Source organism: Lithobates pipiens, unplaced genomic scaffold, assembly GCF_037356315.1.
Source record: "Lithobates pipiens isolate NorthernLeopardFrog02 unplaced genomic scaffold, aLitPip1_a1.2 Scaffold_8, whole genome shotgun sequence".
Lineage (NCBI taxonomy): Eukaryota > Metazoa > Chordata > Amphibia > Anura > Ranidae > Lithobates > Lithobates pipiens.
In genome coordinates, this window is record NW_027507903.1 from 373,877,123 (window position 1) to 373,949,211 (window position 72,089).

General features: G+C 44.6%; 1 protein-coding gene across 1 annotated transcript; it reads right to left on the reverse strand.

Moving 5' to 3' along the window:
* Nucleotides 1-17,470: 17,470 nt before the first annotated feature.
* On the reverse strand, nucleotides 17,471-57,287 carry NPM1 (nucleophosmin 1). The gene is made up of 10 exons (XM_077473630.1): nucleotides 57,123-57,287; nucleotides 44,968-45,050; nucleotides 42,953-43,072; nucleotides 41,478-41,571; nucleotides 39,150-39,345; nucleotides 35,091-35,139; nucleotides 33,941-34,030; nucleotides 28,869-28,979; nucleotides 19,925-19,999; nucleotides 17,471-17,736 (listed from the first exon to the last, which is right to left on the reverse strand). Exons 1-10 carry the CDS (start codon nucleotides 57,181-57,183, stop codon nucleotides 17,689-17,691), a joined length of 927 nt encoding a protein of 308 aa, XP_077329756.1. The 5' UTR covers nucleotides 57,184-57,287; the 3' UTR covers nucleotides 17,471-17,688.
* Nucleotides 57,288-72,089: the final 14,802 nt, after the last annotated feature.

Sequence of the window (72,089 nt, forward strand, 5' to 3'; positions counted from 1 at the left end):
ATAATTTAAGGTAAATATAAGAGAAATACCATTTTGGCTTAGGAGGCTCTAGTGTCTCTCTCCTACTCTTAAGCATTGAATTACCACTGCCGCTTCCAGTGATGACCGATTTGCTCTCTCATGGGCAGTTTTGCCATCCATCTCCAAGAGACTACTTTTGATGCCATGGAAGTTGAAGCAGTGGCTACCAAGTCAAGTATGCTCAGTGCAGGTAGTACCTACCTTGTGTCAAACCGGAGGTCTTCATGAATAATATTTACGCATGAATATGGGAAAATAATGCAGATCTCACACAGCAAAAGCCTGGTCTTTTATCACCTAAATCAGCCAAGGTTCCACAGTTCTTACAACTGGGGCTGAACAGGGGCCTAGGTTCAAATATATTTAAAGCTCAGTTCAGCCTTGTCTGCACTTGCAGGGGTTTAAGGTGTCCTTAACCCTTTAGTGATGCAATTCTTAAAAGGTTTGCATGAAGTTATAGGCCTCCCAGGAAACCATTGTTCCCTATGCGGAACTTGCTTATGATCCCCATTTCTATCAAGGCCTCATTTCTATCCTACAGAATTGACTACACTCTGCAAACCCTAAAGACCGTATTTCTGGTTGCTACAACCTGAGAAGGATGTCAGAATTGCAGGCTTTGTACTCAAGGAGCCCCACTTAACATTATACCCGAACAGAACAGAATAGTCCTAAAACTCCAAACTGCTTTTATCCATGCGGTATCTTTCTCCTTCCAATTTAATCAGGTAGTCAATTTGCCATCTTTCTTGGATGAGTGAAAGAACCATATCCCCTGGATGTTGAGCCAACACTGGTGACCTGCTTGGCAGCTACCTTTTCATTCAGGAAAGCTGAAATATTTTCTTGGTTCCAGCGTGGCTTAAGGCAGGGTCAGTCAGCATCAACACGTTCAGTCACCTCCTAGATTGTTAAGACAATTAAAAGAGCCTACTCTTCAAGGCCTTCCTGTTTTGGAGGTCTTAAGAGCACATTTAACTAGGGCAGTGCCAGCTCTGTGGACAGCTCAGTGCTGAGTGTCTCCGGAGGTTATTTGCAAGTCAGCAATATGGTTCTTTTTAAACATGAGTTCTTTTTATTGAAAAAAGGAGGTACGGTACATACAGAAAAACAAATGTGGTCTTCATCAAATCATATGATATTCACAGGTGCACTCATCACACACAATGTATATACATGTCTCACATAGATATTCAAGTCAGTACATGGTATGGAATGGTTACCGGATCCAGATCATCTCCTCCAGAAATCCACCCACCCCTCCCCTTCCCATCCCCACCCGCCCATACCCAACTCTTCTGCTAAGTCCTATCAAATAGTACCAAACAATACTCCGCAAGGGGTAGATTCAGTTATGCATGTTGCAGGGTTTTTAAGCCACCTGTCCCAGATCCTCTCATATTTGGAAGGGCATCCCCTGTGGAGGTATATAAGTTTCTTAAAAGGCAAGACACCATTGATGTCCCCAAGCCATTGGGAGACCGTTGGAGGGTCAGATCTCATCCAGACTCTAGCAATCATTTTCAGAGCAGAAAATAGGGTTTCATGTAAGAATATTTTAGTGTATTTGTTCAAAGCCGTGTCTGGGAAAATACCCAAAAGACACAGCTTCGGCTGAAGTGTAACATGGAGAAACCTCACCACCTGGTACCAATACGCTTGAATTTTAGGACATTCCCAGAGAAGATGAAAAAAGGTGCCAGACGCACGCGCACACATAGGGCAAGTGCCAGGGCACGCGCGCCTGTACCTGGAGACCGTGAGCGGCGTGAGATACGCTTTGTGCGTTATAAAAATTTGAGTTAACCGGTCAGAAAGTTTGGGCGAAACTAGTTTACAGGTTTCCAGCGCATCACTCCATTCATCATCAGTAATAGGCCCCAACTCCCCCACCCACCTATTTTTAAGTGAGAAGGCAGCTACAGTGATGGAAGGGAGTGATAGCATAGCGTAAGATTGTGAAATAAATTTTTGGGGATCTGGGTTTTTAATTGCCGCCATCAATGGATTGGGGGGTACAGATGGGTCACCCATGGGGAATTGGGCACGGTAGGCATGTCGAATCTGCAAATATCTGTAATAAAAGTGATTCGGGAGCCCGTATTCTGCCTGTAGGGCAGAGAAGGGTTTCAGCTTGCCATCAGTAAGCATGTGAGACATGTAAAATATGCCCTTCCCGCACCATGATCCGCTATCCACAATCCGTCTGAATTCTGGGAGGCACCAATTATGCCATATGGGGGTGTATTCATGCAGGGACGGAAGGCACAACTTCAGAGAGGCAATTCGCCACACCCTCCTGTAATGGTAAAGAAGAGATGTGGCAGACTCCCTCCCCCCTCCGGTGCAATATGGTTCTCCCAGGACACCTTCATTACACTTTTATAGGTGAACCAGGCTCGGGACAGTAAAATTTGGAAAATTCTCGGTGCATACTTGCGCTACTGATGATTAAAAAAAAAAAATTCTTGCACCCTCCCGTATGTCTAGTTAGTCCCCATATGTATTCTGCCATGATACACCAGGAAAATTGTATACTCACCTTTCCGTAATTTTCCTTTCCTGGTGCACCTTTCATGGCAGCATACAGATGCCCACCCAAATGAGAGTTACAGAGAATGCTGTGAGCCGGGTCTGTCTTTGATTTATAGTTAACCAGTCCTATCAGGTTGTGGGGGCAGAGTCACAACCCATATGTATGCTGCCATGAAGATGAACCAGGAAAGGAAAATTACAGGAAGGCGAGTATACAATTTTCCATGTTTGTGTCTGGGAGTCCCATAGGACATCTGGGAATCCAACACCTGGGATTGGGAATCTTCCATTTTTAGTTTCCCTGACCACCCTGAGAAGCGAGGAAACTCCTCGCATGCAAGTTTTGCCTCCGACAGCTCCTCTTCATCAGCAGAAGGAATATGGGAGGCCTCCGCCTCAGATGTTCCCGGATTCAGGTAAGGTTACTGTTTAGCATTTGAGTAGTTAGGACACAAACAGCGGAGGAAGTGAGCACTTGGTGGTGGGTGCAAAATGAGTCAAAAGTTAAGGTGAGCCCACCTGATGACCCCCAACGCCATCTGAATTGCTTCTAAAGAGGGAGCAGAGCTAAGACCGGAGTCTGACAGGCTAAGCAGTGTGGTTCATCCAAAGAGTACCCTTTTCCCCCATGGATACACTTACCACACCTGGCCTGGCACCTGGTTGTAGAGGGCAGTGTCCAGCACACTGCAGGTGGACACAGGCAGAGAGTACGAATGCCGTAGTCCGCCAAGCCGTATAGTTTTCTGTCAGTAGGGTGGGATCCTGCTGTGAAACATGTGCATTTGTGTGTTATGAGCAATTGATCTGTGTCCTCTAGTGGCTGACAGAAATGTGGCAGTGGTGTGTGCAACAAGGACCACCTCCTGCCCAGCCCAGGAATGAGAGAAGTGCCTCAAAATGGTGCTGAGGCTCCACCCTAAAGACTGTAGTCCTACCCAAGGCTGGAATGGGGTACAAGACCATCGCCAAGCAGCTTAGTGCTAGGGTGACAACAGCTATTTTGTTTCTTCCATTTGTGAATAAACGCACCAACTGTCAATCTACCTCCATCTGGGGCTCCATGCAAGATCTCACCTCATGGAGTTTCAACATTCATGAGAACCATGAGGAATCAGCCCAGAGCTACACAGGAGAATCTGATCAAGGCAGCTGGGACCATAGTCACCAAGAAAACAAATGGTAACACACTATGCTGTAAAGGACTGAAATCCTACAGTGCCTGCAAGGTCCCCACTGCTCAAGAAAGCACATGTACAGGCCAGTCTAAAGTTTGCTAATGAACATCTGAATGATTCAGAGGAGAACTGGTTGAAAGTGTTTTGGTCAGATGAGTCCAAAATCAAGCTTTTTGGCATCAACTCAATGTGTTTGGAGGAAGAATGCTGCCTATGACCCCAGGAACACCATCAAACATGGAGCTGGAAACATGGTTTGGGTTTTTTTTTTTGGTCCTGCTAAGGGGCAGGTTAAAGTTACTGCATCAAAAAGGGATAGTAGATGTACCCCAAAAAAAAAAAATCTTGAGTGAGGAGGAAGCCAGGCATTGAAAATGGGTCATGGATGGATATTCCAGTATGATGACCAAAAACACAGCCAAGGCAACAAAAGGAGTGGCTCAAGAAGCAGCACAGAGTCCTGGAATGGCCTAGCCAGTCTCCAGCCCTTAGGCTGCTTTTACACTGGGGCGGGAGCAGCGTCGGCGGTAAAGCGCCACTATTTTTAGCGGCGCTTTACCGTCGTTTTAGCGGCGGTGTGCGGGCGCTGGCGGGGTGGATTTAACCCCCGCTAGCGGCCGAAAAGGGGTTAAACCCGCCGGCAAAGCGCCGCTGCAGCGGCGCTTTGCCGGCGGTATTGCCGCGGTGTCCCATTGATTTCAATGGGTAGGAGCGGTTTAGGAGCGGTGAATACACCGCTCCTTCACCGCTGCAAAGATGCGGCTGGCAGGACTTTTTTCACCGTCCTGCCAGCGCATCGATCCAGTGTGAAAGCCCTCCGGCTTTCACACTGGAGTTAAAGGGGCCGGTTTTTTTCAGGCGTTACACAGGCGCCTGTGTGAAAGCAGCCTTAATCCCATAGAAAATATGCAGCGGGAGTTGAAGGTTAGAGTTACCAAACATCAGCTTTGAAATGACTTGGAGAGGATTTGCAAAGAGGAGTACGACAAAAGCCCTCCAGCTACATATAGAGAAGGTTTGCCCTGGGAAGCAAGGAACACAGTATTGCTGATCACAGATTATGTAAACATATAGATTAAGTACTGCATCCATGTAGAGCTGAAGGACTGTCCAAAATCTCACTTACCTTTGTATTAATTTAGTCAACTAAAATGGCATTTTGGTCAGACTGACTAAAACAAAAGCAGTACACTGTAGTCAACCAAATTGACTCTAGAATTTCCAAACTCATTATATGCTCCAAGAGTAAAAATATATAAAACTTATATCATAGCACAGCAGCTCTGGCATACACACAAAACCACTGACACCACCTGATCACACCCAATCTTCCTCTGTAATAGCAGTTAGGGCTCCTGCAGTACAGCACACGTTAGATGTCAAAACAGTTTGAGGGACAGGCTCACTAAAGTTATAGTCCCCCTTGATTGGATGAGACTACCATTTGACTGCTGGTATCTCACTGTAGTGTGCCGTTTGGGAACAAGGTTGCGGTGTTAAGCCATTCCCTCACTAGTGATTGAGGAGCTGAGCCACAATTCCTTGCAGAGTTCATATGCTGAGTTCTGGTAAGCAGATTAGATTGTCACATGGTGCACATCTTCTTAAACAATGAAAATTGGTGAAGCGACCAAATCTTTTACTTCATCACTTTAGACTGTTGCTTTATATTAGCACCGCATGGGGCCTTATGTGGTTAATCAACAAATAATACTGGCTGCTTTTTCTGATTTGTATATTTAACCATAGCAGATATCAACCCATTTATTTACATTGTTGTTATATCACAGCAACTAAGTGTGTATGTACTGCATGTCAAACCTTAATACCATAATCATTATATAAACCTGGAGTAATAAAAATCTGAGTTAAAGTATTTTTCCAGACTTTCCCAATGTTTATTAAACTAACACCCCCCCCCCCCCCCCCCCCCAAAAGTTATCCTGTCCTTTAACCACTTTCAGACCAGGCCATTTTGCTGGCTTAAGACCAGACCACTTTTTGCTATTTGGCACTGCTTCGCTTTAACTGACAATTGCATGGTCGTACGATGTGGCTCCCAAACAAAATTTCCCCACAAATAGTTTTCTTTTGGTGGTATTTGATCACCCCTGCAGTTTTTATTTTTTGCGCTATAAACAAAAATAGAGCGACAATTTTGAAAAAACACATTTTTTACTTTTTGTTACAAGAAATATCCCCCAAAAATATATTAAAAAAACATTTGTTTCCCTCAGTTGAGGCCGATACATATTCTTCTACATATTTTTGGTTAAAAAAAAAAAATCGCAAAAAGCGATTGATTGGCTTTCGCAAAAGTTAATGCGTTTGCAAAATAGGGGACATTTTTATGGCATTCTTTAATTTTTATTTTTTTACTAGTAATGGCGGCTATCAGCGATTTTTATTGTGACTGCGACATTATGGCAGACACATCGGACATTTTTGGGACCATTGTCATTTATACAGCAATCAGTGCTATACAAATGCAGTGATTCCTGTGTAAATGACACTGGCAGTGAAGGGGTTAACCAGGGGGTGGCAGTGTAGGTGTTAAGTGTTCCTAGGGGCATGTTACTAACTGTGGGGCTGGGCTTTGTTTTAGTGAACACTGATCTCTGCTCCAATCACATAGAGCAGAGATCAGCGTCACTTGTTGCTAGGCAGAACGGGGAGATGCTATTTACAACGGCATCTCCGCGTTCAGCCGCCCCGTGAGACAATCGCAGATATCCCTGCGGCGATCGAGTCTGCAGGACCCGCGACCGGCAGATGGCGGCATATAAAAAATGGACATACCTGTACGCTATTCTGCCGTACATCGGCGTTCGCCGGTCGGGAACTGGTTAAAGGCTGAAAAGCAGCACAGTGCTTGTGTTGTGCGATTTGGCCCCTTATAGCACCTGAAATGCCTGGCTGATCCTGCCAGTTACTACCCTCACCCCTGTAATTTGGCCAGTTTTTATCATGGCTGCTGAGTCCCAACACTGGTCAGTTTACGTGCCTCGTCAGCCACCCTTTACCACCCCATGCCTGTCAGCTCGTGACAGTTTCCAGCTCTCTCGCTACTATCATACCTAATATTCTGGCAATTCTGTTAGACAACGTTTATTTAACCACTTAACAACCGGCCCATAGCCGAATGACGGCTACAGGGCAGTTGTTTAACTCTGGGAGGCCGTCATATGACGTCCTCCCAGAAATCCGCTCTCGCGCGCACTCGAGAGCATCCGTGACCGCCGAGTCCACAGGACCCTGCGCATCACGGTAAAGGGCCGCTCGTCGCGGCAGTTTACCACGTGATCGCTCCGTCAAATGACGGAGCGATCACTTGTAAACAAACCATGTTAAGACGCCGGTTCCTCCCTCCCCATCTATGTACCTCTCTGTACCGATTGGTACAGCAGAGGGGGAAGAGATCGGTGTCAGCAGCGCTGTGGGCTGCATCTGCAGTGCCCACATCGCTGCTCACCGAAATTTAACCCCTCAATTCCCTGCCATTACTCTGCAATACCCTGCACTACCTGCCAATACTCTGCAACACCCGCCAATACTCTGCAACACCCGCCAATACTCTGCAACACCCGCCAATACTCTGCAGTAAAATTCCAGCCAATACTCTGCAATACCCTGCCAATACTCTGCAATTCCCTGCCATAAATTGCCATACTCGGAAATACCCAACCATACTCGAAGATACCCTGCAATACCCAGCCATAGTCGGTGATACCCTGCAATACCCAGCCATAGACATCCCCCCCCTCCCGCCGCCCTCCGGTGCTTCTACTGACTCGCCAATACGATCAAAGCCAGAATCTTTTTTATTTTTGGCTTTCCAGCCTAGAGGTGAGATGTGGGGTCTTATTGACCCCATATCTCACTGTAAAGAGGACCTGTTTGAGTGGGACCCCCCACTCAAGCAGTGTCCAAGACCCCAGCTGCGCAGTGAGTCCAAACAGATCTTAGGCCCAACACTGGTAAAAGCCAGGATCCGGGGGGGAAGGGGGAGGGAAGGATGAGCCATAATGTCTCAGTCAGGGGGACAACTTTTCCAGATGTTATGGCGTGCAACAGCGAGCAGGTCGTGCAGGCCCGGTCCATCACTCGCGTGGGGCAAACTGAAGTGAGGCGTATTCACACACCAGGGGCTAGTGCACACAGTTCTCCACAGTAGAAGTCACACAGGGGGAGCCATTGGGGGGGGGGGGGGGGAGAAAGGGCGGGAGACATCATAGAGCGACATTAAAAGCATAGGCTGTGTAAAACAACATAGTTACCGGGACCTGGGTAAAGTGTCCAGCCACTGTGAAGCCTCCTCCGGCGAAGTAAAGTAGCGAGTGGACTCCCCATCCACCACCCGAAGGCATGCAGGGAACAGCATACCGTATTTGATCTTGCACTTGTTTCTTGCACGGAGCTGGGCCTTAACATGGTCAACATGGTTTTCCTCTGCCTCTGGGTCTCTACGGAGTAGTCTGGAAACAGCATGAGACGGGCATTGGCAAACCATAGCTCAGGGATTTTCCGCACCTCGCGGAGGACTAAATCCCGATCCCTGAAGTTCAGTAGGTGCAGAATAAAGGTGCGAGGGGGGCACCAGGCGACCCCCCACATTGATGGCATCCTGTAGGCTCTCTCTACCACATAGTGGGGAGAGAACGCCGCCGGTAGGAGAGTGCGGAGAAGATGCTCAGCGAAGGTTGCGCGGTCCTGTCCCTCTGCCAGGCCCACCACGCGGAGGTTGTTCCTTCTGCTCCTATTTTCACTGTCCTCCGCTCGGGACTCCAGCACCTGCACCTGAAGAGTATGGAGGGAGGCACGGTGGTCGCGGAGGGCATCTTCGGTGTCTCCCACTCGCCGCTCAACCTCTCCCATCCGCTCTCGGAACTTGTCCATATCGTAGCGCACCAACCCCACATCCGTCTGTAGGAGGTAAATTTTAGCCGTCAGGGCCGTTTTGCAGCCCGAGATAGCCTGCATCAGCGCCTGAAATCTGTCCTCCACGGTGGCCGAGTCCTGTGGCGGAGTCTGGGTCGCCATGTTGGTGCCAACAGGGGGAGGCTGCTGCTGCCTCGCGTGCTGCGGGGATGGCGCCGGGACAGAGGAATTCTTCCGTCTGGAGCTGTGCTTGCCTCCTCTCATGCCCAAAAGTCTCCGCCGGTCTGTGAGGTCATTAAGGCACCCGATTGCCGGTATTAAGCGGATAAATTACCCAGGCTGGAGCGGAGCTCACGCCATGCACGTCCGCTCAGGCCGCCAGCTTGACCACGCCCCCCACTAATTAGCAATTTAATATTGCTAGGGCACTGACGGTGGCACAGGAGGGCAGTTCAGTATGGTTGGAGCACAGATGGTGGCACAGGAACGGCAGTTCAGTATTGCTGCGGCACAAATGGTGGCGCAGGAAGGCAGTTTAGTATTGCCGGGACACAGATGGTGGCACAGGAAGGCAGTTCAGCATTGCTGGAGCACAGGGAGGCAGGTCAGTAATGCTGTGGCACATATAGTGACACAAGAAAGACAGCCCAGCACTACTGGGGCACGGGTGGTGGTACAGGGAGGGCAGCCCGGCACAGGTGAGGCAGCCCAGTGTGGCTGGGGCAGAGATGATGGTCAGGGGAGGGCAAGGTTGCCCAGCTAAGTCACAGTACCTGACTTGGAGGCTGATCCTGGCACAGTAGGCCGCAAAATGGCGGCGGGCCTCGGGCGCCCGGAATCGGCCGCTACGGATCCTCTGATGGCCTATGGGGGCCCCACACAGCCCAGCACGATCCTAGGGACAGCCACCACTGAGTTGCCCGAATATGCCGCCTCCCGGTCAGCCGATTGCGGCACTCGAGCCCACGGATGTCGGAGGCTCTGTAGGCCTCAAAATGGCGGCGGGTCCCCGCTGCGTGGAGACGCCCCCGTCTGGCCGATTTTTACAATTCTTGCTGGGGCTGGTGTAAAAGATGTCTGGCTACTGGTGTGGAGAGTTTAGAGGCTCTCCAGGCTGGAGTCGATGCAGGATGGCGATGGATTGTGTCAGGCGGAGCTCCGCAGCAGCACGTCTTTCCCCCACTACATCCGGACACGCCCCTGCCTAGACATTCATTACTTATGTCCAGCACTATTGCTTTTGGCTATGGTTGTCAAGGTATGCATCATCAGCCACGAGGGTTAGGGGATAAATTAAAGTGGAACTATGTTTCATCTGATCGCAACAAACCAAAAATGCTACTTCATTTTTAATATTCAAAGCAAGCTTATCCATCCATGTCTTCCATGCTTTATTTTGTTGAGAAATCATTCTGAAAAATATGCTATGCATTCTTATTTACTAATGCTAGCTGCATAAGGACTAAAATGTTTGAAGTTCTAATTTAAAGTAACATTTGAAAAACTGGAAGATGTGGGTAAAGTGAACATGAACACGTCAACAATTCTCTATTTTACACATTTCTTCCACTAAATCAAAGATCAGATGTCTGCCTTTTCTGAAAACTACATTTCTACATTCTCTCTGCGCACATGGAGGTTTAATGCACATTTATAATTTTATTATATTTTTGAAAAATATATATTCTTGCATGTGATGTCTTGCTGTTTTGGCCTTCTGCATTTTTATGCTGTGCCTCTGCTTTAGTCTTGCATAATCCACACCCCAGAATTGCTCATTGATGACTTATTGACATCCAATTCTGTGCAAATGTTAGAGGTATGGAAAATGTATTTTGGGCAGTAGTGATGCACTGTACTATGACAGGAGGTCCAGCCTTAAAGGGTGGTGGACTGTATAGGCACTTGAATAGTTTTATATATTACAAGGTTATAAAGAAGCTAGTTTGGCATCACATAAGACAGAATGTGTATGTGTTAGATATATATATATATATATATATATATATCAGTGTACACTTTTATGGGGGGATAGTAGAAAACCCTTGAGAACACTAACATTCCTTATAACATCCAAGGTATATTCAAATAGAGAAAAATGCAAAAAAACAATCAGTGTTTTAAAACCAGTGATTCCCAATGTGATTTGTTATAGCTGCCAAAAAAAAAAAAATCGCATAAAGTGCCAGAAAAATAAAAATAAAATTGTAAGTGCAAAATTCCTCTACACCATAAAAAATGCTGAAACAATGCAGATAAAACAGAAAATTGAAATAAACAGAATATCCGTTATACTGTGCAGAATGTGGCGATAACGTCCAGAAAAAAAAAAAAATCACCTAAAGTGCCAGTGCTTAGGGAATAAAATATAAGTGCAGAATCCCTCTAAAACAATGCAAATACAATGGCAAAAGAAAAACATTTAAATTATCAGAACATGTCCGTTACACTTGTGCAAAAGGTGGCGATTATATCAGAAAAAATCGCATAAGATGCCAGTGCTTAAAAATAACATGCGCACAATATTAGGGAACACAATGCAATTGATTAATGGTGGGTATATCCCTCGTGATCCTGTGTGATCAGGTTATGGGTGTCCCCTTACCTTACAGCTGTAAGGTAACAGCATGTAACATGTATATCCTCGGGGTCCCTGGTGCTCTTTGCCTTTAAGGTCCTGCTGTGGTGTCCCCAGATCCTGGCATTAGTATCCTGCCTATTGCGCTGTATGGTCCCTTTAAATGGTAACTTAGCAGCATTCAACGTGGGGGTGCCTCAGCGATTGGTGTATATATAGGGTTAAAGAGATGTGGAGGAAGGATGCCCCATAGTGTAGTAATTTTTAACCATAAACGTTTTATTTAAAAAGGTAGATAAAATACTCGCAAACAAAAAGATATTAAAATCGCTGTATAAACGAGCGCAATGTGCGTCACTTCCGGTAGCTCTCGTCCCGACACGTGCTTGTCACGGGTCACGTGACTTCATCAGGGAATAACTAGTGCTAATGGAAGTGTCTTTAAATAGAAGGAGCAATTAGTTCTATGGCAGCCATTTTGGTGAAGACTCGGAAGTACCTCGGTGGCCATTTTGCAGTCTATCTGGTCGCCGGAAGTGTACGTAAGATGCTCTCACGGGTGCGGGTGGTGGACATGCTTCCGCAAGGAATCTCAGATCACGCCCCCATGTTGTGTACCTTTCAAATGCTGACTCCCCCATGGAAAGAATATGGTGGTTCATCTAGGTCAGGGGTGTCCAAACTTTTTTCAAAGAGGGCCAGATTTGATGAAGTGAACATGCGTGAGGGCCGACCATTTTGCCTGACATTCTTTGAAACATTGAAAATTTGGTCTAAGTGTGTCCATCCGAGCACTAATACACGGCCCAACAAGAATTATCTTGCCTTTGTCACGCTCGTTCCCAACACACAGACGAATGCTCTGCACTTTAGGGGGTACCGTTAATTCTTAATGGTACCCCACACATTGGAAATTGTAGGGTGCTTTTGGTGCAGTGCAATTTAAAAAAAAAAAGCTTGGGAACTTCTTTCCCTGCATTTGTGAGTAGGGAAGTCCATTGAAATTAATGGGCTGCCCTACACACAGTACACAGCCACACAGATGTTGCATTTATGGGCTTAAAACAGGTGGTGAGGAGGCAACATAATGCCTCTTTACCGCCATTCAAATGCCTCTGAAAAGAGATCTGTGCATGGATTGCTTTTCAGAGGAGCAGCAGTCCTGGCTAACATCACACACAAGCCCTACAAAAGCAGTTTTGATGGTATAAGAATGGGGGGGGGGGGGGGGGGGGTCCGGATTAAACATAACACACACACAGATACATGCACACATTTGCAGACAAATGCACGCTGCACACACATACAGACACATGCATACACATACATACAGACACACATACACATGTGCACACACACATACGTACACACACATACATACAGACACATGCATACACATACTTACAGACACATACAGACATGCACACACACACACATACATACATACAGACATACATACAGACACATGTGCACACACAGATACAGACATACATGCACAAACCTACAGACATACATACACATAATGCACACACACAGACATACAGAGACATGTGCACACACACATACATACAGACATAAATGCACACACGTACAGACATACATCCAGACACATGTGCACACACGTACAGACATACATCCAGACACATGTGCACACACACACACATACATCCAGACACATGTGCACACACACACACACATACATCCAGACACATGTGCACACACACACACATACATCCAGACACATGTGCACACACACACACATACATCCAGACACATGTGCACACACACACACATACATCCAGACACATGTGCACACACACACATACATCCAGACACATGTGCACACACACACACACATACATCCAGACACATGTGCACACACACACACATACATCCAGACACATGTGCACACACACACACATACATCCAGACACATGTGCACACACACACACATACATCCAGACACATGTGCACACACACACACATACATCCAGACACATGTGCACACACACACACATACATCCAGACACATGTGCACACACACACACATACATCCAGACACATGTGCACACACACACACATACATCCAGACACATGTGCACACACATACACACATCCAGACACATGTGCACACACACACACATCCAGACACATGTGCACACACACACACACATACACATCCAGACACATGTGCACACACATACAGATACATGTACACACACACACATACAGACACATGTGTGCACACACACAGATACAGACACATGTGCATACACATACATACAGACACATGTGCATACACACACATGTGCATACACACACATACAGACACATGCAGACACATGTGCACACACACACATACAGACACATGTGCACACACACACATACAGACACATGTGCACACACACACACACACGAATAAAGCCCTTTTTAACACTAATGTAGCTTGTAGCACAGTACAGTACCTTTGCAGCTTCCTCATTCAGCCGGGTACTGCACTGTAGGTGGAAGCAGAGAGCACAGCACACTCCTCTGCACTTTACTTTCACTTTTGAAGCTCACAGAGCTTCTCACAGTGCTGGGGATTGGGCTCATCTGACAGCCCTGCTCCCGTGGCACACTAAATTGAGAAAGACCAGGCGGGCCGTTCAAAACCGAACCGCGGGCCGCAATTGGCCCGCGGGCCGGACTTTGGACATGCCTGATCTAGGTATTGAATTTCTGACCCACTGGTGGAGATGGAGATTTCTAAACATATCCACTTACTGGCTAACAAATGAGGGTTCGGCTTCAGAACTTAATGTGTGGGATGCGTTTAAGGCATACATTAGGGGGCATACCAATCCTCTATAGGTAGGGCCCGACATGACTCGGCGATTACTTTGGCGGAGGCTGAGGCATCTGCTAGGGAGCTGGAGGCCCGCTACGCCTCCACGCAGAACTCTATTACCTACCTATACATGCAATTGGCCTACAGGGAGGTGATGCTTCTTAGGGTCTCTGGGGCAAAAAAAAAGCAACAACTGGCTCAGACGCACCGCATTTTTGAGCAGGGGGGGGGGGGGGGGGGTAAAACCGGCCACCTTCTGGCCTGATTGGCTAGAGAGCAACAGCCTGCCGCCTCCATTGCCCATATTCGGGGCTCGGGTGGCACAATGCTGGTGGACCCCTCACTCATAAATGCTCGATTCGCTTCCTACTATAGTGATCTCTATAGCTCCCGGGTGGATTACTCCAGCCCTGGCCTTGACTGGTTTCTGGACCAAATCCAGTTCCCTACTCTCTCTGCCGAGGCCTGGAACTCTCTGGAGGCCCCCCATAGTGGTGGAGGAGGTTCAGTGGGCGCTGGGGGAACTTCAGGCAGGGATAACTCCGGGCCTTGATGGGATTCCTCCAGAATTCTAGACAGTATTGGGACATGTTGGTCCCCAGGCTTCACTATAGGGTAGTTCAATCCCTTTGGGGGGCTCTCTATGGCGCCCCTAGGGCTAGAGTGCACACTGCGTCGGTCATTTCCCCCCCTTTCCTCCTCCGCAGGGGTACCTGCTCTCCCCGTCGCTTTTTGCGCTGGCCATATTGATCAGGTCTTCGGTGATCCGTGGCATCCCCTTGGGCCCTGTGGAGGAGAAAATTTCCCTTTATACCGATGACACCCTTCTATACCTTCGGGAGGTGTCCACGTCCTTGGAGGAGGCCCTCTCCCTTCTCAACAGCTTTGGCAGGTATTCAGGTGTCCGAGTAAACTGGGACAAGTCTATCCTGTTTGCCCTCCACCCCTTGGATGCCGGGCTCCCGGTTAACACCCCACTTCAGGTGGTTACCCAGTTTAAATATTTGGGGGTGATAATCCACAAGGACCTGGCCCGATTTATACCTCTTAATCTTGAACCGGTTTTGTCCTCACTGACATGACAGTGCTCAGGTTGTAAGACTTTGCATTTCTCGCCTGTGGGCAGTTAATTTGATCAAGATGTCAATCCTGCCCAAGTTCACCTATCTGTTCCGACAAACCCCAGTGCATATTCCCCAGGTTTTCTTTTGGAAGTTAAACAGTTTGATCATTTCCTTTATCTGGAACGGTGGCACCCCGAGAATAGCACAGAGCACACTTCAGCTTTCCGATCTCTTTAGGGTGTTTAGCTCTGCCTTGCTTTGTTAAGTACTACTGGGCCGCGGTCCTGGTGACGGTGCAGTGGTGGATGTCTGCAGAACTGGCAAACCCTGCGGCTACCCTTGAAGCGGCACACTTGGGCTCCTATTCCGAACTCAGTCCAGAGGCCCTAGGTCCAATCCCGGTGTCACTCCCTCAATGCAGGCCACACTGAGGGTCTGGGACACGGTCAGGGCCAGGATAGGGAAACCTAACAGCTGGTCCCCTAATACTCCGCTGTGGGGGAACCCGCGGTTGCCCCACTTTCAATCCATTCCGGACCCACTGCTGTGGGCCCGGAGTGGTATCAAGACTTTGGCAGATGTCTCCTCCTCACAGGGGTTGCTTCCATTTGATGAACTGAAACGCAGACATGAGCTGCCTGTCTTTTTTTTTTTTTAAAGGTATATCCAGCTCCGGCATGCCTATCGAGCGCAGTTCTCATGCGCCATCACTCTGGAGGCAACCCCTATGGAGACCATTTTGGCCCTAGAAAGACAGACGCTGTCAACCTTATATGCCGTTTTAACCAGTATTGATACCTCTGTTGTCTCCCATCTGTTCTTCAAATGGCAGCTGGACAGACCAGAACGAGGAGGGGGACTGTGAGGAGGGTGTTCAACAATATCTGCCTCTCATGATATCCTCTAGAGACAGATACACCCAGCTTAGGTTTATTCATCAAGCTTATTAGTCCCCCAGACAGTTTGTCCAGAATTTACCCTAACAGGAGTGGTATGTGCCCTAAATGCGGCTTGGTCTCAGGTACTTTCTTCCATATTGTATGGTCTTGTGAGTACTTGCAGACCTTCTGGAGGGGGGTGGCGTCAGAGATCAGCTCTATGGGCCAATTTGAAGTCCACTGTGATCTGCTGCCCCTCTTACTGGGTATTGTAGATATGATTTCAGCATTGCAGGTTAAAAAACTATTTGTATTCTACTCGGCCTTCTATGCTAGGAAAGCTATCGTAATTAAATGGCAGGATCCTAGTCCCCCAACGGTGACCCAATGGAGAGCCCTGATTGATGCAGCCTTAGCGCTCTATAAACTGACGTACCTGGGAAGAAACTGTCCTAAAAAATTTGACAAGATATGGGGACCCTGGACCAAAGAGGCCACTTAGTCACTAAGCTGAGGATGAAACAGGAATCTCTGGGTAAGAAGATGGTTGTAGTGGGGAGGGTCTGGGAACTTGTCTGCCCTTTTGCCTTAGATGGGGATGACATGTGCTTGGTATAGATGATTGTATCACACCCGTAGTAATATGTACCCTATACCGATTTTGCCCTCTGGTTGCAACTCTGGCCTGAAAGGGATATTACAGGACTGCATAATATAATCTGATATGTTTCTTATGCCGATTAGCCTATATGTGACTTTTCTTTTTATATAGTCTTCTTGATCTACCGCTGTAAACTGCCACAATAATCACTGCTGATTGTACCACTGTTCTGACATGTACTGTACAAACTTAAAATCTTATGTTTAAAAAAAAAAAAAAAAAAAAAAAAAAAAAGTGAATGTCTAGGCAACAGCAATGAGTTTGCAGCCAAATTTTGCTGAAAGCTCATGCATCTGTATCAGCAATCACATCATGTGCTAATTCCAGGCAACAGAGGTAAATGCCGATAACACCGATATGGGAAAGTATTCACCTGCTGGAAGTGATGGCAACATCAGATGCCAGCATTAAAAAAAGCTAGATATTGCTGAACAAATTGGTGGAATGGGCTCCTAGATCATATATCCACTGAAAGCAAAAGTGATAACGTGATCTGGAAGTCCACCTGCCTTTCCAGTGTTGAGACTCAGTCAAAAGACATGGAGGTAGGTAAATTGGCCCTAGGATATGAATGGGGACCTTGGATTGTGGGCTCCTTGAGGGTAGGGACCAACATGAGTGTGCAATGTACAGGGATGGGGACAATTGTAGACACTCACTCAGGTTGAACTGGATGGACTGGTGTCTTTATTCAACCTAACTATGAAAAGGCCACTAGGAGGGGAAAGGGGTCAATATCAAAAACGACTGCATTTCGTAAGACATTTCACCACATCAAGTGCTGATATTTTTCCTGTCATTACTATAAATCAAGAAAAATTCTACAAAACCACACAAGGCCCCAAAAGAAGTAAAAAATACAGATTTATTAAACATGTATATGCTTGAACTTCAGTTCTGCCCAACCATCTTACCATACCTTGACAAAATATGCAGTTTCAGGCATTTAATATTCTTGGCAAGTATAACAGACCAATGCATTCTCATCTACTTACAAAAAAAAAAAAAAAAAATATATATAAAACAAGATGTGAAACCAAGGGGACAGCAAGAGATACAGGCAGGTTATTTATCTTTTAGCGACTGTCTCCACTTCCAGAGATCTTGTATTACCTGCAATGTTAACAAGAGTATATTAGAAGAAATGCATTTGAGTCTTGTACACATTAAAGTATTCACAATGCCTGATAATTTGCAACGACAAAAGGGTACAGTAGATCAATAAGGCCCCTTTCAGAGTTCAAGTGCTTTTGCATTAAAAAAGCACTCGAAAAGCTCAAGAAAAATGCTTCAATTTATAAAAAAATAAATAAAAAGAATGCTTTCACACTAGGGTGGTGCTTTAAAAAAAAAAAAAAAAGCTTGCAGCATCTTTGGGGAGCTAAACTGCACCAATACACTCCTCCCCATTGAAATCAATGGGAAGCGCCTCAGACGCCCCACAGAGTGACTCACGTGTCCTTTAAAAAAAACGCACATCTCAAAAGCTTTCAGCGTTTTACTGGCAGTTTTCAAGCAAACCAGTGCTAAAGGGGCTTAATGTTGGCACAGCCATGTGAACAGGGAGCCAATGGAAAAATTCTGCTTCCAAGTACCACATAGCACTTCCAAATGAAAAACCCACTTAACCAGTTCCTGAACGGCGCATGCTGATGTAAGTTGGCAGAATGGCATGGACAGGCAAATGGGCGTGCAGGTACGTCCATTTAAATTTGCCACTATGCCATTGCCGGCCAGGACCTCCGTGAGTTGGGTCACAGGTCCTGCAGACTCAACTGCCATGGGGATACCCATGATCGCCTCATGGAGAGGAAGAACGGGGTGATGCTAATGTAAACAAGCACCTCCCTGTTCTGCCTTGTGACAGTTACTGATCTCTGCTCCCTGTGATCGGGAGCAGAGATCAATGATGTGTCATGTAGCCACACCAAGTTAGAAACATGTTACAGGACACACTTAACCTGTTCCCTAGTGGTTAACCGTTCACTCATTTACACGGGAATCTGTGCATTTGTATAGCACTGATTGCTGTATAAATTACAATGGTCCCACAAAATGTGTCAAAAATGTCTGATGTGTCCGCCGTAATATCGCAAAAAAATAAATAATCTAGGGCTGAAACAACTAATCGATTACTATTTTCATAATCGATTAATCGGTCAGTAACATAATGGGGTTTAAAAAACCTAAAATGAGCCCTTTATAGTACAAAAAGAGCAAATAATCGCTACTGTAAATATTACTTTCACTGTTCTACAGTAAAAAAAATGAACCACTTCCAGTAGTGATTATCTGCTTTTTTTCTAGTTTTCTACTATAAAGGGCTAATTTTAGTTTTTTTAACCCCATTATGTTAAACATCTTAGGCCTGGTTCATATCTATGTGTTTATTGGTGCTTTTTGCAGAAATGTACTACAGTTCATTTACATGCTTTCCTTTGGGACACGTTCACATCTGAAAGGGTCAGAGACTTTTAAACGCAAAATGGTGCTTTATTGGTTCAATATACTTCAATGGAGAAGCTGCAGAAAAGCATGTAATATTTTTTTGCAGCAATTTGTGTTTTTTAATCTGCCCCAAAAAAATGCAAATTACAGTAAAATCGCGTGTGCAAAAATCAAAATGTACAGCAAAAAGCATTGCAGAAAAAGATCAAAAGCAAACTGCCTAGTTGTGTACCGAGCCTTATCTTGGTCACCCGGATCAATTTTCAGATGAGAATATTCAGACAAAAAATCTTTGTACATTTGCTGAATGAATTTTTTTTTGAAATTTTCACTTGTTTTTAACATTCTGTTTTTAAAATGAATGTTATTTCTGAACGAAAACCACATACATTGCCTGAAAATTCCTTTAAATAAGAAGTTTTCTATTATTTCCAAATTGTCCAGTCACAGTGGTTGAAAATGAACGTCAATTTGACTCACTTTTTTTTTAAAGGTTATTAACCGATTAATCGAAACGACAATCGGCCAACTAATCGATTATGAAAATCATCACCGCCATTACTAGCAAAATAAATAAAAAAAAGCATAAACCTATCCCCGATTTTGCAAATGCCAACTTTTGTGCAAACCAAACTCTTATTGCGATTTTTTTAACCAAAAATGTAGAATACGTATCGGCCTAAACTGAGGGAAAAAAAAAAGTATTTTTGGGGGGTAGTCTGATTTGGAGAAACTACCTGTCCCATTACTAATGGAGTGATTTACTAGGACTGTACTGGCAACGATTTGGGTTTTGAATATGCACAGATTAACTGATGTTTATTATTCACATATGTAATACACAAGGTCTTACCTTCTGGTCATCCATCCTGAAACAGTTCTTCACATAGTTTGTAAACTTTGGTTCAATTTTTGGAAGCGCACCACCCTGAAGAGTGAAATAGATTAACACCAATTGAATCTTTACATTGATAACCTGCAGAATGCACCAAATATTTATAGAGTATAAATTACTAACATTTTCCTGTTTGGCAGCTGTCTCAATAAAAGTATAGCCTTAAAATATTCATGGGTTCACATACAAGGTGCCACAAACTTACTAGTCAAAAAGTCCCTTGCAAGTCCCATGCAGGAGGTCAGTCAAAAACCCCACACAAGATGCAACATGACAAAATCAAGGAAAATCTGAACGGGGTAGAATAAAAATTCTGATACTCTCAACCCTCACCCAAAGTAATGCTGATCAGAATGACAGTGATCTGGATATATAAAGACAGATCCAACTGCTGAATCCAGAAATCTGAGCCCAGCAACTAAAGGTGCTTTTTCTGGGCTTGGCTGTAACCAATTCAAGACCCCTACTGGGCTATTTGGGTAGGAGTTGCTGGCCAGGCAAAGGGACCCAAAAGATGCCATAAGGCATGAAATTACTACCCAATATAGCTTTTTTTTTTTTAACCACTTCAGGACCGCCGTATTGCCAATGTACGTCAGCACAATGGCACAGGCAGGCACAATCACGTAGATGTACGCGATTGCCTTCCAGCGGGTGGGGGGTCCAATCGGACCCCCTCCCGTTGGATACGACGGTCCGGTTCCCTCCAGGAGCGCTCCGTAATGAGGGGATGGCTGTTCGTTTTCGGCCACCCCCTCTGGATCGCTCCTGGCCAATGAGAAGCTTCCTCCCACTGTGTATTGTTTACACAGGAAGGAGGAAGTGATGTCATTCTCCTCGGGGCGGTCTTTTTGACCGGACTACGAGGAGAAGACTAATAGTAAGTGTGCACCAACACTACACTGACATGTAGGTACACACAGGTACACACAGGCACACAAACCACCCCCGATCCCCCCCTGCCCCCCCCCCCAGTCACAGTGTCACTGATTGCATTGATCATTTCTTTACTGATCAATGCATTCAGTGTCAGTTGTGACAGTAAAAACTGTCAGGACAGTTAGTGTTAGGTCCAGGGTAGCCCCCTATCACCCCCCAATAAAGATTTAACCCCCTGATTGCCCCTAGAGTTAACCCCTTCACCCCCTTTTGCCAGTGTCACTAAGCGATCATTTTTCTGATCGCTGCATGTGTCGCTAGGTAGCTATTTTTTTTAGGTTCACCGCCAGGTTTTTATAGCGCTAGGTACCCCGATATACTACCCAATGGTTTTAACCCCCTGATTGCTGCTAGTTAACCCTTTCACCCCCTTTCACCAGCGATCACAGTATAAGTGTCACTGGTGACGCTGGTTAGCCAGTTAGTTATTTAGGTTCCCCGTCAGGTTTTTATATAGCGCCAGGGACCCCCATATACTACCTAATAAAAATTTGAACCCCCTGATTGCCCCTAGTTAACCCTTTCACCACTGATCACCGTATAAGTGTTACGGGTGACTGGTTAGTTTGTTTTTTATAGCATCAGGGCACCCACCATTACCCAATAAAGGTTTAACCCCCTGATCACCCGGCGGGTGATATCAATTAGGTTTTAGGGTCAGGGTCTGCGTCGCCCCAGGCAGCGCTAGGTTAGTGCCAGTACCGCTAACACCCACACGCAAAGCATACACCTCCCGTAGTGCTATAGAATCTGAACAGATCAATATCTGATCAGATCTATACTAGCGTCCCCAGCAGTTTAGGGTTCCAAAAAAACGCATTGTTAGCGGGATCAGCCCAGATACCTGCTAGCACCTGCGTTTTGCCCCTCTGCCCAGCCCAGCCCAGCCCACCCAAGTGCAGTATCGATCGATCACTGTCACTTACAAAACACTAAACACATAACTGCAGCGATCGCAGTCAGGCCTGATCCCTGCCATTGCTAACAGGTTTTTTGGTAGCATTTTATATTTAAATCCGGAAGGCAGTGCTTGGTTTTCGGGGTCCCGTACGTGGCTAGGCTCCCAAAAAGTCCCCCACATGTGGTATCCCCGTACTCGGGAGAAGCAGAATTTATTTTGGGGTGTAATTTGACTTCTGCCCATAGCATGTGTGAGCAATATATCATTTAGTGACAACTTTGTGCAAAAAAAAAAAAGTTTGTAATATTCCCGCAACTTGTGGCAAAATATAAAATATTCCATGGACTCAACATGCCTCTCAGTAAATAGCTTGGGGTGTCTACTTTCCAAAATGGGGTCATTTGGGGGGGGTTTGTGCTATTTTGGCATTTTATGGCCTTCGAAACTGTGATAGGTAGTGAGGAGTTAAATCAAAAATTTGCACCCTTAGAAATCCTGAAGGTGGTGATTGGTTTTCGGGGTGCCGTGCGCGACTAGACTCCCAAAAAGTCCCACACATGTGGTATCCCCATACTCGGGAGAAGTAGCGGAATATATTTTGGGGTGCAATTCCACATATAACTATGGCATGTGTGAGCAATATATCATTTAGTGACAACTTTTTGTAAAAAAAATTTATTTTATTTTTTTGTCATTATTCAATCCCTTAGGACAAAAAAAATAAATATTCAATGGGCTCAACATACCCATCAGCAATTTCCTTGGGGTGTCTACTTTCCAAAATGGGGTCATTTGGGGGGGATTTGTACTGCCCTGCCATTTTAGCACCTCAAGAAATGAGATCGGCAGTCATAAATTAAAAGCTGTGTAAATTCCAGAAAATGTACTCTAGTTTGTAGACGCTATAACTTTTGCGCAAACCAAAAAATATACGCTTATTGACATTTTTTTTACTAAAGACATGTGGCTGAATAAATTTTGCCCTCAATGTATGACTAAAATTTAGTTTATTCGATTTTTCTTATAACAAAAAAAATATATATTTTTTTCAAAATTTTCGCTCTTTTTCCATTTATATCGCAAAAAAAAAAAAAAAAAAAAAATCGCAGAGGCAATCAAATACCATCAAAAGAAAGCTCTATTTGTGGGAAGAAAAGGACGCAAATTTCGTTTGGGTGCAATATTGCATGACCGCGCAATTACCAGTTAAAGCAGCGCAGTGCGAAATTGGAAAAAGACCTCTGGTTCTTAAGGTGTTTATTGGTCCGGGGCTGAAGTGGTTAAAAGGCTTTTTAAATAGATTAGGCAATATATGAACCTGCTGGACAAACATTCTGGAAAGATTTTGAACTCATGGAGAGCAAGTTAACATACATACTGCTTAGGACATTAGAAAAGCCATCTAGCACTGGATTTCCAGCTGTTTGCTTAGCAACTTCGCGGCTTTTATTGCTGTAGGCCTAGGGTCTTCCTGTCACACAGGGCAAGTAAAAAGGTACATGTTGCAGAACAGGCACCCCTATAGCATGCAAGCCCACATTTGGTAAGGGAAACATTGGAACAAAAAGTTCCAGCTACATGGAATGTAGACTATTTTACATCATCTGTCTAGTGCAGTGAATCCATCAGCCACTTAGCCAGGTGAATGTCCAGAGCTCTGTAACCTGAAAGCAATACTGTGACAGGCACTCCCTACACAGACCCTTAATTGCAAGCACTATACAGAACAATTTCTGAACACTTGTTTTCCGAAATAAATCAATCTTCATTGTTCAACATTTGATGGAATTTTTGTTGTGGCTATACCACGCTAACAGTGTTTTTCAAAATAACCAAGCAAACAGCAGTGACTGTAGCACGGAGAAAGATTACCAACTAAAAATTCCTGAAGGTTACATCAATTAGTAGGAAGTGTACCCTTGCTTTAAATTACTTTAGCACATCTGGCCACAGGGCAAGCGCTAGTCTCATACTGTGTGACTTTGTTCCACTCTTCGCGCCTGAGTTCGGCAACTGTAGTGGGTTCTTGGCCATAACGGTCGCCAAGGATTTTCCAGAGGTTTTCTATTGGGTTTAGATAAAGACTCTGGGCTGGCTATATTTCAATGTTTTCAGCTTCAAGGAACTTCTTTACCCAGTTTTCTGTGTGACAGGGGCATTGTCGTGGATTAAAATTGCTGGCTGATTGGGTGAGGAACACCGGGAATGAACTGCATGCTGTCGAAGGTTCTAATATTTGCATTCACTTTGCCATGCAACTGTATAAAAGACCCAACATCCCCAAAACCATGACTTCACCCTCAACCTTTCATTGACTTCTTTACACACTTTGCATTCAGCCTTTCACCAGTTTGACAATGAACGCGTATTTTCCCAGCTGCCCCAAAGAAATTAAAGTTGCTTTTTCAGCAGTAGACCAGGTCTCCTCTATCCACACATGCTCCTCTCCTAGGTTAATCTAGCCTTTAGATTTTCTGCCAATACAACCTTTGGTCACTGCAGAGTGGGCTTTCAGTCCAAATTCTCTTAAACTGCAATACTATGAGACATTCTGCTCAGTGCTGAGCTGGCGAGCAATTGCAGCTGCAGTGTTAAACAGATTTCCCATTGAGACAGTCACAGATTTGGAACAAATTTCTCTTGCTATGGCTGAAAAGGTCATCCCTTTGGCCTTAATCTGGACAACCTTGCAAAGCCAGTAAAAACTATAAAGTTTGGCAACTTGTGCTAATTTCTTTAATTGACTAACCTTATTTAACTGCCAGCCTGATTAAATAACTGGGAGGTATTTGAAAGTGTTCTCCAATTGTGATCAAAGTTTTTAAAATCTTATTGAAGTTTTTTTTTTTTTATTTAGTGCTTCAAAATAAATGTAACTCATGAAATTTGCTTACAGGGCAGACCTCACAGGATGTTTCAGTAAAGATGAACTTATACTTTAAAGCAGGAGTTCGGCCGTTTTTTTTTTTTTTTAAGTCAGCGGCTACAAATACTGCAGCTGCTGATTTTTAAAATAAGGACACTTACCCGCCCAGCGCGCCCGCAATGTCTGCACCCGAAACGGCTTCACTTCCCGGTTCCCTACTGCGCATGCGCGAATCGCGCTGCGCAATAAGGATGGTCCCTGCTGTCCCTGGGATCCGTGTGTTTCCCAGCGGACAGCGGGGGATCCGCAGGAAGTGGCGTAAATATCCACAGATTCTGCGGATATTTATGCCAGAAGTGGGTACAAATACCTGTACTGTACAGGTATCAGCACCCCCCCCCCCCTGAAAGGTGGCAATTGTGGCGCCGGAGGGGGGGGTTCCGATTAGCGGAAGTTCCACTTTAGGGTGGAGCCCTGCTTTAACTGCTATTTTACTCCTGTTTAGATAATTTCAAATAGGACTAAGCAGTGCCCTTGAAATTTAGGAAATTGTAGGTTCTCCCATTTTGATCTCTAGCGTGTGAAAATATCTACCTATATATAGTGAATTGTTGCGCAAACACCAAGTGCCGGTTCACACTGATAGCGGAGGGCCGGTTATAAAAAAAAAAAAAAAAAAAGTCAGCAGCTGCAAACACTGCAGCTGCTGACTTAATAAACACACTTACCTGTCCAGGGCGCCTGCGATGTCGGCCGCCCGAGGCCGTCCCTCGGCGCCGCCATCCCTTGTAAGGGAAACAGGCAGCGGAGCCTTATGGCTTCACTGCCCGTTTCCTACTGCGCATGCGCGAGTCCCGCAGCGCTTTCTGAATGGGACGCGCTGTGTTCTGGAACACACAGTTCCCAGAACACAGCGCGACTCATTACCCAGAAGACGCCGCGACGAAGAGAGAAGACAGAAGATCTCCGCGGAAGAGGAAGATTAGGATAAAGTGCCTAGCAACAGGCATTTCTGGTAAGTAAAAAAAAAATATTTTTCTTCATTTTTTTTAGATTTTTTGTAATTTAACATTTTTTTGTTTTTCAGGGTGGCCCTCCCCTTGAAGTGGCTTCAGTCACGTGACTCTGAAGCTGCCTCATACAGCACGGCTTGCAAACTACTTCTAATTTAGAAGTCAATGCAAGCTGCACTGAAGTCACCCCCAAGTAGTACAGGAACCTTTCTAAGTTGGAGAAATTTTAGTCGCTCCAATTAGGACCGTTCCATTGCACTTCATGGAGCGCAACTTGGCAGATGCCCGACAGGTCACCTTAGTGTGAACCGGGACTAAAACCAAATCCACTTAGTTGGTCAACCTTTTTTGAAAAATGGTTAATGGATACACTGGGAACAGAAACTCAAGGCTTTTTGAAATTAAAAAAGGGCCCATCGTATTCCTACCAATCCTCCCCACCAGGGGGTACACCCAATTCTCAGGCTACTTAACAGTAGGGACAGATCTAATACTATCCAAGGCACGTCAAGGCAATATTGAGTAGAATGGCAATTAACTTTTCGGTTGAGGTTCAGACAGCAGGCAACATTTTGGGAGGTTAAGCATAGGCTGCAGAATATGAAAATTACACTCAATGTTTACAGCTAAACTGCGTATTATGGATGGAGATACAGTTCAGTTTGATACCCCAGGGCAAGAAAGACTTTAAAATAGATGAATGATTAACGAAGTAGGAGAGTGGCAGGTAAGTGGTAGATTGCCCTGGCCTCCCCCCACAATACTTTTTTCTTTTTCTACTACTTCATATATGCTGCAATCTGAGAAGTGGCAGGGACTTTTGGCTTTAATTTTTTGGGTCCGAATCAGGGGATAGAGGCCCCCCCCCCCAGATTTGTGACTCTGGCCTATACCCCAATAGGTCCCCTGTACGTATGCTGTGTGGAGAACCAACAGAGTGCTTACCACCAGGCAAGCATGTCCTGAAGGAGTACACAGCATCCCAGCTGCCAAACATCCAGTAACAAAGTATCGTCAGATCTACAACGAGGGACCCTATATAGTCCAGGCGTTGACCGACAGTGGGCAAACCAATGAAGGAATCAAGATTTGGGTTCTTGTATAGCACCATGTGGCTGGCTACGTGCCTTGCACAAAGTTCTGGGATGAGCACCCATGCAGGATCTATTGCCCAAACCAATATAGTACAGGCTGCACCCACTCCATGGGGTCTGAATATGACACCCAAGGTTTTACGGGTCTTATACCAATTCTGACACCAATATTGTGCCATTTGAGGACAGTGAAGTTGAATAATTTGAAGACAAAATCAACTTAAGTCAAGTGATTTGTTTGTAAGGAAGAAGAGGGCCAGTCTGAATAGCAAAAATCTGACGCCTCATGGAGAGGGATAAGGTTATTGGGGAGGCACGCTTTTAAAATCTTGCCAGTATTTAAGTACCTGCAGACAGCAGCCCACAACCCGAGGTTCATTAAAAACACTGCCTGTGCCCTATAAAGTTAGGATAACTATATGGTCATTGCCACTTTGTTTCAAGCGAGGCTGTCAGTGGATCTAAATCTAGAAAATGGGTAGACAAGTCGGCATGGCAGCTGGTGGAGCTACAGTTCCCATGAGGCAATGCAAGACTAACACCCAGGCATGACGGCAGACCCGCTGAAGGGATTTACAGCTCCCACCACAGCTGTAGTGACAAATGTTGCCTCTACACTTGATCTAGGTTAACAGCTGTATGTATTGAACTGAGAAGGCTACAAGAATCTAGAATATATCCAGCTCATTTTCTGCCAGCTGTTGCCTGAAAATTTTACAAACCCAGAACATCCAAGAAAAGATCCTAACACATCTGGAGAATGTCCTGCCTTGGATGCCAAGAAAAAATTGATTTTTGATACAGCTTACCCTGTAAAATACTTTTCTTTGAAGTACATCACAGGACACAGCCATAGTAGTTACTATGTGGCCTATTAACCCACAATCAGATGGACACTGGCACACCCCAAATTAAAAAGTGCACTCCCTATACAACCCCTCCCACTGGTGGGAGTAACTCCGTTTTGTAGCAAAGCAATGCATGTATATACCAAAGAAGGGAGAGACCTCTGTGTCCTGTGATGTACTTCAAAGAAAAGGATTTTACAGGTAAGCTGTATTAAAAATTCTATTTTCTAGATTCTCACCCGATACCCATTAGACTCCCTCAAGTCCATCGCCCACGTAATATCGGTCCACTCACTTTGATTGTGGGACACTGTCAAATACTTGGTGGGCCTGATCTTCCCTCACTCCACCTTCAGTGCCTCTTATTCCCACCGGGAAGCGATAGTCCACTGCAGTTTAAGTGGTGGACCGAGAACGGCTTTGTCCATGTTTACCCCCACCAAGATCATTTCACTTTCCGCCTTGTGTCCCTCTCATGATATCCCCCTTAAGGAACATTACAGGTATATGCAACTCCAACACTTCCCCCAATCACTTATAAAATCTCGATCTACCCCTTAAACTTTGACCCCTTCAAAAGCCTTTGTAGATCACAACCACAGTCCTTGGGTTTGATTTCTTTAATATATGCAGCCATAATATGCTCAAAAAGAAAAAAAACCTGAGACCATATAATCTCCAGTAGGAGACGGAGCTGGGAAATGATTAGACCCATAGGACTGGCAGATCATGACTATTGCACTGTCCAAGTGCTCCAAGAACATCCTCTTTCTGGAAAACACATAAAGTGCTTTATAGATGGTATAACACCCCGGCCAGATTAGCGCATTTTATTCCAACATACTCTTCTGTTTCTGTGGGTGCTCTCAGGTCACAATGGCTCACATCTGGTGGAAGTGTCCCAGGGTATCCAGATTGTGGGCCAAATTCTGACTCCACCATCTGAATGTCGCAGCTGAAAAGCAACACTCAGACCAGGCAACATTTTTTTCTCATCTATTGTTTAATTTTGGTGAGCCAAAGAGACAAAAAAAAATTATAATAAAAGAACCTTGATAGAAAACCAAGCACATGCCTGCCACCACAGCTATTAGCTTACTAACCTCAAAATGCCATACCATACTACTTGTGACATGCAGTTAAAAAAAAAAAAAAAAATTGTAATGCCACGCTTACTTCTATGCATAAAATAAAGCAATTTGCTGATGATCATGTATGGTTTAATTGTTCAATAACCTTACCTTCTCTAAAGTGACCTGCATTTTTGCCTTAATCTCTTCAGGCGTAAAGGGAGTTTTTGGAGTTTTTGGGCTCTGTTGCTTTGCCTCTTGTTTCCCTTTCTGTTCAGGTGTCTGTTAATAGATATACAAATACGTGATAAAATATAAGCCGTACACCCATCTTCTGACAGATCAATACATAGAACTGACCTAGCAGAGAACACATTTCAAAACAAGGAGATATTTTGTAGGCTGAATAATGTTTCTGGAAGGAGGGCAAGAAACTACAGGCCACTCTGTATACCCTCACATTTTGTGCATTCAGAGCTACAGTGTAATGTTTTCAAGACAACCAGAATTAGTTTTCCATTTGAGTAAACTTCAGATTACAGCTAGTAAAAACAGAATGGTCAGCTAATGTAACTGAAATTTCATCTTAACCACTTAAAGTTCAGGCCTCTTTTTCAGACTGTTTACAAGTTAAAAACAAGTTTTTATCTAGAAAATTACTTAGAACCCCCGAACACCTTTTTCTAACACCCTAGAGAATAAAATAGCGGTCGTTGCAATACTTTGTCACACCGTATTTGCGCAACAGTCTTGAACAAAAAAAAAATTCAATTAAGACCACAGTAAAGCTAGCCCTTTTTATATTGTGAAAGATAATGTTACACCGAGTAAATTGATACCAAACATGTCACTTCAAAATTGCGCCTGGCAACTTATCCTTAAAATTGGGGATGTAGTATTTTTATAACAGCTTACCTGTAAAATCCTTTTCTTTGAAGTACATCATAGGATAGAGCCATAGATGTTACTATGTGGTTAATAGGCCACCTTCAGGTGATGGACACGTGCGCACCCTAAGAAAAAGTGCATTCCCTATATAACACCTCCCACTACTGGGAGCACTTCAAGTTTTGTAGCACAGCAATACATATGTATACCAAAGGAGGCACGGACATCTGTGTCCTCTGATTTACTTCAAAGTATTTTACAGGTAAGCCATTATAAAATTTTTCTTATACATCACGGGACACAGAGCCATAGTAGTTACCATGTCCCATAGCCATGGCAACTGAAGGGAGGGAGACACCAAAAGTAGGGCACCAAGAGACAAGAGGACTTTTACTGCAGCCTGCAGTACACTGTACCAAAAGGCAATCACTTGACGAATCCGTTTGAAAATAGATTTCGATGCTGCCTGTCCTCTTTTAGGACCATCTGGCAATACAAACAAAACATCTATTTGCGAATCTGAGTGGTCACTTAAATAGACCTTGGCTGCTCTCACTACATCGAGAATGTAGAGACCTCTTCCACAGAACAAGGTTCTGGAAAAAAAAAGGCAGAATATCCTGGTTTAAATTAAAACCCGACATTACCTTCGGTAGGAATTTATGAGGCCGCAATACAATCTTAGCCTTAAGGATCAAATGTGGCTCTTTGCAAGAGTAACAGTTGGTGGCTCTTTCTTGTAGAGGCTATGGCAACCAAAAAAATATTTTCTTTGTCAAGAGGACCAAGTTAATATCCTGTATAGGCTCAAAAGGCTGTCTTTGTAATGCAGACAGGACTAAATTCGAGTCCCAAGGGTTCAGGGGTGACACAACATGTTACCTCCTGAATAAAGTTACAAAACAGTGAGAAGTGAGTGGTCGTAAAAAAAATAAAAAAAAATAAAACATAAGGTCAATACCTGGCCTTTGATAGTACTCGGGGCCAGCTTCATTTCAAATCCCATCTGTAGGAATTCAAGGATCCTACCTGTGACATTTCCTGAGGTGCCAACCCCTGGATTCACACCAGGAGACATATGCCTTCCAGACTCTAAACTATATGACTCTGGAGGCCGGCTTCCTAGCATTAACCAAGGTATAAATTACTGACGCCGACAGCCCACGATCTTTTAGAATGTGTGACTCAATAGCCAAACCATTAAATTTAGCATTTGTAAGGTAGGATGGAATACTGGACCTTGCGAGAGAAGGTCTGGCCATAGTGGTAGGGTCCCCTACTGCCATCTTTATGATCTCGGCAAACCAAGATCTCCTGGGCCACAAGAATCGCCTCCTTCCCTTTTTACTTTATCCTGCAAAGAAGGCACGGAAGCAGCAGAGCAGGAGGGAATGCTTAGATCAGTGAAAACTGATCCCATGGGAAAACCAAGGAGTCTATTTCATATGCCAATGGATCTATTGTCCTTGAAAAAGTTGTTGAACCTGGACTCAAACAGACCCAAATTTGGAACACCCCCTTTGACATATCGAAAGAAAGATGTTGGGGTGAAGGGACCATTCTCCCAGAAACAATTGTTGGAGACTCAAGTAGGCTGCATGCCAATTCTCTAGCCTAGGAATGAAAAGCACCGACAGGCAAGGAAGGTTTTCTGCCCAAGATGGAACATTCTCCTTTGGGCTGCACGACTTCTAATGCCCCCTTAGTAATTGATTTAGGCCACTGCTGTGGCATTGTCAGATTGGATCCTGACAGGACAATTCCATAGTCTGAGTGTCCAGGCCTCTAGGGCCAGACATACGGCCTGAATCTCTAAAATATTGATAGACATTGTCCTGATTTGGACCATTTCCCTTGGACAGATTCTTCTTCCAGGACTGCTCTCCAGCCCAGAAGGCTGCCATCTGTTACCACCTTCCAGGTGACCAGTAGAAAGGATTTCCCTTGTTTAAGATTCCTGGATATCAACCAATTGAGCCTCTGATGCACTTCAGGGGATAAACGCACTGGGAAGTCCAAAGCTCAGACCTTGTTCCAAGTTGACAGAATACAGTTTTGCAGCAGTCTCAAGTGAAACTGCACATAACAGCCTCGAAAGAAGCCACCCTCTTTCCCAACAGCTTCATGCAAAGCTGAATAGAACTTTGATTTGACCAACTGAATCAGCTCCCTTATGGAACTGATCCTTTCCTGGGGCAAAAACGCCCTCTTCTGAACTGTATCTATGATTAGCCCCAAGTACTGCAATGTCCTTGATGTTTATGAGGATTTCTCTAGGTTGAGAATCCAGCCTAGGAATTCTAGGTAGCTGACTGCAGTGACCAAACTTTGATTTAAGTGAGTTACCGACTGATCTACCAAGAGCAGATAGTCTAAGTAGGCTAGTATCGTTATACCTCAAGCCCTTAACCTGGCTAAAGGGGGGCCAGGATGTTTGTGAAAACTCAAGGTGCAGTAGCTAGACTGGAAGGCAGAGCTACAAACTGAAAATGAAGATTTTCTAGCTCGAAGCGCAGAAATTTCTGGTGAGCAGGTAAAATTGGCACATTGAGATAAGCATCCTTATGTTGATTGATGCCAGAAATTCTCCCCCTTATAGGATGGAGACTACTGATTGGATTAACTCCATGCGAAAGGAGCGAATATTCAAGAACTGGTTTAGAGCTTTGATCTAAAATGGGTCTGACATCCTTGCTTGGTTTTGGTACCGTAAAAAGGCTTGAATAAAACCCTAACCCTTGCTCTTCCATGGGAACCACTGATATCACTTCAAGACAAGAGATGATCCAAAGCCAGAAAGACTTCCTTTTCCCTGGGTATCGGACAAGTCAGGTTTGTTTAGATGATATAGCAGCATCAATTGCTGGAATATCCCATTTCTTCCTCCATAGGATAAAGTATTGAAAACTTTATCTGGGTGCTCCCACTCAGAATACATAAGCTTTCTTAGCCATGAATAGGAAAGGCATGAACAGATTGTGGAGGCTTTAGTGAGCCCAAACCAGAGGTGGGCTCATTGACTGTTACGGACAGTAAAAAAAGTTGGGCAGACCAATTCAGTGAGAGACTGTACCAACAGTCTTTCCTGTGAAGCCGATCCTTCCATATTAGGAGTAATCAGCCCCTTCCTGGTCCTTTGAGAGAAATTAATTTATCTCTCGCCCCTTGTTCCTCAGCATGAGGGACCTAAGCACGGGGATACGCTTAGTCCTACTCTGGTATGTGATTAAAGCATCAATCTTTTGCTCCAAACTTAAAATGGTAGAAGAAAAAACCCTCAGTGACACACAGGGGCTGCAGTGTTAAGAGCAGCTGCAACACTTGCACCCCATATGGCTCACTCTGACCTGCCATATCACTGAGGATGCCATCGTTCTTGAGATGGTACTAGGCTGCTGTGTGACAATGGACCTTCTAGATCCTTTGAGGGTTTTTTGACCCCCCTTCCGTTCATAGCCTGATGCACAAAGCAGAGGTACTACCAGAAGGAACGCATCCACTGCTTGGGCAATAGTCCAGCTCAGCTGCTGCTATTAATGCCCAGCCTGTTGCAATAGTAAATGTGTCAAAGGAAATGCCCGTGTCAACAATTCACTTAAATGCCACCTTTGCCCTTTTGTGCCTCAGCCTGCAAACACAAACCTCCCTGTGCTGGACATTGGAGGATTCCAACACCACGCTAAGCCCTGTGTCGCCTACAGCCCTTCCCCATTTTAAAAATAAAATTTCGCCGAGTGCCCTTTCCCCAAAAATCAGCACAGGGGATAGGACCCCACATCTCTCCAGAGACCGGTCACACACTATCCCTATTACAAGGGATGTTTACATTCCTTGTATTAGAAATGAAAGCGATTAAAAAAAAAAAAAAAAAACTTAAGTAAAAATAATGACATTAAGAGGGGAGAAGGAGAGAGGCAGCGAGTCATCTGAGTGCCAAGCGGCAATTTTAACGAGTTGTATAGCTGCATTTTTATTATACTAGACTTTTGCAGATGACATCATTAAACAGGCAACCACTTGGCAATGGGCCAGATAGCGGCGGCAGGCTGGGTACATAGAATTCTTAGTCACCGGAGAAACACTGCCCACTCCATTTAAACATTTTGTACTGCTTGTTACAACTGAGCAAGTGTGGGTGTTATGGCCTCGAGGGGGCCGAACTTTAGTTTTTCCTTGTGCTCAGTGTCCATTTCTCTTGAATGCGACATTATAACTCTAAGTTACCCAATTAAGCCATTTCCCCCAAGAAACACAGAAATCATTTGGAGTACAACATTTCTATTTGGATTGGGATGAGAGTTTTTTTTTTAAATAAAAATATCCATTTAACAAGGCATATTGTAGCAAATACTCACTTTAGCAGGTTTGGCAGGAGTGGACGGTTCAGATAACTTTCCGTTGTGGTTGGATTTCTGGGCAGATTTAGGTTTTGCAGCTTGAGAAGGCTAGAGAAAGACAGAAAAACTTGATAAACATCACTTGCACTAAAGTATTAATACGTTCACCTTTGACAACATTTTACATGATCCACACAGCCAGGTCATTAATTCACAGCTCTGCATGTGAGCGAACTACAATTTCAGAAATTCTTTGTGGCTGTCGGCTGCGAGCTATCACAGTGCTGTAGAGGGCCATGGTAGTCAATATAATCTTCCTGTCAAATTGCATATTGTTGCCCATACAGGATGTACAGGCACAAATTCAAACAGATCTGGGGGAGACCTACATGGCACTAGTGATCTGTTTATCACTGGTGCAATGCTCTTCAGGCTCAAAAAAAAAAATAAAAAATAGCATTTTCTAAAAAGTGAACTTGCCCTTTAAGTAAAAGCACAATGTGGAATAACCACGACACCAAACGACATTAAAGAGGAAGTAAAGCCAAACTATACAAAAAAAAAAAAAAAAAAAAGACAGACCCTGCAAGGCAAATGCATAATGAGCTAGTATGCATAGCATACTAGCTCATTATGAATAACGTACCCGAGATGAAGCCCCTGAAGCGACCCTCATTGTCCTCCGACATCTATCCCGGAGTGACTTCGGGGTAACACGGCTTTAGCGCTGTGACTGGCCAGAGCCACGACAACATCACGCCCATGCATGAGCTGCCACTAATGGCATGATCGCCGTTAGCAGCGGCATGCTCAGTGTGCAGCAGAGTTGTACAGAAGTTGCTCTACCGAGCAAATACTGTACCAATCACCTTGTTGAATTTTTGACAATTGATCGGCACTACCAGCTATAGCAGAACCCTAAAGGTCACATTCTAAGTGACCCCATTAAACCAGTCCAGCAGGGTTTGGGAACAGTGCTAATCTGGGTTAGGAAAGGCTGAACTGGATAACAGCATATACAAAACTAGCTCCCAGAGTAAAACAACATTGGGGGGGGGGGGGGGGGGGGGGGGGGAATGCAGCGAGACCATTTCACTTGAATGGGCAAAGCAAGTCTAAAAAGCTTTCAATATTGCACCAGTACTGCCAAAAGTATTTAAATGGATACCTTTTTTACAGGCGTTTCTTCCTCTTCGTCCTCGTCTTCATCTTCATCCCTTTAAAAAAAAAAAAATTAAAAATAAATAAAAAAGGTTAAAGAAAATAACTAAACCCTGTAGCCAAAATCTCCAGCACCAACTTATTACCCTGAGCAGATGAGCTCAGTTCAGGACTTGGTGGATTAAGGAATATTGCTCCTAGGTCAGTACTTGTGCATTGCCATGTAGTTTATGTGAGCACCATTATCCTACTAACTAAAGCCCATCTGTATTTAAAATATTTTGGCTAGTGGTGAAGGTTTGATCAACCCACTTTTTGCTGCTCCCCCAAAGTAGATTTCCCGCCACTCATCCTTCAACACTTAAAATGATACTAGTCTTTTTCCCTATAAAAACATGTTCTATACTTACCTACTCTGTTGCAGTGGATTTGCATAGAGCAGCACAGAGCCTCCTCAGGTCCCTCTTCGGTGCTCCTGACCCCACCCTATTCAGTGTCCTCCACAGCAAGCAGATTGTTAAGGGGGAGCCGAGTCACAGCTCCCCGTGTCCAAAGCCCCAGCCATCCAAGACCCATGGGGGGGGGGGGGGGGAGAAGGGGGGGAAAAAAAAAAAAAAAAAAAAAAAAAAAAACGCTGGACAGAGGGACCTCAGGTAAGTGTTAAGGGGGTGCTGGGCTGCAGCGCATAGAATTCATTCAAATAAAAAACCTTCTGACGTTACAACTCCTTTAACGATTGGTTTTGGCATTTTAACCACGGGACCTTTACTGCAGGTGTCCAACACAGACAGGCTGGAACACATACATTGACTCCATTCAGCCTGCTCTGGGTCAGGGGTGTGGATACCAGTACCAGTTGATCATGTGACAGCAATGCAATCACAATCATATCAAAGCTGTTATAAATGTATTTGTTACAGCAATTTCCTAAGCTGAGATTGGCCCACAACTATCACATGGTACCCGGGCCAAGTACCCTATGATTAGCTGTAGCCAATCACAGCTATTCCAGGTTTCCTGGCTTGGTGATACGATTGACCAAGCCAGTGATGAAAAGCAGTTTACGGCACAGATATGCTGCCCATTCAAAACTCATGCAGTGATGACGTCAGCGGCTGTATTTAAATGTCTCCTAAACAGTGCATGTTTAGAAGATATTTACTGTACATATAGTTAAGCTTTACCTATAGGTAAACTCACACACTGGCGTTTACTCACACTTTAAAACCATAATCTGGTCCAAGGAAATGTGACATGTGTCAAATAGGTTGCATGTCTGAAAAAGCTAGAACTGGATACACAGGTATAAGCGAACTGGTGCGATGTTCGAAATTGGTTGAGATTCACACAGCACTGCAAATCACATGCAATCTCAGCCAGATAGTATGGCTGAATTCACATTGCATTCAGACTAAACTCCCAGAGGACCCTTTTGGTCTGCAGAACCAGAGTTTGCAGTTCACACTGCGAAATGTGAACTGATTTGAGAGTTGCGTTAACTTTCAATCAATACTCCCAGCAGTTTGCATTGGGCAGTGTGAACTATTGCCAGGAGACATGCGATGTGTGAACAGTGGATTCGCAGGGTTCACACATTGCTGCAGTGTGAACAGAGCCTAAAGGATGCATTACCACTGTAGTTGAGTGTTGTGCATTTCTTTGGCAGCGCAAACATTTGTTTGCAATATAGCATCGGCTCCCTTTCATCTAGTTTCTGCCACAGCTATAAAAGGTTATACCCCTGTGCAGTACTCACAGAATAGTGGCGTATTGGATAAGGGTGTCTAAGGAGGTTGCAGTAACCCATGTGCACACTATCCTGAAACAAATCCTCACAGTGAAAGGATTGCTCGAATACCTGTGTTCTTTTTTTCAGTCAAGGCACCTTTTAAAAATGAGCAGTCTTAAGCCACCTTATTTTAAAATGTAAAAACTATTGTAAAATTGTTACATAATATGGCAACATTCACACACAGGACACCCAATGTTAGAGGCGCTTCATCCAGGGACAGGGGTTAAAACAAGGATGCGATGCAGGCAACTGATATACTCCATATCAACTGATGCCATTGGTCATTCGGATACTGGCAGCTAGAAGGTTGTAATGGTGCACAATGAAAATCTGTGGCTTTACTCAATTAAAAGGCAGCCCTTCAGCCACACCATGCATTTTGCCACAGCACCTCGTGGAGAAACCTCAAGGCACCCTGTTTGAAAAATACTGCCTTAGAAGGGAGTCAAGTATAAAAGTGGCATCAAGCATCCAGTGGCGTGGTGTGATTAATACCGTCAGCTACCTGAGCGGTGATTGAATTTTAGCACCAAGTTTGAAAAGTTCACAAAGTGAACACAATTGAAACCGACCTATTTCACAGAGTGACTAGAGTCCAGCATCATGTACAGGCAAGACAGGCTTCTCCTGTTATGGTGGGCATACCCCTGAAAGGGCCTTCAGGGACTGGTTTCTATAGCAAGATGGACCACAGCTCTGGACATGAATAGCACCCTGTGGCTAAAGCAATGCACCAAGTGATCCAGTGCATCAGAAAGGCACCCAAATGGTGTCTTCTAAAGCTTTGCCAGTGTCCAACCACCAATAAACCCATGGTGTATGAATTTTCTGTGTCCCAATCTGTCAAAAAGTGAACTTTATAAATAAGGGGATTTGCCCACAGGGACCTGCAAAACCTTGCACCTATGATCAGTAGATTGCTTAGAACAAGGATGCTCAATCTACTGGCCTGCAACCTCAAACCAGAGAATTACATGCCCCTGCTGAGCTCTGGGGTGGCAGATGGTAAAGACCAATCATGATAAATTAGTTGCCAACCTACCAGAGCATTAGTGTATGGAGCAGGAGCCACATAAACCAATGCTTCCCCTGTAGCACCGACTCGTGTCCCAGGCAAAGTGATACCATGTGCACTTCGCCTGGGATCTTTCTAGCAGACCGAAGAGCTGTCAGTAGAAGATGAAAGAGGGACAGACAGGTCAGTGTAAAGGCCCATACACACGATACGAAAAGCGTAACAAATGATCCCGATGATCTGCTGATTTTTTTGGATCGTTAGTATAGTGCTTTCAACAGCCGAGTCAGTTTTTTTCATCCAACAAAAGCTGGATGTACAGACTAAATTTGTCGTATGTGAACTTACAATTTTTTAGATGAAAATCAGACTGGAACAAAGACTACACACTCAGAAATGAAAGAAAAAAATAAAACACATACAAAACTATTCAACACATTACTTCACTTCTGAAGTTGTAATCTGTCGTAGAAGAATTTTCATATGGCGAGTAACCTTCACTTTGGACACGAGACTAGCATGCAACAAAAACAGATGAACAATCCGAAAATCAGATCATGTGTAAAAGGCTTTAAAAATAACATACAGTGCACTTTTGCAAAGGGCATATTAGCACTTCTAAAAGTATTAGGCTGCTTTCACACTGCTCTGCACGTGCAGCACTGTATACTTGCAGCTTCCCTGCACTGAGCCATAGACTTGTATCCTTCAAGAATGGCGCACTCTGAAAGCACACCACATCTGTAAGCTGTAAAAGAAATCTAGGGTAAAGCACAATTAACCCACAGGTGCACTTAACCCAAGGTTTATGTAAACTACAGCAGTGTGAAACCAGCCTTACAGGGGGGCTCAGGACAATAAGGGCTTTCTTACAGTTGCAGTTTGGTGATGGTAAAACCCCATGGTTTGTGGTCTGCACAGGTTACCAAATGTATTGGCCCTTGCTCTTCAAAGGTTGAGTGCCCCTGGCTTAGAATATTACATCCTAAATACATGCAACATGTTACAAAAAGGGAACTTATCCTTTAGAAAGGCACCTGATCCACACTTGTCACTCCATGGCATCCTTTGCCATCCCAGCTTGATTGCACATTGCTGCTGGCTTTGTACCCCACTGCCTGCAAACTGGTTACCAATTGCCCATGGAGGAAAAACTTGGATACTTATTGGGTTGTGTCATTTCCAATAGTATAATACTTTGGCTTTTAGCCAAATATGAACACCCAAGACAGTAAGTGAAATGTGCACAATTCACTCACTCTTCATCATCATCATCTTCATCGTCATCTTCATCAAAATCATCTTCATCGTCATCAGCCTCTATTTTTGCCTTTTTCTGAGGAACCTTTGATGTAGAAGCTGCCGCAGCCCTTTTAGCATTTTTTACTATGCCAGCATTGTCATCTTCCTCCTCCTCTTCCTCCTCATCCGATGACTCCAAACCTTCTTCCAAGGCTGTCAATGGAACAAAATGGGACATTTTAATGAACATTGCAAGTTAATCTAAAATTGCAATTGCACTCATTTACTTTTAATGTGGTAACCAAATCCAATACCTGCCCTACCTTGAAGGAAAAAAAAAGCCATAGCAGACCATGCCCAAGGTTCAGGGCGTGCAGTGAAACCTCCACAAAAATGGGGCAAAGGACATTGACACAGAGTTAGGACCAATGCACTCATTCAACAGAATCGGATATCCCCTCTGAAAGGACGCAGGCAACCAAGTGTAGGTTCCAAGGTGGCAACTGGGAACATACTGGGGATGCCACAGGACAAACCCCTCAGGGCAAAGACAGAATCAAGGCTAACGTAAACAAGGGCTGTTGAAACAGGAAAGGCAGAGACCTTAACCCTAGTGATATGCAAGGCAAGCTTGCACTTGACACTGCATTGGAGAAAGGTAAAGATCAGAGACACCAAGAAAGTGGGAACCCCTGTAGCCATGTTACAAGAGATAAGCCTGTAAAGATTACATCTTCCAGGGGATAGTTTGGGCTGGGGAAGTACAGGCTTCTGGAGCATCAGGACCCATCCAAAAGACCAACACCAAGAATGGAGCCATCATGGTAAAAACCTGAGCAGTAGAGGCCAGGCCAAGGGGTGAAACATCACAAACTGATCAAACCAAACTGCAAGGTGCAAAAAGTTGATGGTGCACACTGAAATGTTTAGGGAGGCCAAGGAATCACCCCCCTATGAAGGTGGGCCACCACCGAATAGGTGGATTCCATCTTGAACTACTACACCCTCAAAGCAATTGAGGGCATCAAGACCCAGGACCAGGTAAACAGTCATCAGAACTGTAAACTGGTTGGTGTACAACCCTCAAATGAGAGAAAAAAAAAATTGCGGAAACAGGGGTAATCCTCCATGAAGTAATGGATCCTGAATCACCCTGCATAGAGCCAGAAACTGAAAAAATTAAGAATTTCTGGCAGCCGGACAAAAAACAGTTTGTGGACCCAGTTACCGGCAGTGTTAATTTTGTTGACTAAAACAATTGAGATTACTAAAACACGACTAACAGCATTTTATTCAAGAGTATGACTAAAACGAAATCTGACATCAAAATTACCACTGGTCTGTAGTTCATGTTCAAACCTAAATACCATATGCAAACTATTTGATTTTTCACCCCAGCAGTACGAGTTGGGAAATTGCAGAAAAATGCTTAAATAATGCATTACTATGCCCATTAGATTTTAGGTGACTAAAATGTATTGGAGACTTAGTAGACAAACTAAAACTAAGATGCCATTAGTCAAAAGACTAAGAAAAAACTAAAATCAAAATTTGCTTCCAAAATTAACACTGGTTACCAGAGAGCAGGGAGGTCCACAAACCAGCCAAAGTCAATCCCCCACTTTGGAAATAGGTGGGGCTAGCCAAAAGAGCTCAGAAATGGCATGGCTGCATGCAAAGAAGCTGCACACATTTGTTGGAGGCCCTGGATGACATGGGGAGGAGACGCAGACCCTTGCGTAACAGATTAGATCACTTACAAAAACAGGAAAAAGGCATTTTAAAATGTTTTGTATATGTATAAACATTTTTTGCCTCATTTGTATTTTAAACGGAATGGATTTTACAAGTTAAGGGTTTACCATCACTTTAGGCATTAAAGATAGGAAACCATGGAGCTCAGGTCTTGTCCATTACCAGGTAGATAGACCCTTGGGTAGGTCATGAGGGATAAGGCTTATTCATATGTACAATTGGTGAATTTAGAGGTGTAGTTTTGTACACATCCAAACGAGACACCATAGGAATCAACTGTACCAAAGAAGGGAAGAAAAAGCGTAGGACAGCTTCATCATGGGCCATATAAATCTTCAGATTTTGCACAAATTCCTTAGAGTTGTACTCACATGCCTAAACTACTTGTGCAAGATATTTTATGTGTGATCTTCTGCTAGCTATGCCAGCAGGAACTAGTGTTCCATTCAGAAAGTATGTATATGCGCGCATGTGAAAGAAGCAATATATGGCAAACAGTTGGACTGTTAAGTTGGCGTGACATAACTGGCAAACATTTTGGTAATTATAACATTTGTACAGACTGGTGGTACAACCAATTTAATACTTACCAATAAGATGCTGCCCACTCACATATACAGGGCCAGAACCAGCCTTAAGTCGTAAAGTCACTGGAGGTGTAATTTCAAAGCCCCCAAGAGATACCTAGAAGCAAGCAAAAAACAATTCTACATTCGACAAATTGTAACACACATGGGACAGTAACCTTAGCCACATGCACTAACATTCACTCAATTTTGAACATCTCCAGCTGATTGGATGCACTCAGCCCCAAAAGTGGTGGTACCTTTAATAACATACTAGCAGGTTTTGACTGCCAACATGCCATACAGTTTACGAGCACCCAAGTGCTCAAACCTCATGCGGTGATCACTCACTGAGGAAAGCCAAGAGGCAATGCATAACCTAGATAGACAATGCAATCAAGAGCAGAACTCCATGTCATCCAGCAAATGCACTAACTAGGCTGCTCATTTCAGAGCTCCATCCAGAGAAGTTAGCAAAGTCTTAAAGAATTTTACCCCAACATTTCATAGTCCTGATATCTGTTGTACCATGTGCTTGTGTTAAAGTATCTTTGTACTGCGTCTGTGTGAAATTCCTGGTGAATCTGCTTTCCCATGTCAAACTATCTACACTTGGCATGAGAGCACATCCATCCCATCAGTTTATTCCTGGGTTGTGCTGGGAAAACCTGCCTGTCCTCCCATGATCAGACTTGCACTGCACCCCCTCCCCCCACACAGTGGGGAAGATTAGAATCCCATTTCTCCACCCCCACCTCCCTAAGCTACGTATATATATCCCCCTCCCCCCCACACACACAAATGTTGTGCCTTTTATTTCTATTGTAAACGGAATGGTTTCTTTTAGGCCCCTTTCACACTGACGACCCGTTCAGGCCCGCCTGTCAGTTTTTCAGGCGGACCTGAACGGGTGCTCCATAGAGCTCTATGGAGCGTCGGATGTCAGCGGTGACATGTCCGCTGACATCCGACCCGCTCCGATCCGAAAAAGTGTGACGGAGGAAAAAGCTATTTTTCCATCCGTCTGCGGATCGGATCGGATGACGACGGGCACTGCGGTCCGTCGTCATCCGATCTCCCATAGGGGAGAGCGGCGCTGTGACAGGTCCGTCCCTGCGCAGTGTGCAGAGACGGAGCTGTCATCTCCCTGCTCAGCGGGGATCGGCGGAGTGATCCCCGCTGAGCAAACGGACATCCACGGGGCGGATCAGAACTGATCCGCCCCGTGTGAAAGGACCCTTACAAAAGTGATCACATACAAGGCCTCAACAAATCCCAGGTGGCAGGTCACCCTGGCAGGTAGAAATTTCATCCTGGTGCCTGGGCTTGTCAACCCATTCAATGTTGCCACCAGCACCTGGAGTTTCACCACTATTTTTTTTGGAGGGGGGTGTATCTGCCCACACTGCACCCTGTGAACACCACCCTTTGAACTTATGTTCTTGTTTTGCCATTATAAAAAAAAAAAAAAATGAAACTGAGCTTTGTTAATACTATACCGTTGGCTGTACAGATGGTTTCAAGGATGCAAGCACAATCTTTATAGGTTTTGCGTGATAGTTCATTCCTTCAGCTTCAACAATATGCAGTTCATCTTTAGCACCAACACCCAAAGCAACCTAGAATAAAGAGGGGGGGGGAAGAGTCAATGTATACTGTAAAAAAAAAAAAGCTGCACAGTGGCAACTGGTGCTCAATTTTAAGGGAGCAGCACAGCCAGACAACATCCCATCCCCTGGCACTCACCCACCCTGCACTTACCCCATCCAGGTTGACCCCTTGGGTCTCCTCCCGAAACACAACGGTCACTTCTCCCAGCCAATCAGGAACCGCTTCCTGATTGGCCGAGGGGGAGAAACAAGGCGACATTAGCGAATATTAAATTTGCTAATATCACACAACTGGGTGGGCTCTGGGTGCAGTGTTCTTTGAGCCCACTTATTTTGAAGCCAAATAGAGCTTTGGTATATTGAGGTACAATGTTTGATAATCAACCACTTCATGCAAAATCACATACCTGTACATCATTTTGTTGAAGTGGTTATACCTGCAACCAGAGGCATCACCCCAGTACCATTTTTTAGAGCGGATGGTCGGCTTTCATGAGATAACTGATGCAGCTAAGCAGCCACTTGGCAGTTATCACAAGCAGCAGGAGGTGATGTCAAACCTTCTCCTGTCCCACCGGGAGACTTGAGCGACCGACTGGCACAATCCACCAGCTGGCCAGAGTCCCAAACAAAGCTGGAAACAGCTTAGATCAGATCTCCGATGTAGTAACCACGGAAGCGAGGTCACTTTCAGTTTAGTCGCCAGTACTCACAAAAGAAACACATGCGTAAACCACCTCCACAAATGTAAACGGTGCTCTAATCAAGTGAGGCATCTCCATGACCATTGGAGCGAGAGCAATAATTCAAGCAAAAGACCTCCTCCAACTCTAAACTGGTAACCATTCATTTTTAAAGTGTCATCTATGGTGATTAAAGTACTGTAGTTTGTAGCCATTCCACGAGTGCGTCCAATTTTAAAGAGCAACACATTCAGTATATTTTCACAATATAGTGTGTAAAAACACAAGTGGAAAGATCCTAAGGTAAACTTATAAAAGTCATCCCGCAAAAAAGTCGTTGCTCAGAAGTGGGGTACAACAGCTTTGGCAGGGATGTAGAGCACCAGGGATAATGTGTCCTCCACCTAAGGGGTGTATAGTCTTACAGAAATTAGTGGGACGAGTCATTGTGCGTGAATGCACACATGCAACAGACTTCCAAAAAGATTCAGGCTATAAAGCAAACTCAAAGAACGGATCTAGGAAATCGTGTAGGTGGACGTGAGGCTGGAACTCAGATGTTAAGCAGCCAGGTAGGAAAGCGAAAAAAAAAAAAAAAACTCATGAGGGGATAAAGAAACAATGCCTCAATATGGTGTAAGGTCAAAAAGGTGAGTTTTATTGAACAACCTTCATCCATAAAAACAAACCTGATCACAGAATATAAGCAACATGGGGGCTGAAAAGCCATGCCCAATGCGTTTTGTCCCAATAGACTTCAACTGCATGTTCCAGTTGAAGTCCACTGGGATGAAACACGTTGGCCTGGTTGTTCAGCTCCCTACGTTGCTTTTATTTTATTCTGTGATCAGTTTTGTTTTTATGGATGAAGGTCCTGCAGAACAAACAGATGGAGCAATCAGTGCTTTGTCGATTGATGTCACACAGGGGCTGGGCTGTTTAGTCAGTAGATCTTACAGTGGGTGCCAGCTTCTTAACCAGCTAGTTCAAACCCTGTGTGGCTAGACAAAAACCTATTTGACATGTTTTTGTTCACGTTATGAATTGAGTTTCACAGATATATGCAGTATTTACCAAGTGTTTTTGGTTTTTGTAGTGAATATCAAACCTGTAGAGAATCACATGATATTTGGGTTAAATGTCACGAGACCCAATTATCTAATGCGATATCCTTTTGTGAATTGACCTCAGTCTTAGTTTGCTGTACTTCTTAAAACTTACCGTTTTCAAAGACAGCTGATGATCATTTTCATCGTCATCCACTTTAAACGCATATTCTTTTTTGTCAGCCTTCAGTTCACAGCCTACAAGAATCAAGGCAGCAAGTTAGCCTTACTGCTGAACACAACAAAATGTACATTTAACAAAGCAAAAGCAACATAAAAAAAAAAAGTGAGAAGCTAGCAAATTTTTATGTTAGATACATAGGCTGATTGAAAAAGTCCACTCAATAGAACACATTGAAAACCCCCAGTTATCTAGAAGGCAGGAAAAAAAATCCTCATGGCCTGACAACATCAGGTGCATTAAGCTACACTACTCAATGCAAGGACAGGTCAAAGAAAGCTGCATAAATATGCAGCACATCTGTATTTTTAAGGCTGGTTTACACCAGATGAAGGCCAGCGTTTTCTGGATCAAAAATGCATGGGTTGCGTTTACCATGGATTCCAGTGGCCCTAGTTCATACCAGTGCAATGTATTCCACTGCAGTCAAATGTAGAACTTTTTTGTTATGGAACATGGCAAAACACAAAGTACTGTAACTGATGAAAAAAAAAAAAAAAATTACATCAAAAACATGATGCAGAAACTATGAATCTGACCATAGACAACAAAGCTAACTTAAGCATGATTAAATGTAGTGCATCACTAGGGCAGAATACTAATCGATTATGGAAATAAATGGCATTTTCATAATCGATTAATCAGCCTGCATACAGAATGTGTTATTTGTTTACCTATCAGGAAATACAGTGCAGCACATACAGCTCAGCACACCGTCCATTACACGTCAGTAAGTGGCTGAACTTGTGAAGAACAATGCCTCATTGAACATGTAATCCTGGGTAAGTGGTCTTAAAGGCAGAAGTTTTTTTTTTTTTTACATTGCTATAGGGGCATTATACTATAATTTGCAGCTTGCTGTTGGTACACTCTGAAGGCAGGAGGAGCCAGAAGCATTGGTGGGGGGACTCCAGAAGAGACTCAGGGCTGCTCTGTGCAAAACCACTGCATAGAGCAAGTATAACATGTTTATCGTTTAAAAAAACACCTATGATTTAAAGACTCTGGGCAGAGAAGATCAGCATCTGAACCCAGAGAAGGTGGAGGCTGATCGACTGGAGGTAATAGAAGGAATTACAGTTACATTTAAAGTGGTTGTAAAGCCTTACAACACACTGACTAGATTAAGGCTTACCTGTAGGTCCAAGAAATATCTCCTAAATCTATATGGTTTAGGAGATATTTGCCTGAAGACGGGCACCGCTGTCTATGGCACATGCGCCGTAGACAGCGGCGTGCAGGCGCACTGAGCGCGGCATAGTCAATGACGAAGATGCCGCGTGTCGGCTCCCGTGCTTTAACTTTAGTGTCAGAAAAAGATTTAGACTTTAAGTGGTTAAACTTCCTGCATTTACACATGGTTGAAAGCTTGGCAGACTGCCCAGATTATTTGTTTACACAAGAAGTTCTATGCCTTTGATCTAAGAAGTTAGTTACAATGTTTCATGCAAATTCTAAACTTTGCAGATTGCCGGGATGCTTTATTTTGACAGCTGAGTGAGCGGATAATCTCTCCACTTGTTTATATGAAAGAATCGCCTATTCTCAGTGGGAGAGATGTCGGAGAGAATCGAGATAGCAATTATATAGTGACGTCATTGCGGCTTCGCCGAATAACAGCGGCGGAGCTGCAAGACCCCACCGAGAAGATAATTGCGCCGGACTACATGGGACAGTGGTGACATCGCTGGCTCCTGTGTCAGGTAAGTGACACAAAATGGGCTACTATGCAATGCATAGTAGTCCATTATGCTTTGCAGGGAATGAAAGGGGAAGTAAACCCATCAGGGTTTATTTCCTCTTTAAAGTGAACTTACCAGTATTGTGCATTATAGCCATTTATAAAAATAAAATAAAAAATAAGCTTTTAGTACTTCTTTAATATAAAAAGATTTATATCTCCCTTCCACCCTTTATATAGCTTCAGACCTGACAACTACTTCTGGATAGCTATACATTACTTTCACTGTATAAATTAGCCCCTTATAGTAGCGATGATCTACTTTGTACAACAGGCTCATTTTAGTTTAACCCCATTATGGCAGGTGAAAAAAGCATGCTGCTACTAAACTTCTTAAGCCTGGTTCACACCTATTCATTTTTGGTGCTTTTTGCAGAAACACTACAGTTCATTTACCATGATTTTCTATGGGACACGTTCAAAACCATTTTTTTCAGCCGCTGTATTTGGAAAGGGTCAAGGACTTTTTCCCCAAAGCAAAAGTGCTTTTGTTTGGTTCAATAGACCTCAATGGAGGAGCTTTACAGCTATTTGAATTTTTTTAATCTACCCAACAAACTGTCCAAAAGAAAAGCATTAAAAAAAGCAGAAATGCAAATTTTAGCAAAATCAAGTATGCAAAAATGCACAGAAAAAGCACTGCAGAAATGTATCAAAAGCAATCTGCATAGTTGTGAACCAAGTCTTAATGCTGGCCATACACTTATCAATTTTCAGATGAGATTAAATTTGAAAAATCTTGGTACACTTGCTAGATGAAAGAAGGTTTGAAAATTTCACTTGCTTTTAACATAGTTTTAAAATAAACGTATTTTCTGAATGAAAACCACACACTGAAAATTCCTTTGACCAAGAGGTTTTCTATTCTGCTCCTTCAAATTTTCCCATCACGGTGGTCGAAAACCAACCACTGACATGACAGCAATCACTGCTCCCAATGCCAGGGAGCAGTAAATCTCATGTCACTAGGCAGAATGGGGATATGCCTCGTTTATGTAGGCAACTACCTGTTCTGCTGCACTGTGCTCACAGGTCCCGCAATCGTGTCGTGGAATGGCAGAATGCAGAGATGCCCATGTACGTGGTGGGCTCCCACAATGGCGTGTCTTAAAAGGGACGTACCTGTATGCCCATTTGCGCAGCCGTGCCATCGTATATCATTGCGTGCTGGTTGGCAAGCAGTTAGAGGGCACGTTTTGAGTCAGCTGATGTAAAGCAAAACACGGCGGATGCGTTTAAATATCTGACAAATTGATTTTCTCCATGCCTGCAGCAATGTATTAGTGCAAATGGGGAATATATTGAAGGGGACAAGCATTAAATTTGTAAAACAAAAATAGTGTTATTTGTAAGACACCTTATACAAGCAAGGCCATTTAAAATAGCCATGAAAGGGAACCCTACGTGCACCAGGTATTCCAGAGATCATGGGAATCCAATTCATCTCTTGTGGAGATTAGCTAAATTACACTTTTACTGGAGGAGCATCCCTGATGGGGTGATTTTTGTGCTGATCCTAAACCTTGCCTTAAAGAGGAAGTAAACCCCTTCAAACCACTTTGACCTACAGGTAAGCCTAGATTAAGGCTTACCTGTAGGTCCAAGCAATATCTCCTAAACCTATATGGTTTAGGAGATATTTGCCCGAAAATGGGCACCACTGTCTACGGCGCATGGCGCGCAGGCGCACTAAATGCGGCAAATCCAAGAATGGATTTGCCTAATTTGTCGACTCCCGTGCGCATGCGCGGGAGTGACGTCACCGCGGCTTCGCCGAATGGCAGAGGCGGAGCTGCGAGACGCGACTCCCGTGCGCATGCACGGGAGTGACGTCATCGCGGCTTCGCCGCTGTCATTGGTCGGAGCTGCGAGACGCCACAAGCAAGATGAATGCGGCGGACTACAGGGATCAGCTGCGACTTCGCTGGCTCCTGTGTCAGGTAAGTGACACATAATGAGCTACTATGCGATGCATAGTAGTCCATTATGCTTAACCTTTGCAGGGAAAAAAAGAGGAAGTAAACCCATCAGGGTTTACTTCCTCTTTAAGTATCCTGGACAATCTTCAGACAGAAGAGGTTATGAAAAAGGCAACAGCCAGGGCCCTCTTAAATGCATTCTTAGGCATTGGAAATATGCTGGCCCGCCTTTGTTGAAGGAGCGGATTGCCCAAATGGGTGACACTAGATCTAGAAAGACGTGTCATTCAACAGTGTGCCCAGGTAAATTTCACACCATTTGGGCTCCCTGGCTGGACACAAGGGTTACCCTGAGCTGAATTGGTCCTGCATAGAATTTTGTAAAATCTTATTCTAGAACGGTGGGTTTAGCATTGGTGCTGTGTACATTTAAGAATTGGGGTGTATTGTTGGAGACAGTCTAGCTACAAAAGCAGAGCTCAAACCCAGGCGCCAGGTCGCACAGGCAATAGCTGCCTGGCATCTAGGCTACACTACAGCAGGTGTCTTGTTCCCATGTGGGCCCCCGCCCACCAACCAAGATGGCACCAGCCTGTAACTGAGGTAGCAGCTTTGCAGCCTGCTGGAGCGAGATCTTACATTGGGGGACTAGAACTCTTGTGGTGGCCAGGGCTGTGGGTTTCCCTGGATTGTTCTTACTGCCCACCCATCTCCTTCCCAAGAGAAGAGGTTGAACGTGCTGTGGGCTTGAGCTGGCACCATGTTTTTAACAGTGAGTAGACAGTGTGGGGCTGCTGGTTGGAACAGTCTCCGTTCCATTTACATCTGCACAAAGATGGAAAACTATTTTTTTTCATTCTCTTGCTGTCATGCCACAGTCAAAGGCCCCTTTCACACAGGCTGTCGAACCAGGGCTGCCTGTCAGTTTTACAGGCGGACCTAATCGGACCTTCCAGTCTCCTTTTATGGTGTGACAGATGTCCGCTGCCACCTGCTGCCATCCAGTCCTGTCTGACAAAAATAGATGGCTGGTGGTCCTATTTTCCATCTGCCCAGAAACAGACAAGTGGTCCGTTTTTATCCGATTTCCCCATAGAGGGCAGAATTGTGTGTTCGCTCTGCATTGCAGGTTCTGACCTGTCATCAACCTCAGCAAGCAGATTCCGCTTAGAGGAGGCACCCATGTGCAAGGGGCATAGGGTGGCACGAGTAACTAGATTGTTTATCACTCCCCCTTGCTGCACTGTTCTTCCCTAGTGAGCCGCTGCCCACCCCAAACATAGTACACATGGGCCAAATGGCAGGCATCAGACTGTTCAATAAAAACTGGCCGCCATTCGGCCCAGGTGTATGGCAGCCGGTCCGACGGAAGCAGGCCATTCCGCATACTGTGAAGAAATTTTTTTATAGGAAGTCATGTTTTCAGGTACCCTGCCAGAGCTTTGGGGCCCATCACATCTAGTGCCCCGAGAGCAAGCAGCTTGCTCAGGGGGCACCCAAACAGGCTCACTCCTGAGCTGCGACTGCGTGTCCATTCACGCACAGCCGCAGCTTGGTCCCTTCCACGTCATTGGCTCTAGGGTTGAAACTAATCGATTAATTGACAACTAATCGATTATGAAAATGGTAATCGATTAATCGGTCAGTAACAATGGGTCAAAAAACTAAAATGAGTCCTTTATCATACAAAAGAGCAAATAATCGCTACTGTAAATATTACTTTCACTGTTCTACAGTAAAAAAAATTAACCCCTTACAGTAGTGATTATCTGCTTTTTCTACTATAAAGGGCTAATTTTAGTTTTAACCCCATTATGTTACTAAACGTCTTAGGCCTGGTTCGCATCTATGTGTTTATTGGTGCTTTTTGCAGAAATGCACTACAGTTCATTTACATGGTTACCTATGGGACACGTTCACATTTGAAAGGGTCAGGGACTTAACACAAAATGGTGCTTTATTGGTTCAATATACTTCAATAGAGAAGCTGCAGAAAAGCATGCAATGCATTTTTGCAGCAATTTGTGATTTTTAATCTGCCAAAAATAAAAAAATAAAATATATGCAAACATGCAAATTGCAGTAAAATCACGTGCGCAGAAATCAAAAACTCACAGAAAAAGGCACTGCGGAAACAGATCAAAAGCAAACTGCATAGGTGTGTACCGAGCCTTGTGCTGGTCACACAGATCAATTTTTGAATGAGAATATTCAGACAAAAAAAAATCTTTGTACATTCGCTGAATGAAAGAATTTTGTTTGAAATTTTCACTTGTTTTTAAAATGAATGTAATATCTGAACGAAAACCACAAACACTGTCTGAAAGTTTTCCATTTCTAAACTTTGCCATCACTGGTTGAAAATGACCCAATCAATTTGACCCACTTTATAGGTTATTAACCAATTAATCGATCAAAACATTAATCGTCCAACTAATCGATTATGAAAATCATCATTAGTTGCAGCTCTAATTGGCTCACCAACTGACTGCAGCAGGAGCCAATGAGAATTGAGAGTGCCCATAGAGCTGAGGCACTCGAGCACATCGCTGGATCCAGATGGGACTACAGTATTTCCTGGGGCTACATGGCAATATTTTTAAACCTCCTTGTCCCCAGTAGCTAAGAAGCGAATGCACAATTATGTAAACGCTGCTCAAACAACACGTGAGGTATCGCTGCATGTGTTAGAGTGTGAGCAACAATTCTAGTGCTACGCCTCGAACTCTAAAGTGGTAACCTGTAAACAAAAAAAAAGTGAAGAGTCACCTATGAAGATTTTTTTAAGTACCAAAATTTGGCTCCATTCCATGAGGGTGCACAACTTTAAAGCATGACATGTTTGTTATTCATTTACGCCAAAATCTTTCACAAAAAAGGCTAACTTTACTGTTTTGTTATTTTTTAAATTCATGAAACATTGAATAATTTAGAAAAATTGCTCAAATACCATTCTGACATAAAAAGTTGAACGACCGCCATTTTATTCCCTAGGGTGTCTGATAAACATATGTTTGAGGTTTTGAGAAAAATTCGAGCAAAAAAGCATTTTTACATGTAGGAGTGCCAGAATAGGCCCACTAAGGAAGTGGCGCCCATCTGTGCCGGGCCTACAGACTGATCCAGTAAAGCTCAGCTCAGGCCGCCTATAAACAGGCCACTTATCTGAAAGCTGGGCCATCCAAGGGAACGTTATGAGCAGCTAGCATAACAGTATTGAACGTCAAAATCATGATTTATATTCCCAGTCAGGTGGTCTACAAGTGGTTAAGGTACTCACTCTTAAGATGAAAAACCTGTGCTGCAGCTTGCCCCCCTTCCCCGTCGCTGAGCCCATCCAAACCAGCAATGTGTAAGAGCACAGCAGCCACCACCACTCTCTCCCAATTGGACAGATTAATATCAGCAGGAAAATGTATAAGTATTCCCAGGCTGTGATAGAAAGAAAGTGGTGATAACTGCTGCAGAGCACTGGAAGGTTACCCCATAACCACAGGAAGAAATCAAAAACAATAGTGCTATGCTGTTAAGTAATGCTGACTAATGTGCTAATAAGCTAAAGAGCATGTGGTAGAAACACCTAGTAAAACTACATAAACAAAGAACAGAAGTTTGCAAATAAGCAAATATATAAGTGTACTGTGCATATAAAAACCTTTATAATAAAATTAAACTAGTCCTCCAAACAGCAATATTCCTCTGAACAGGGATAAATGGAAAAAGAACATGCAAAAACAAGTGATTATCTTCTCTCTTTCACAAAGACAGACAGTACGACTTTTCTTTGCTGGTGACACCCTCTACGCCGCACTTCTGTGAATGTGCACCCAATTTAGATTAAAGTGGTTGTATACCCACATTAACTTTTACCTACAGGAAAGCCTATAATAAGGCTTACCTGTAGGTAAAAAAAATATCCCCTAAACCTGTACGGTTTAGGAGATATTCCCCTCGGTATGCGCCGCTGACTGCAGCGGCGCATTCGCACAAGGGGTTTCTCGCCGTCAAAATCCGGCAGCAGCCGAGCGGCCGGACTGAAATCTCCCACGCGCATGAGCGGGAGTGAACGATATCGCGGCTCCGGCCACTCACAGCGCCGGAGCCGCGATACCCGGAAGAAACGCTGAGGGAGCATGTCAGCTCCCTCGGCGTGGATCGGGCCAGATGTCGGGGCCTCGTTCTAAGGTAAGTATTTCATAATGAGCTAGTATGCGGTGAATACTAGCTCATTATGCCTTTTGCTTTGCAGGTTTAAAAAAAAAAAAATGTGCGGGTTTACTACCGCTTTAATGGTGCAGGGTGGTAACCCAAAAGTAATGGCCTCTTACCTCAGGGTTGTAAGGTAACGAGATATATAGAAATATAGATATATACGAATATGGAAGTCTGCTCCTTTACAACCAAATACTGCTATCCCTTCCACAACTTCACTAGTAACTCCCACAGTGAGATTGTATATAAAATGGCATGGGGAAGAAGGGGATTCCAGAATAGTGTAGTATGTCTATTGCAGCTTGATTAAATTAAACATACTACACTAATCTGGAATCCCCATCCTCCCCAAGTCATTTTATATACAAGCTCACTGAGGGAGTTTCTAGTGAAATTGTGGAAGGGATAACTGTAATTGGTCATAAAGGAATATATATCTGAGGCTATTAGAAACATGCTGTTACCTTACAGCCGTGAGGTAAGAAGCCATCCATTTTATAGTGCACCACACGGAAGAGGCCATCACTTTTGGGTCACCACCCCTGCACCATAAAGCTAAACTGGATGCACATGCACAGAAGTCTGGCATAGAGGGTGTCAAAGAAAAACCATACTGCACTCTTTTGCAAAGAATGAATCACTTTATTTTTGCACTATCACTCTTCAGAGGACTATTGCTGTTCGGAGGACTTCAAAAATTATATTAAGGTTTTTTTATATGCACAGTACACTGCTATATTTGCATATTACCGTTTTGTTTATGTCGTTTTACTAGGTGTTTCTACCACATATGCTCTTTAGCTTATTAGCACATTAGTCAGCATTACTTAACAGCATGAGCCAATCAAAACCGGTGATATAGGGGGTGGTGGGGCCGTGTCCCACTGTGGTAATTTACACACCAGCGGGACTCTGGGTCAAGCACACACTTGTGCCTACATGCAAAGTGGCGTTCCCTGGGGTCACATGATGAAAAGGAGCCTGTAGTGCCAATGGGTGACCCCAGAAGTGGCTCAGTGTTGCCCTGTGCCAAAACCATATTTTAATGGGGAAAAACACCTGAAGCTTAAGGGCTCAGGCACACGGTAGTTGCAAGGAAGAGACTGCCTCATACAGGCTTGAGCCCTTTTTTATGCCTGGAAACTCCCATGTTAGTCAATATGTCCATGCAAACTGACTTTTTCAGGTCTATGTTTCTACAGGCAGAAAAAAACCCCACCAAACTCACTTTTGAGAGGAGCTAGTACGCCAAAGCTAAAAAAGCGTGAAAGCGTTTGTTCAAGCTTTGTTTATATAGTGGTTAAGAAAATGTACAAGGGTTTGTCAAAAAAATGCTTATGCTCAAAAAAGTGCACAAGAGCACAAACTTCAAGCCGAAAAAGGCACAAATGCCTGTAAAAACAGCTTTTTTTTGAGCTGCAGTGTGCATGAGCGTACAGCCACTTTAAGCTCCTGCCAGCGTTTTTCAACAGAACAAGCTCTCCTGCAAATGTAACAGTGTTGAGAAACCATTTTATGGTTTAGGAGATATTTGCAAAAAGACAGGCACCGCTGTCTACGGAGCAAGCACCGTAGACAGTGGTGTGCAGGCGGCTGCTAATGATGCTATGCTGTTAGTAGCGGCTCCCGTGCATGCGCGGGAGTGACGGCATTGTGGCCCCGGCCAATCACAGCGCCGGAGCCACGATACCTAGAAATATTGACGCACCGTGGGAGATGGGACAATGGTGATATTGCAGGCTCCTGTGTCAGGTAAGCGACATGTAATGGGCTACTATGCGATGCATAGTAGCCCATTATGCTTTACCTTTGCAGAGAAACCAAGAGGAAGCAAACACATCAAAGCTTTCTTCTGGGTTTGCAGGCTCCAACTGGCTAGAGCAGCAATGACCTCACATGTGCCACTGTTCCTTAAAGCGGGAGTCCGCCGTTTTTTTTTTTTTTTAAAGCCAGCAGCTACAAATACTGCAGCTGCTGACTTTTAAAATAATGACACTTACCCGCCCAGCGCGCCCGCGATGTCGGCACCCGAAGCCGATCTCTCGATCATCTCGGGTGCTGCCGCCGCCATCTTGGGTATGGGATTCAGGAAGTGGAGCCTTTCGGCTTCATTTCCCGGTTCTGAAATGAGTTGCGCAATAAGGATGGTCCCTGCTGTCTCTGGGATCCGTGTGTTTCCCAGAAGGCAGCGGGGAACTTTCAGAAAGGGGCGTAGATTCTGCGGAAAGGTACCTGCAGCCCCCTGAAAGGTGCCAATTGTGGCGCCGGAGGGGGGGGGGGGGGATTCCAATGAGCGGAAGGTCCACTTTAGGGTGGACCTCCGCTTTAAAGGGTTTGCAAACCCACAAAAAAAGAACCTGCAAGACAAAGGCATAATGAGCTAGTAGGCATAGCCTACTAGCTTATTGTGAAATACTCACCTTAGATTGGCACGTATGCTGCTCTGGCTAGTAACAAAAAAAGTACAAAAATGTTTGTTCCAGCTTTGTTTTTAAAGTGGTGTCCCCTCAAAAAAAATTAAAAATGTAACTCACCTCTAAATGCCTGGTGCTAGGGGGTCCCTCGTAGCCTGCCTCCTTCAGTGCCCGGGCACCCCTTCACTTGCCATCGGCCCAGTAAGTCATCTGGGACACGTGACAGGTCCCAGATGACTGCGTGGCGTATTGCGGCGCGGCTCACACATGCTGAGGGAGTGCCCGGCTGTGAAGCCACAGCCGAGTGCCCACAGTAAGAATGCAGGCGCCGCCGAGCGGAGCTTCGTTGCCCAGCATAGCTGGACCCTGTGACCGATTATTAAAAGTCAGCAGCTGCAGTATTTGTAGCTGCTGACTTATTTTCTTAAGGGGCATCCCACTTTAAGGCTAGGTTCACACTGCTGCGATGTCCATGATCGGATGTGATTCGCACCGCTGTGCAAATCACATGAGATCTCAGCCAGATAGTATGGCCGAATTCGCATCCTGCCCAAATTCGTAGAGGACCCTTTTTTTTGGTCCGCAGCAGAATCGCAACGCATGGGTGTTCACACCATGTGATCCGATGACTGTCCGATTTTGCAGATCGCACTGCGATATGCGAACTGATTTGGATGCGTCATTAACTTTTAACCGACGCTCACAGCAGTTCGCATAGGGCAGTGTGAACTGCCGCCAGGAGACATGCGATGCGGGAAACCGCAGTGGATTTGCAGCTTTCCCGCATCGCAGCAGCGTGAACATAGCCTAAAACCCATCTAGGATGGTTTGCAGAAAAACAAAAGTTACTTCTGTGTATCGGGGGTTCTGGCACACTCCCAGGGGCATGGCGCTGGCAGTAACAACACTTGCACGCCGTTGCTGATACAAAGGCCATCGCCTGAACTATGCTGGTTTAGAAGATATCCGGGGTAGCAACAGGTAAACCTTATTATAGGCTTACCTATAGCAAAAATTGACCTGTAAGGATTTACAGCCACTATAAGAGCGCATGCGGCAGTGATGTCACTGGCTGCATGCACAGTAAACATCTCCCAAAAGGCACATGTTTAGTGGATACTTACACTACCTATAAGTAAGCCCATTACATGGCTTACCTATAGGTAAAAGGCGATTTTTAGTTTGCATATGTAGCGCTATACAAGTTATTCATTAAGTCAATAAAGTTCACCTAGTCTAATATCAGATATAACTGTTAGAAGAAAATAAAGTGATATGAACTAGGACATGGCAGGAATGCAAGCATGGTTTCACCCTTTCTGAAAGTGCCGCTTCAATTAGGACGGGTTGGGCACACTAGCAAAGCGTATGGGCTGCTTTAGTGTCTAGCTGTACTCCATGTGGAGATCAGGCCTACAGTAGAAGGCCATATATATATATATATATATATATATATATATATATATATATATATATATATATATATATATATATATATATATATATATATATATACACACACAGATAAAGGTCTTCCTCGCAAACACGTGGCTAATCACACGTGGCGGCGCGTGACAATAGCTCACCAGCCAAATCACGACTACAGAGCTCACGTGCCGATCACATCGTACAAATCAGAGATCAAAAAGCGAACACGATTACTTCATGAGATAACAGTATAAGCCATCAGGTAACCATCCTAAGAGCCTGCAGGAAAGAAGGCGGCGAGGCCTCGCCAGCAGCCCAAACACGCCGCAACATACACTACAACAAAAAGGTAAAGGACAAAGAGCAGCAATATACCGAAAAGGAAGTTCTGAGGGCGCAGGGGGGCCAGATTTTCCATGTCCATGCTGTCTTCCATCTTTACACGCTGCTCCCTTTCTTCCACCGCTACGTCTTTCTGTAATGGACGGTCTACTGAGGGCGGGCGGGAGGACCAACCACTACTTAAATAGACAGCCTAGATCTCGCGAGACCAGTGCTGGGAAGAGGTCGGCGTATTATCCAATAACGAGGCTTGGTTGTGTCACCTGGTGTGGTGGATGCGTGTGGCGTGTGACGTGTGCCGTACGTTCTACCACGAGAAAACCACGCTTCTTTCGCTGCTAGCTAGCATAAGGCAAAGCTACTTCACCATTAATTACATTTTAAATCATTCTATGTATTGCAGTTTTAATTGTACGTTATAAATCTGCCCTCCAGGGTTTTTTTTTTAAAACTGATACTCTATCATGCACGAATCAACATCACAGACCTAAAGCCTAGTAAGAGAATAGTTGCACCTAAAACACTCCTTTGTAGTTCGGACTGACATTGGGGTTTATTTACTAAAACCGGAGAGAACAAAATCGGGTGCAGCAATCAGCTTTTAACTTCAGTTTATTAACCACTTCAGCCTCGGACCAATAAACACCTTAACCACTTTCAGACCGGACCATTTTGCTGGTAAATGACCAGAGGTCTTTTTACACTTTGGCACTGCGCTGCTTTAACTGGTAATTGCGCGGTCATGCAATGTTGTACCCAAACAAAATTTGCGTCCTTTTCTTCCCACAAATAGAGCTTTCTTTTGATGGTATTTGATTGCCTCTGCGATTTTTATTTTTTGCGATATAAACGTAAAAAGACCGCAAATTTTGAAAAAAAATGATATTTTCTACTTTTTGTTATTAGAAAAATCCAATAAACTCAATTTTAGTCATACATTTAGGACAAAATGTATTCAGCCACATGTCTTTGGTAAAAAAAAAGTCAATAATTGTATATTTATTGGTTTGCGCAAAAGTTGTCACATCTACAAACTAAGGTACGTTTTCTGGAATTTACGCAGCTTTTAGTTTACGACTGCCTATCTCATTTCTTGAGGTGCTAAAATGACAGGGCAGTACAAAACCCCCCCAAAATGACCCCATTTTGGAAAGTAGACCCCCTAAGGAAATTGATAAGAGGCATGTTGAGCCCATTGAATATTTTATTTTTTTGCCTCAAGCGATTGAATAATGACAAAAAAAAAATTTTTTTTTTTTTTTTACACAAAGTTGTCACTAAATGATATATTGCTCACACATGCTATGGGCGTATGTGAAATGACACCCCAAAATAAATTCTGCTGCTTCTCCTGAGTACGGGGATACCACATATGTGGGACTTTTTGGGAGCCTAGCCGCGTACAGGGCCCCGAAAACCAAGCACCGCCTTCAGGCTTTCTAAGGGCGTAAATTTTTGATTTCACGCCTCACTACCTATTACAGTTTTGAAGGCCATAAAATGCCAAGATGGCACAAAACCCCCACAAATGACCCCATTTTAGAAAGTAGACACCCCAAGCTATTTGCTGAGAGGCATGTTGAGTCCATGGAATATTTTATATTTTGCCACAAGTTGCGGGAAAATTACAAACTTTTTTTTTTTTTTTTTTTTTTTCACAAAGTTGTCACTAAATGATATATTGCTCATGCATGCCATGGGCATATGTGAAATGACACCCCAAAATAAATTCTGCTGCTTCTCCTGAGTACGGGGATACCACATATGTGGGACTTTTTGGGAGCCTAGCCGCGTACGGGGCCCCGAAAACCAAGCACCGCCTTCAGGCTTTCTAAGGGCGTAATTTTTTGAGTTCACTTCTCACTACCTATTACAGTTTTGAAGGCCATAAAATGCCAAGATGGCACAAAACCCCCACAAATGACCCCATTTTAGAAAGTAGACACCCCAAGCTATTTGCTGAGAGGCATGTTGAGTCCATGGAATATTTTATATTTTGCCACAAGTTGCGGGAAAATTACAAACTTTTTTTTTTTTTCACAAAGTTGTCACTAAATGATATATTGCTCACGCATGCCATGGGCATATGTGAAATGACACCCCAAAATAAATTCTGCTGCTTCTCCTGAGTACGGGGATACCACATATGTGGGACTTTTTGGGAGCCTAGCCGCGTACGGGGCCCCAAAAACCAAGCACCGCCTTCAGGCTTTCTAAGGGCGTTACAGTTTTGAAGGCCATAAAATGCCAAGATGGCACAAACCCCCCCCCCCAAATGACCCCATTTTAGAAAGTAGACACCCCTAAATTTAGGGGTACACTAGTGAGACTAGGTAATAAATGGCGGGTGCCCTGAAACTATAAAAAAATAACTAACCAACCAGCGTCACCTGTAACAGTTATATGGTGATCACTGGTGAAAGGGTTAACTAGGGGGCAATCAGGGGGCTTTATGCGGTAGTATATGGGGGTCCCTGGCGCTATAAAAAGCTGCGGCGAACCTAAATACCTACCTGCCTAACTAGCGTCACCTGTGACACTAATACAGCGATCAGAAAAACGATCGCTTATTAGGCTGGGTTCACACTGGAGCGATGCGGGAACGCCACGAATGCGCGGCGGGTTCCCGCATCGCATGCCTCCCGGCGGCAGTTCACACTGCCCTATGCGAACTGCTGGGAGTGTCAGTGAAATGTTAATGACACCCCCAGATCAGTTCGCATATCGCAGTGCGATCTGCAAACTTGGATCGCATGGTGTGAACACCCATGCGATCCGATTCTGCTGCGGACCAAAAAAAGGGTCCCGTGCGAGTTTGCGGCGGGTGCGGCGGGTGCGACACGAATTCAGCCATACTATCTGTATAGCTGAACTCGAATCGCACAGAGATCGGATGTGATTTGCACTGCAGTGCGGTGCGAATCACATCCGTTCTCATAAACCGCTGCAATGTGAACCCAGCCTTAGTGACACTGGCGACGGGGGGTGATCACGGGGTTAAACCTTTATTGGGGGGGTTAGGGGGGTACCTTAGAACTAAAGGGGGCTAACCCTAACTGCCCTAACAGTTATTAGTCACAAATGACACCTGCCGGGTGATCAGGGGGTTAAACCTTTATTAGGTAATAAATGGCGGGTGCCCTGAAACTATAAAAAAATAACTAACCAACCAGCGTCACCTGTAACAGTTATATGGTGATCACTGGTGAAAGGGTTAACTAGGGGGCAATCAGGGGGCTTTATGCGGTAGTATATGGGGGTCCCTAGCGCTATAAAAAGCTGCGGCGAACCTAAATACCTACCTGCCTAACTAGCGTCACCTGTGACACTAATACGGCGATCAGAAAAATGATCGCTTATTAGGCTGGGTTCACACTGGAGCGATGCGGAAACGCCGCGAATCCGCGGCGGGTTCCCGCATCGCATGCCTCCCGGCGGCAGTTCACACTGCCCTATGCGAACTGCTGGGAGTGTCAGTGAAATGTTACTGACACCCCCAGATCAGTTCGCATATCGCAGTGCGATCTGCAAACTCGGATCGCATGGTGTGAACACCCATGCGATCCGATTCTGCTGCGGGCCAAAAAAAGGGTCCCGTGCGAATTTGCGGCGGGTGCGGCGGGTGTGGCGGGTGCGGCGGGTGCGGCGAATGGCTGAACTCGAATCGCACAGAGATCGGATGTGATTTGCACTGCAGTGCGGTGCGAATCACATTCGTTCTCATAAACCGCTGCAATGTGAACCCAGCCTTAGTGACACTGGCGACGGGGGGTGATCACGGGGTTAAACCTTTATTGGGGGGGTTAGGGGGGTACATTAGAACTAAAGGGGGCTAACCCTAACTGCCCTAACAGTTATTACAGTCACAAATGACACCAATGCAAAAAAAAAAAAAAAAAAAAAAAAAATGACATTGGTGTCACTGTGACTGGGGGGCAGGGGTAATTGGGGGGGTGATCGGGGGGTAAAGGGGGGGTGTGAGTGTGCCTGGCATGTTCTACTGTGTGTGGGATGTGTTGGTGCAACTCACTGATCCGCTCTCCTCCGTGTCGGAACGAAAAATACCGACACGGAGGAGAGAATACATCACTTCCTCTCCTGTGTTTACATTACAGGAGAGGAAGTGATGTCACCGGGGATTTCCATTCGTCGGGAGCGATCGCGAGGGGGTGGCCATGAATGAATGGCCGTCCCCTCGTCCGGGATCGCTCCCGAACGAAAACCGACCGCCGCAGGCACCGGGCGGGGGCCCGATGGGGCCCCCGACCCGCGGGAGGCAAATCACGTACATCTACGTGCTTATGCCTGCCCGTGCCATTCTGCCGACGTACATCGGCGTGAGGCGGTCGGCAAGTGGTTAAGGACCAGGGGTCTTTTTACAATTTCGCACTGCGCTGCTTTAACTGGTAATTGCGCAGTCATGCAATATTGTACCCAAACGAAATTTGCGTCCTTTTCTTCCCACAAATAGAGCTTTCTTTTGATGGTATTTGATTGCCTCTGCGATTTTTATTTTTTGCGATATAAATGGAAAAAGAGCGAAAATTTTGAAAAAAAAATGATATTTTCTTCTTTTTGTTATAAGAAAAATCGAATAAACTAAATTTTAGTCATACATTGAGGGCAAAATTTATTCAGCCACATGTCTTTAGTAAAAAAAATGTCAATAAGCGTATATTTTTTGGTTTGCGCAAAAGTTATAGCGTCTACAAACTAGAGTACATTTTCTGGAATTTACACAGCTTTTAATTTATGACTGCCTATCTCATTTCTTGAGGTGCTAAAATGGCAGGGCAGTACAAACCCCCCCCAAATGACCCCATTTTGGAAAGTAGACACCCCAAGGAAACTGCTGATGGGTATGTTGAGCCCATTGAATATTTATTTTTTTTGTCCTAAGGGATTGAATAATGACTAAAAAAAAAAAAAAATGTACAAAAAAAAAAAAAAGTCCCACATATGTGGGACTTTTTGGGAGCCTAGCCGCGTACGGGACCCCGAAATCCAAGCACCGCCTTCAGGATTTCTAAGGGCATAATTTTTTTATTTTACTCCTCACTACCTATCACTGCCTATCACAGTTTCGACGGCCATAAAATGCCAAGATGGCACAAAACCCCCCCAAATGACCCCATTTTGGAAAGTAGACACCCCAAGGAAACTGCTGATGGGTATGTTGAGCCCATTGAATATTTATTTTTTTTGTCCTAAGGGATTGAATAATGACTAAAAAAAAAAAAAAATGTACAAAAAGTTGTCACTAAATGATATATTGCTCACACATGCCATGGTTATATGTGGAATTGCACCCCAAAATATATTCAGCTACTTCTCCCGAGTATGAGGATACCACATGTGTGGGACTTTTTGGGAGTCTAGTCGCGTACAGCACCCCGAAAACCAATCACCACCTTCAGGATTTCTAAGGGTGCAAATTTTTGATTTCACCCCTCACTACCTATCACAGTTTCGAAGGCCATAAAATGCCAAAATAGCACAAAACCCCCCAAAATGACCCAATTTTGGAAAGTAGACACCCCAAGCTATTTACTGAGAGGCATGTTGAGTCCATGGAATATTTTATATTTTGCCACAAGTTGCGGGAATATTACAAACTTTTTTTTTTTTGCACAAAGTTGTCACTAAATGATATATTGCTCACACATGCTATGGGCATATGTGAAATGACACCCCAAAATACATTCTGCTGCTTCTCCTGAGTACAGGGATACCACATATGTGGGACTTTTTTGGAGCCTAGCCGCGTACGGGACCCCGAAATCCAAGCACCGCCTTCAGGATTTCTAAGGGCATAATTTTTTTATTTTACTCCTCACTACCTATCACTACCTATCACAGTTTTGACGGCCATAAAATGCCAAGCTGGCACAAAACCCCCCCAAATGACCCCATTTTGGAAAGTAGACACCCCAAGCTATTGGCTGAGGGCCATCTTGAGACTATTGAATATTTTTTTTTTGTCCCAAGGGATTGAATAATGACAAAAAATAAAAAAAAAAATTTTTTTTACAAAAAGTTGTCACTAAATGATATATTGCTCACACATGCCATGGTTATATGTGGAATTGCACCCCAAAATATATTCAGCTACTTCTCCCGAGTATGGGGATACCACATGTGTGGGACTTTTTGGGAGTCTAGTCGCGTACGGCACCCCGAAAACCAATCACCACCTTCAGGATTTCTAAGGGTGCAAATTTTTGATTTCACCCCTCACTACCTATCACAGTTTCGAAGGCCATAAAATGCCAAAATAGCACAAAACCCCCCCAAATTACCCCATTTTGGAAAGTAGACACCCCAAGCTATTTACTGAGAGTCATGTTGTCTGAACGAAAAAAAAGAGATTGATCGGTGGGTATGCCCACCATTAGATACCTCCCTTCATCCACCCACTTCTAATGATGGACATACATGCACCATTTATATATGCCGAAGCATGGGGGCATCCTCCCGCAAAAAAGTTATGCTGCGTACATACGTTCAAACTTTTCCACGGGCAAGCCCTCCGTCGGAATTTTGACTGTATGTACGCGGCATTAGGAGCAAAATCGCTCCTCCACCTCTTATGCCCCCATGCTTCGGCATATATGCTCTTTTTTAACTGTGGTGGTGAAATCACCTCCTACAGCACTGGAGTCGCGGCTTTATGTATCGTGGGAGCAAACGCTGTTGCTGTCAAGATAAATAAATCCACGCTGCAGCTGAATGGCGTACCTGAAAACATGAAAAATGGTTAACAATAACACAGTAAAGTATAAAAAATTAGAGAGAAGAGAGAGAGAGAGAGAACAATAAAACGACAACTATTTTTGGTTTTTATATTTTATATATTTTTTTTTTTTATACACTTTTTTTTGAACTGTAAACTGTAACTGTAACGGTTCGGGTCTCTCAAAATGCGATGGCATCTTGGGAGACCCTGTGTAAGTGTGCCTAGCCTGTGAAATGCTGTACCCTACGCTAATACTTCACTAGTTCATGGTAGCGTTCAAAACTCACCCTGACAAAGACCAGGATTGCCAGGACAGCGTGGACAATAAGAACGGGTGTCACGCCTATATCCGCGCTTGCTACAGACACGACATCTTTTTTGGGGGGCTCGTTGGGTAGGGGTACTCGGGAGGACATAAGAATAATGCCTCTCATGCAGCCGGCTTACTGCATTTGGTTGGGAATGGTGAGGTACAGGACCCTCTGGATACAGAAGCTCTGTGACAACCTCTCTTTGGAAGAAAAGAAAGGTTAATGTCCCGCCTGAAGTTTTGTATAGCACAAAAGCATTCAGCAAAGCCAATTGAAATAAGTAAGCAGACACTTTTTTGTACCAGCGTCTGGTCTTACGGGAAGTTAGATACGGCGCCAACATCTGGTCATTGAGGTCCACCCCTCCCATATTTTTGTTATATTCGTGGACACAGAGGGGTTTCTCCACAATACCAGTCGCCGTAGAAATTTGGACCGTCGTGTCTGCATGAAGGGAGGTAAGAACGAAAACATTCTTATTATGCCTCCACTTTATAGCAAGCAAATTATTACACCGATAGCAGGCTCTCTCCCCCAGCCTAAGACGGGAATCTACAAGCCGCTGGGGAAAGCCCCGGCGATTCGGTCGCACGGTGCCACATGCTCCAATCTGATTATCAAATAAATGACTAAACAGTGGCACGCTGGTGTAATAGTTGTCCACGTACAAGTGGTACCCCTTTCCGAATAAGGGTGACACCAATTTCCACACTATCTTGCCAGCGCTTCCTATGTAATCAGGGCAGTTCTCCGGCTCTACGTAACTATCTTTACCCTCATAAACCATAAAGCTCCATGCATAGCCTGTGGCCCTGTCACAGCACTTATAGAGCTTGACCCCGTATCTGGTACGCTTGTTGGGAATGTACTGTTTGAATGACAAGCGACCAGTAAACTTAACCAGGGACTCATCAACGCAGACAACTTTTTGGGGAGTAAACAAGTCTGCAAAACGTTGGTTGAAGTGGTTTATGAGGGGCCGAATTTTGTAGAGCCGATCGTATTCAGGGTCTCCACGTGGACGACAAAGTTCATTGTCACTGAAGTGCAAGAACCGCAAGATCTGCTCGTATCGTTTCCTGGACATGGAGTTAGAGAACACGGGCATGTGGTCAGCCGGATGCGTGGACCAATAAGCCCGCATCCGCATGAATTTATGTGTGCCCATGTTGAGGGAAAGGCCCAGAAACGTCTTAAATTCGGAAACCGTAACTGGTTTCCAATCTCTGGCAAGAGACGGCAACTGGGGATTAGCGGCGATGCGTTGACCAGCATATAAATTGGTTTGGTCCACGATAGATCTATAGAGATCTTCCGTGAGATACAGAGAATAAAAATCGAGTGGCGTAAAATCATCTGTATCCACCTGAATACCGGGTTGGGCAGTGAATGGGGCAAGTACGGGTTCTGCAGAAGTGGTGGGCACCCAATTAGGATAGGCGAATTCTGCAGGAAGGGCACTATGGGTACGACGGGCCTGTCTTTGTCTTCTTCTTGGTGGCAGCGGGACACTACTTGTGCTTGCCACCTCGCCAGCTTGAACTGCACTTATGGGACTCGCCACGTCACCACGTGATACTGCAGTGCTGGATGTACGTCCAGGGTGTACTAGGCCACTGGTGCTTGCCAGTTCACCAAAAGGATGAGCGGCGCTAGTACTGGCTCTATACTCCATACGAGGGACTTGCGGTTCCTGCACCTCAACAACATCAGAAAATCGGGGTCGGGTACGCCTGACGTTAGCAGGGACCTCTTCTTCGTCGTCAGAGCTATCTGACATGGAGGCGCTGTCCTCTACAGGTTCGTATTCTGAGCCTGAATCTGACAGATCAGTGTCTTCCTCTTCACTATTTGTCATGCTCAGAAACGTGTAGGCCTCTTCACTAGTGTACCTTCGCTTTGCCATTTTGGGCTCTAAATTTAGGGGTACAGTAGTGAGACTCACAGGTAAAAAAGCACCTAGCCTGTCAGTGACTGTATAAAACGCTACAAAAAAAACTGTTAGCGATCGCAGGGATCAGGCCTGACTCTGCGAACGCTGCAGTTATGTGTGTTGTGTTTTGTAAGTGACAGTGATCGATCGATACTGCACTTGGGTGGGCTGGGCTGGGCTGGGCTGGGCAGAGGGGCAAAACGCAGGTGCTAGCAGGTATCTGGATTGATCCTGCTAACAATGCGTTTTTTTAGAACCCTAAATTGCTGGGCACGCTAGTATAGATCTGATCAGATCAGATATTGATCTGTTCGGAGGATACTATACCACTAAGGGAGGTGTATGCTTTGCGCGTGGGTGTTAGCGGTACTGGCACTAACCTAGCACTGCCTGGGGCGACGCAGACCCTTTCTGACCCTAAAACCAAATTTATATCACCCGCCGGGTGATCAGGGGGTTAAACCTTTATTAGGTAATAAATGGCGGGTGCCCTGATGCTATAAAAAGTGAACTACCTAACCAGCGTCACCCGTAACACTTATACGGTGATCACTGGTGAAAGGGTTAACTAAGGGCAATCAGGGGTTAAAACCTTTATTGGGTATTTATATGGGGGTACCTGAAGCTTTATAAAAACCTGACGGGGAACCTAAATAACTAAATAACTAACTGGCTAACCAGCGTCACCAGTGACACTTATGCAGCGATCGCTGGTGAAAGGGTTAACTCTAGGGGCAATCAACCTTTATTAGGTTATATATCGGGGTACCTAACGCTATAAAAACCTGGCGTTGAACCTAAAAAAAAACTAGCTTCCTAGCGGGACCAGTGACACTATTGCAGCGATCAGAAAAACGATCGCTTAGTGACACTGGTAAAAGAGGGTGAAAGGGTTAACTGGGAGGGCAATCAAGGGGTTAAACCTTTATTAGGGGGGGGTAGGGGGCTACCCTGGACCTAAAGGGGCCTAACACTAGCTGCCCTGACACTTTTTACAGTCACAACTGACACTAAATGTAGTGATCAATAAATAAATGAACACTGCATTAGTGACACTGTGACTGGGGGGGGCGGGGGTCCGATCGGGGGGGGTGATCGGGGGGTGACTGGGGTGAAATGTGTGCCTGTGTGTACCTATGTGTCAGTGGACTGTTGGTGCACTTACTTGGACGTCTTCACTCCTCGCTGTCCGGTTCAAAAAGACCGCCACGAGGAGTGTGACATCACTTCCTCCTCCTGTGTTTACATTTTCACAGGGGAGGAAGTTCGTCACTGGCCAGGAGCGATCGAGAGGGGATGGCCAGAAACCAACGGCCATCCCCTCATCGCGGATCGCTCCGGCACCAAAAGGGACCGCCGTATCTAGCGGGAGGGGGTCCGATCGGACCCCCCACCCGCTAGAAGGCAGGCACGTACATCTACGTGATTGTGCCTGCCTGTGCCATTGTGTTGACGTACATTGGCAATACGGCGGTCCTGAAGTGGTTAAATTAAGCTTTGACAAATGTAACCTGGAAGCTGATTGGATATCATGCATAGCTGCACCAGATTTTGCTCTCTCCAGCTTAAGGCTGCTTTCACACTGAAAGCACAGACCGTTTTAGTGGTACTTTACCGCTGTTTAAGTGGGGCTTTTCGGTTGATAGCGCAGCGCTTTTAATGCAAAAAAAGGGTTTAAAATCCCCATGTTGCGGCGCTTCTAAAGTGCTTTTCAGGGGTTTTGGAAGCGCTGTGCATTCATTACAATGGGCAGTGGCATTTTGCTGCTTGCAGGACTTTTGCTAAAATGCCTGAAAACTGCCTCAGCATGAAAAGGGTCTTTGTAAATCAACACCATTGTGTTTTGAGCTTTCCTCATTCAACTCCTACTCAAGTGTAAGATTTAAAGGGTTAGTTCACTTTTAACATCATTTTAAAGACTCCATTCACACTTTGCATTTTAAGATTGCAGCAGAATCGCTGCGATTCTACTTAAGATTTCAAAACACACTACAGTCGCAAAATATAAGATCAGGGGCCATTATTTTCAATGGCATCCAAAATGCTGATCGCGTGTCTAAAGCTTGTCACCCAAAAGAAGCTTCTGCTCCTTTTTGGGTGCCAAATTTCACGCTGAGTGGCGATTTGTCATAAATCATCCAACGATCACGGCAACTGCGTTTTAGGTGCCATTGAAAACAATGGCACCTGAACCTGCGTTTTGCGATTGTACGTTTCTGAAATCGGAAACAGCAATTCTGCCGCAATCCCAAGATGCCAATTGTGAATGGAGCCTTAAAGAAACTGCATATGCATTACAGTTTAAAGTGATTCTAAAGCCTTAAGGTTATTTGCCTTAATGCATTCTATTCTACAGGATTCCCCCAACCCCCTTATGCTTACCTATGAAAGAAGAAAACACCCTAATTGTATGGGATTTTAAATGACCACCAAAGTCAAACAAAGATTAAAACATATACATACTTTTATTTATGATTACAACATGAATACAAAAATACTAAATACAACCAAACAGGCACCCAGACCACTGGTGTCTGCGTGGTTTATCTACAAATACATAAACACATAAATCAATAAGACAAACAGAAGAAAATGAATGATTAAAATACTCTTCTTATATCACCAATACCCAATGCGTTTCTAGTTGCTGGTATCACAGAACTTTCATCAGGGGTGAAGAGCACAAATTCGATGACATATTGATATTTCTACAATGAAAAAACAGTCCTTTTTTCTTCTTTTTTTTTCGTTTTTGTTTTATATTTTACTTTTTCCTTTATCTCTAGTTTTTCCTTTATTATTTTTTCTTTTTCCTGTATTTTTCCCTCCCTCTATGGTTGCCCCCCCCCCCCCCCCCCCCAATGTGAAAACATGCCCACTGTTTTTTGCAGCTAATATTGTCTTGTTGCCCCGGTTATTAAACCTATGGCGGTGGTCATCTAGTATATCTTATATACCCTGTTTCCCCTCAAATAAGACCTAGCGTGATTGTCGGTGTTGGCTGCAATATAAGCCCTACCACCCAAATAAGCCCTACTCTGTTTCCTCAAAAATAAGCCATACCCTGAAAAGAAGACCTACAAGGACTTTAACTAGGGCTTATTTGGGGGGTAGGGCTTTTATTGCAGCTATCACCGACAATCACACTAGGTCTTATTTTAGAGGAAACAGGGTAGTATATGACTAGGCTTCTCCTTGCGCACCTTTACAGAATTGTGTTTATTTTTATTTACTTTTTTCTATCCTTTCTAGTTTCTGTTATGTGCAGACTGTAAGCCTTTGTGGAAAACGGCGTTATGCCTCTATGTAACGCTGCATTCCAATTGCGGACCACCGATGCATTGGCGAGGATGTCACTTCCGCCTGGGACGGTATACAGATCCGAATGGAGCCGGGAAGGGACGTAGGTCCCATGCCCAACACTGCGTACACAGGGGGCGTGCAAGCCGGCTGTGTCATTTCCGCCCACAGCCTGGGACGCAATCACTTGCAAGGGGGATCAGCTGTTTTTAATGACGACGCAGACACACACTCGCCGCATTACTTTTTGGTCACATGTTGACTAACAGCCAATGGGAAAACTACCAGGCATCAATTTAACCACTTGAGGACCGCCGTATTGCCATTGTACGTCAGCACAATGGCACAGGCAGGCATAATCACGTACATCTACGTGATTGCCTTCCAGCGGGTGGGGGGTCCGATCGGACCCCCTCCCGCTGGTTACGGCGGTCCGATTCGGTCCAGGAGCGCTCCGTGATGAGGGGATGGCCGTTGGTTTTCGGCCACCCCCTCTGGATCGCTCCTGGCCAATGAGAAGCTTCCTCCCCTGTGTATTGTTTACACAGGAAGGAGGAAGTGATGTCATTCTCCTCGGGGCGGTCTTTTTGACCGGACTACGAGGAGAACAGTAAAAGTAAGTGTGCACCAACACTACACTGACATGTAGGTACACACAGGCACACAAACCCCCCCCGATCCCCCCCCCGATCGCCCCCCGATCCCCCCCCCGCCCCCCCTCCCCCCCCAGTCACAGTGTCACTGATTGCATTGATCATTTCTTTACTGATCAATGCATTCAGTGTCAGTTGTGACAGTAAAAACTGTCAGGACAGTTAGTGTTAGGTCCAGGGTAGCCCCCTATCACCCCCCAATAAAGATTTAACCCCCTGATTGCCCCTAGAGTTAACCCTTTCACCCCCTTTTGCCAGTGTCACTAAGCGATCATTTTTCTGATCGCTGCATGTGTCGCTAGTGTCGCTAGGTAGCTAGTTATTTTTTTAGGTTCACCGCCAGGTTTTTATATCGCTAGGTACCCCGATATACTACCCAATAATGTTTTTAACCCCCTGATTGCCGCTAGTTAACCCTTTCACCCCCTTTTGCCAGTGTCACTAAGCGATCGTTTTTCTGATCGCTGCATTAGTGTCGCTACAGTCGCTAGGTAGCTAGTTATTTTTTTAGGTTCACCGCCAGGTTTTTATAGCGCTAGGTACCCCGATATACTACCCAATAATGTTTTTAACCCCCTGATTGCCGCTAGTTAACCCTTTCACCCCCTTTTGCCAGTGTCACTAAGCGATCATTTTTCTGATCGCTGCATGTGTCGCTAGGTAGCTAGTTATTTTTTTAGGTTCACCGCCAGGTTTTTATATCGCTAGGTACCCCGATATACTACCCAATAATGTTTTTAACCCCCTGATTGCCGCTAGTTAACCCTTTCACCCCCTTTTGCCAGTGTCACTAAGCGATCGTTTTTCTGATCGCTGCATTAGTGTCGCTACAGTCGCTAGGTAGCTAGTTATTTTTTTAGGTTCACCGCCAGGTTTTTATAGCGCTAGGTACCCCGATATACTACCCAATAATGGTTTTAACCCCCTGATTTCCGCTAGTTAACCCTTTCAACCCCTTTTGCCAGTGTCACTAAGCGATAATTTTTCTGAACGCTGCATCAGTGTCGCTAGTGTCGCTAGGTAGCTAGTTATTTTTTTAGGTTCACCGCCAGGTTTTTATAGCGCTAGGTACCCCGATATACTACCCAATAATGGTTTTAACCCCCTGATTGCTGCTAGTTAACCCTTTCACCCCCTTTCACCAGCGATCACAGTATAAGTGTCACTGGTGACGCTGGTTAGCCAGTTAGTTATTTAGGTTCCCCGTCAGGTTTTTATATAGCGCCAGGGACCCCCATATACTACCTAATAAAAATTTGAACCCCCTGATTGCCCCTAGTTAACCCTTTCACCACTGATCACCGTATAAGTGTTACGGGTGACTCTGGTTAGTTTGTTTTTTATAGCATTTTATATTCAAATCCGGAAGGCAGTGCTTGGTTTTCGGGGTCCCGTACGTGGCTAGGCTCCCAAAAAGTCCCCCACATGTGGTATCCCCGTACTCGGGAGAAGCAGCAGAATTTATTTTGGGGTGTAATTTGACTTCTGCCCATAGCATGTGTGAGCAATATATCATTTAGTGACAACTTTGTGCAAAAAAAAAAAAAGTTTGTAATATTCCCGCAACTTTTGGCAAAATATAAAATATTCCATGGACTCAACATGCCTCTCAGTAAATAGCTTGGGGTGTCTACTTTCCAAAATGGGGTCATTTGGGGGGGTTTTGTGCTATTTTGGCATTTTATGGCCTTCGAAACTGTGATAGGTATTGAGGAGTTAAATCAAAAATTTGCACCCTTAGAAATCCTGAAGGTGGTGATTGGTTTTCGGGGTGCCGTGCGCGACTAGACTCCCAAAAAGTCCCACACATGTGGTATCCCCGTACTCGGGAGAAGCAGCAGAATGTATTTTGGGGTGCAATTCCACATATAACCATGGCATGTGTGAGCAATATATCATTTAGTGACAACTTTTTGTAAAAAAATTATTATTTTTTTTTTTTGTCATTATTCAATCCCTTAGGACAAAAAAAATAAATATTCAATGGGCTCAACATACCCATCAGCAATTTCCTTGGGGTGTCTACTTTCCAAAATGGGGTCATTTGGGGGGGATTTGTACTGCCCT

What these genes read in the sequence shown, in the direction of transcription:
- NPM1 (XM_077473630.1), bottom strand. Translation starts at nt 57,183, where the DNA reads ATGGAAGACAGCATGGACATGGAAAATCTGGCCCCCCTGCGCCCTCAG. An exon ending in CCCTCAGAACTTCCTTTTCG is followed by an intron (nt 45,051 to 57,122) that starts GTATATTGCTGC and finishes TGATTCTTGTAG; the next exon opens with GCTGTGAACTGAAGGCTGAC. An exon ending in GAGTGGGCAGCATCTTATTG is followed by an intron (nt 39,346 to 41,477) that starts GTAAGTATTAAA and finishes TTCCATTGACAG; the next exon opens with CCTTGGAAGAAGGTTTGGAG.